Source organism: Perognathus longimembris, chromosome 23 (assembly GCF_023159225.1).
Source record: "Perognathus longimembris pacificus isolate PPM17 chromosome 23, ASM2315922v1, whole genome shotgun sequence".
Lineage (NCBI taxonomy): Eukaryota > Metazoa > Chordata > Mammalia > Rodentia > Heteromyidae > Perognathus > Perognathus longimembris.
Window position 1 is genome coordinate 5,844,023 of NC_063183.1, and position 68,754 is coordinate 5,912,776.

General features: G+C 54.9%; 3 protein-coding genes across 5 annotated transcripts in view; 1 reads left to right on the forward strand and 2 right to left on the reverse strand.

The window, feature by feature from the left end:
* The first annotated feature begins 590 nt into the window (after window positions 1-590).
* Sbk1 (SH3 domain binding kinase 1) lies at window positions 591-40,105 on the forward strand. 2 transcript variants are annotated; one of them, XM_048332678.1, is made up of 4 exons: window positions 591-1,312; window positions 36,395-36,627; window positions 38,073-38,275; window positions 38,745-40,105. In XM_048332678.1, exons 2-4 carry the CDS (start codon window positions 36,402-36,404, stop codon window positions 39,579-39,581), a joined length of 1,266 nt encoding a protein of 421 aa, XP_048188635.1. In that variant the 5' UTR covers window positions 591-1,312; window positions 36,395-36,401; the 3' UTR covers window positions 39,582-40,105. The 2 variants fall into 2 exon arrangements, with proteins under 2 accessions (XP_048188635.1, XP_048188634.1); XM_048332677.1 differs by lacking the exon at window positions 591-1,312 and adding an exon at window positions 20,735-21,178.
* Window positions 40,106-56,449: 16,344 nt separating this feature from the next.
* On the reverse strand, window positions 56,450-61,191 carry Lat (linker for activation of T cells). Of its 2 annotated transcripts, XM_048332118.1 has the most exons (11): window positions 61,065-61,191; window positions 60,919-60,946; window positions 60,774-60,808; window positions 60,461-60,530; window positions 60,260-60,324; window positions 60,136-60,165; window positions 59,985-60,051; window positions 59,810-59,904; window positions 57,107-57,169; window positions 56,935-56,997; window positions 56,769-56,842 (listed from the first exon to the last, which is right to left on the reverse strand). In XM_048332118.1, exons 1-11 carry the CDS (start codon window positions 61,165-61,167, stop codon window positions 56,769-56,771), a joined length of 693 nt encoding a protein of 230 aa, XP_048188075.1. In that variant the 5' UTR covers window positions 61,168-61,191. The 2 variants fall into 2 exon arrangements, with proteins under 2 accessions (XP_048188074.1, XP_048188075.1); XM_048332117.1 differs by having other exon boundaries at window positions 56,450-56,997.
* Window positions 61,192-61,839: 648 nt separating this feature from the next.
* The window catches only part of Spns1 (sphingolipid transporter 1 (putative)), an 8,576-nt gene continuing 1,661 nt past the window's right edge, over window positions 61,840-68,754 (reverse strand). Inside the window, exons 3-12 of the mRNA XM_048332114.1 lie at window positions 66,851-66,987; window positions 65,576-65,727; window positions 65,412-65,478; window positions 64,614-64,759; window positions 64,221-64,376; window positions 63,770-63,959; window positions 63,165-63,230; window positions 62,828-62,926; window positions 62,428-62,599; window positions 61,840-62,180 (exon numbers count right to left, since the gene is read on the reverse strand). Coding sequence (XP_048188071.1) covers window positions 62,086-62,180; window positions 62,428-62,599; window positions 62,828-62,926; window positions 63,165-63,230; window positions 63,770-63,959; window positions 64,221-64,376; window positions 64,614-64,759; window positions 65,412-65,478; window positions 65,576-65,727; window positions 66,851-66,987 — 1,280 coding nt within the window. The 3' untranslated portion in view covers window positions 61,840-62,085. The remainder of the gene's footprint in view (window positions 62,181-62,427; window positions 62,600-62,827; window positions 62,927-63,164; window positions 63,231-63,769; window positions 63,960-64,220; window positions 64,377-64,613; window positions 64,760-65,411; window positions 65,479-65,575; window positions 65,728-66,850; window positions 66,988-68,754) is intronic.

The following is a 68,754-nucleotide window of genomic DNA, read 5'->3' on the forward strand; positions in this document are numbered from 1 at the left end:
TCCCTAGAATCCAGAGCCTGCTTAGCCTCAGGCAGCTGTACAGAGCCCAAGTTCTACCTGGAGCTTTTTGTGTGTTGGTCATGGGACCTGAACTCAGAACCTGGGCATTGTTCCTGGGCTTTTGTGCTCAAGGCTGGCGCTCTACTGCTTTGAGCCACAGCTCCACTTGCAGTTTTCTGGTGGTTAACTGGAGATAAGAGTCTCATGGACCTCCTACCCAGGCTGGCTTTGAACTGTGAGCCTCAGATCTCAGCCTCCTGAGTAGCCAGGATGACAGGCCTGAGCCACCAGCTTCTTGACGGTACACATGGCCGCTCAGGTGGTCAGGGGCGTCTGGTAAGATGGGAGTCATTGTGCTACACGGAGACCCCAGGTCAGGGGTGGCTGGCTTGGGGGGTGGGGGAGGGGGAGACCTGCTGAGGCGATCAATCAGGGAGGCACAGTCGGAGCCAAGGTGCCGTCCTTGCCTGGCATGCTATGGCCTCCCGGCTCTGGCACAGAAGGAGTTAACCTCCCGGCTCCTCAGCGCAAGTGTGGAGCTATTAATACCCACAGCCCAGCCGGCCCAGAGCCGCTGCTGGAGCGAGGAAGCCGCGCGAGGAGCAGCAGCCTGTAGTCGCCAGCCTAGCCGGACCCCAGGGTCAGAACTTGCCCAGGAAACACGTGGGCAGCGTGGACACGGGGACCAGCTCCCCTACCCTTCATCCACCGTCACCTTCAGGTCTCTGCCTGCTCCTCTGGAAGCCACCTATGCCACCCACCGCAGCAGAGGGTGGCAAACTTTCTTGGTGAAGTGGGCAGATAAGGAGGAGCAGATTGCTGGACAGACTGATGGACAAAAGGACACGTCACCTCCAAGCCTGTCCTCTCTGCCCTGCCTCTGACTGACAGCAGCAGTGCGGTCAGCCAGGGGAGCCGCAGGCAGGGAGGGGACATCCGTCCACCTGCTGCCACCTCCGCCAAGTCCCCTCCCGCAGCTGGACGCTGCCGACCGGAGCTCCCGTGAGAGAGCCTCGGGCTCTTCCCCCACCGAGGCGACGGGCAACCGCTGTGGGAAGGCACAGGTGGCAGGGGGGCAGGCACAGGGTCCTGAGGCCGACAGGTTGCTGACTCTGGAGCGCCATGGCTCAGGGACCCCCTCCCTGGCCAGGGACGATGTTGCTGGGGTCCCCAGTGGTCCCCCATGCCCTGTCCTGGAGCTGCCTCCCGCCTGGCCCCTGGGCTGTGGAGCCGACGAGGTTCCAGCCTTCTGCTTGGTCTGTTTCCATCGGGAAGAGGAGGAGGAGCTGCTGGAGGAGGTCCCGCTACGCAGGTCAGTGCCCAGCGCCCAAGGTGGCAGGGATGAGGGCAAGGCCCTGGCTTGGCCCTCCCTCCGGGGTCCACTTACCCATCTGTCTGTCCACCTTGCCATCCATGCCCACCTCTCTGCTGGGACTCAGATCGCTCACCTGGGAGGAAGGGGAGGGGGGTAGCACAGCCTTCCTCCCATTCCTCCCACTCTGGTCCCCCAGTGACCTTCCATTCCGGGAACCTTCCATGACTCCTGGCACCCCCAGGATGAATCAACCCACTCAAGGTCCGTGTCATCCAGGCTGACACTCCCAGGGAAATGCTCCCTTCCCCTAGGCCCGGCTGTAATGCCTCCTCTTCCAGGAAGGCCTCCAGAAATCCCAGGTCCACCACAGCCAGAAACCCCTTCCCTTCCTGTGCTGCATGGGTGCCTAACAAGTGCTCAGTCTTTGTTTAATTAATAAGTACAGTGTGTGTGTGGTGTGTGTGTTCATGCTTGCGAGTGTGTCTGCACCCAAGAGAGATCAGAAGAGAGAAACAAGGAAGGTGCGATCGTGGGTGTGGGTGTGTGTCATTGTGAGTGTGGTGTGTGTGTGTGTGTGTAGGTTTGTGGAAGCAGCTGTGAGCTCTGGGCACCTATGTGGCCGGTAGGAGGGGCTTCACACCCCGAGCATGGTTATCCCTTCTGCTGGCTCCACCCTGCCTCCACCCGCAGGGAAGCCCAGATCTAGCCAGCCAAGCACATTACCCAAGCTGTGGGCACAGATTCGGGGAGCGATGGACAGGGTGATGGGGTCACCTCTGCTCCAGCCCCACCCAATCAGCACTGCGTCGTGGGGGGCACACTGGGGCCCCTTTAGGCCCCTGAAGAACAGGAAGGTGGTGTGGGCGCCTGTGGTGGTGTGGACCAGGTTCTGCCAGCTCCTGTGCTAGCTCCTGGGCCTTTGGTTTCGTGCCCTCATCCTCTGTTCCTCACCTGTGACGTAGGACAACACTCTTGGGTCTCCCAGGTCGGCTGACGTCACCACACACTGACGGAGTGCCCCAAGAGTGCCAGCCTCACAGGGTTCCAGCCTGCGGGCAGACACAGGGATCGACACAGATGGGGTACTGAGCGATGCTGGGGTACTGGAAGAGGGCGGGGGGACCTAGACCACCTCTGTCTGCAGGAGCCAAAGGAGACCCCATCAGGTCTGTCTGAATGGGCTCTGCCTCCTGAGGGGTATGAGGGGCTCAACATATGGGTGTTACAGGCGGCAGATGCACACATGTCAAAGAAACGGGGGAAGGCCGCTGGTGGCTCACGCCTAGAACCCTAGTTACCCAGGAGGCTGAGACCTGAGGATTGTGGTTTGACACCAGCTTGGGCAGGAAAGTCTGTGAGACTCTTATCTCCCATTAATCAATGCCAAGAAGCCAGGTGTCGAACTGTGGCTCGAGGGATACAGTACCAGCCTTCAGCATAAAAGAGCTCCAGGACAGCACCTGGGCCCTGAGTTCAAGCCTCAAGACCAGTGCACACTCTAGGATCAACTCTCTCTCTCTCTCTCTCTCTCTCTCTCTCTCTCTCTCTCTCTCTCTCTCTCTCTCTCTCTCTCTCTCTCTACATGGTGGGGATGGTAGAGGACAGACAGTAGAGGGCTGAGTCACTTGCCTGGCCTGCTGGCCTGAGGGTTTGATTCAGACCATCAGGGAGAGCTTGAAGCCGACAGGGCTGGTTTGACGATTCAGTGAAGTTAGACAGGAAAAACCCTTGAACTTCAAAGCAATGATCTCATGGTGCTATGATTCTCAGAGTGGGGCTTACAATGTTGAAGGAAGGAGGAAAAAGAGTGAGGGAGGAAGGGAGGAAGGAAAGAGGAAAGAATGGAAGGGAGGAAGGAAGGAAGAAGGAAGGAGGAAGGAAGGAAGGAAGGAAGGAAGGAAGGAAGGAAGGAAGGAAGGAAGGAAGGAAGGAAGGGAGGGTTATAGAGACTGACTATTAAGGGGCTGGGAATATGGCCTAGTGGCAAGAGTGCTTGCCTCATATACATGAAGCCCTGGGCTCAATTCCTCAGCACCACATATAAAGAAAAGGCCAGAAGTGGTGCTGTGGCTCAAGTGGCAGAGTGCTAGCCTTGAGCAAAAAGAAGCCAGGGACAGTGCTCAGGCCCTGGGCTCAGGCCCAGGACTGGCCAAAAACAAAACAAAACAAAACAAAAACCATTCCTCGGCACTGCCTTGAGTCTGTTTGGCCTCAGGTTTTAGAGGGGACAAAAAAATGTTCAATTAGAGCCCTTGTGTCTCCCCCCATCATGAAGGACTCAAGCAAGCCAGCATTTGGGAAGCCCTGAAATGCTGTAGAGTCAAGCTTTCATGAGATCCTGCCCCTTTCAGTCCTCCTCTCGCCCTCCTCCACCTCCAATCTCCAGCTTTGGGGACCCTTCTGAAGGGAAGACCCCTGGGACTCCTGTCCTAGAGGATGGTGATCTGTGTGTACAGAAACTGATCTCCATTCTGGCTGGTGGGCTCTGGCCCTTTAAGGCCTAGGAAGGGGCACAGCCAGACTGGGCAGAGACAGTGACCGCAGGTGCCAGGTGGTAAGGCTAAAAATACTGAGTGATGTGGACAGCCAGGCTGCGCTGGCTGAGGTAGGAGAGAAGGCTCGCTCCGGGTTCTCTGCTGAGGAGAGGCTCAGGCGGGAGGCTGAGTGAGGCTATCTTGCTGAGTGGAGTCAGTGGCTGTCCTCAAAGACCCCTCCCCACCTCTCCCATCCTTTCCCCAGCCCTGGCGTTCTCTAAATAGATACTTAGACACCCAGCTGCCGCCGTTAGCAGCTCCTGAGACAGGCTGATTCTGTCATACCCTGGGGACTTTGGGGAAGTCATTTCTCCTCTTGGGGCCTCTGTGAAACCAGTGTTAGAAGCCAGGCTCTTATGACTCCTGCCTGTTAATTCTAGCTATTTAGGAGGCTGAGATCTGAAGATCACCATTTAAAGCCAGTCCGGGCAGGACTGAGACGCTTATCTCCAATTAATAACCAAAAAAAAGGTAGAAGTGGAGCTGTGGCTCAAATGGTAGAGCGCTAGCCTTGAATGAGAAAGCCAAGCAAGAGGTTGAGGCCCTGAGTTTAAGCTCTAGTACACACACACACACACACACACACACACACACACACACACACACATGCGCGTGAAAGAGACAGACGGACAGACAGACAGACAGACGGACAGACAGACAGACAGAGAGAGAGCAAAGGCCCAGCGGCCAGTTCACCCATTTGTGGATTGAATGAGGTTTTCGAAGTCTCTGGGCCTGGGTGCTGAGGCCACAGAGAATGGGACAGTGACATAGCCTTAGAGGGGCTCACAGCCTCGCGGGGATGAGCAGCTCTGGCGGGAGCATGTATCAGATGTGCTTTGGCCCAGGGGTGAGCCGCAGGACACATCTGCCCAGCTGCTGTGAATGTGTCCTCACAGTGTGACCCATGGTGCTGTCTTCTGTCCAGCAGCCACCCGTGCAGGGTGTGGAGATGCGTTCATTACAGTGGGGTGAGCTGCTGTCGCCACGAGGCTGGAGTCGTGAGGTGCCAATGCATGGACCCTGGTACCCCATCCTGCAGAGTCTGAAGGATAGGGGAGGAGAGGCTCTGCTCTACGCAGACTTTCAGGGCTCCAGGCCCTCCCCATCTTGTGGCTTTGTCATCACTCGGGGCCTCAGAACACCCCCCCCCCCAAAGCTGGTATACAAAGAAGAAAGAGGGGAGATCACAGTTTGTTTATGAGCCAAAGCTAGGAATCACCATGGGCCAGAACAGCTCATTGCTGTTGCGTGGGAAGTTGGGAAGTGTAGTTCAGTGTGAGAATCTCCTGGGGTTATTTGAACATGCGAAGGCACCTGGCCTGACCTGTAGTACATACCCTCGTGCTCTGGTAACTCACACCTGTAATTCCAGCTACTCAGGAGAACCTAAGATCTGAGGATTGTGGTTCAAAGTCAGCCCTGTCAGTAAAGACTGTGAGAGTCTTATCACCAAAGAACCACCAAAAAGCCAGAAGTAGGGGTGTGGCTCAAATGGTAGAGCACTTGCCTTGAGCAAAAAAATCTAAGGGACAGCACTCAGGCCCTGACTTGAAGCCCTAATACCGAGACCAAAAAGAAAACAAAACGAAATAAAAACACTGTAAAGGGAGCACTTGGGGGGTGAGGGAGACGTGCGCTTGGCATGTATAAATAGGAATTTCACGGAGCTGGCCCTGAGAAGGGGGAGGCATCTAGGCAAAGAGGATAGAAAGGGCAGAGGGCCAAGGGCCAAGGGCAGAGGGCAGCTAGAGGTCAGTGAATGGAAAGTTGTGGATCGATGTAGCAGGCCAGCGCGAAGGCTGGAGACAGTGCCACATGGAAAAGTAGGAATGGCCAGCATCACTTAGACCTGGACAGCTAGGCTAAGGAGAATGGATTTTTGTTCTAGATGGGGTTGGGAAGCCTTTGGAAGCTCTTAAACGGGAAGAGTCTGATTGGCACTTTAAATCATCCCTCTGGGGAGGATCGATGGCTGCTAGGCCGGCCAGCAGGGATATAAGACACCAGTGTGGTGGTCATGGTGGGGCGGGGCCCCAGGCAGGGAAATCACTGCCTGGCTGGACAAGAGAACAAGAGGCCTTCCCCTGTGCTTGAATATGGTGTGTCTGTGAGCTTGTGCAGAAAAACTCCCAAAGTCTTACGTTAATGATACAAAGGAGGTGGAAATAAGCCAGTTGCCAGTGGCTTGTGCCTGTAGTGTAATCCTAGATACTTAGGAAGCAGAGATATGTGGATCAGGGTTCAAAGCCAGCCCAGGCAGGAGAGTCTGTGATCATCTTATCTCCAATGAACAACCAAAAAGCCAAAGTGGAGCTGTGACTTAAGTGATAGAGTACCAGCCTTAAGCAACAAAAGTTCAGGACAGCAAGTTCAAACCCTAGGATCAGCGTGTGCAACGCACACACACACACACACACACACACACACAGTGGAAATTAGCTGGGGGTTCTGGCAGCTCACTCAGGAGGCTGAAACTCAGAGGACTGAGGTTCAGAGGATTAAGACAGAAAAAAATCTTGATATTCCATCTCTAAAATAGCTGGAAACAAACTGGCCTAGGAGTGTGGCTCAAGTGGTAGAGTGCCAGCCAAGCGGGACCCTGAGGGAGTGATTCGAGTGGCTAAAAAAGATGCTGAGCTCCACAGGACCATGAGAAGTGAGGCTTAGGGACATCAAAATGGAAAGTGACTTGGCGATGACCAAATATAGGTTGGAGTGATGTCTTCCAGTTAAGGTGGTAGAGTGACCACACACATCTAACTCCGGTGTCTTCAAGTCCTGTTAAAAGGATATGGGTGGGGGGCTGGGGATATGGCCTAGTGGCAAGAGTGCTTGCCTCGTATACATGAGGCCCTGGGTTCGATCCCCCAGCACCACATATACAGAAAATGGCCAGAAGTGGCGCTGTGGCTCAAGTGGCAGAGTGCTAGCCTTGAGCGGGAAGAAGCCAGGGACAGTGCTCAGGCCCTGAGTCCAAGCCCCAGGATTGGCAAAAAAAAAAAAAAAAAAAGGATATGGGTGGCCAGGTGTGATGACTCACCTCTGTAATCCCAGCTGAGCCGGAGGCAGAGGTAGGAGAAGTGTGATCAGCTAGCCCCCGGCAAAATCTTGAGACTCCCTACTTGAGAAATAACTCAAGCAAAAAAGTTTGAGAAGAAGGGCTCAAGTGGTAGAGCACCTGCCTAGCAAACCTGAGGACTTGAGTTCAAATCCTACTACTGCCAGAAGAAAAGAAAGAAGGAAAGGAAAGGAAAAATGTGGGCACATTTTGAAAGTACATGGGCCATTTTTAAGGGGTACATGCACACGCACATGTGTGTGTGTGTGTGTGTGTGTTAGTCAGCTTTCCGTTACTAAGACAAGTAACAAAGATCAGCAGCTTATAAAGAAAAGAGTTTTGTTTGGAATGTTCCAGTCCTTGATCATTTGGCCCCAAAGCCTTTGGGCCTGTGGCAAATTAGCACATCACAGCCTGGCTTTTTTGGTCACATCATCACTGGAAAGCAAAAGAGAAGAAGGCAGGGTTGGGAGTGTAACTCACTGGTAGAGTACTTGCTTAGCATCTGCAAGTCCTCAGCACTGGAGAGAGGAAAGGACTGAGGAGGGGAAATCCCACTGTCACTTTAGAGGGAATGCCCCAGTGACTTAAAGGCCTCCCACTAGCCCGAGCTCCTAGAGGTCCCACCATCTCCTACTTATGCCACCACAGGGCCCACATGTGCGGAACACTTGAGACCCAAACTATAGCAGTATGTAAAGCAGTCTTTAATTGCTACACATTCCTGGACCAAAACAAAGCTATTGTCTCATGCTTCTGTATATTGGGACATACTAAGCTAAAATTAAAATGTTGATAGGAAGCTCCAGGATGCTCTTGGAAGAGCTTTCTGGAAGCTATAGGGGAGAAACCATTTCCTTAACTTTTCCACCTTTCCCAAAAGTACCTGGGTCCATGGCCCCCTCTCACCATGCCCTGGAAAGCGGCAAAGCTGATTCATGTGATGAAGTAGTGGCTGAGCTCACTTGACACTCTGACAACAAACCTGAGACTGACGATATACATATGGAAGGAAGGAAGAGAAGAAAGAAGGAAGGAAGGAAGGAAGGAAGGAAGGAAGGCTAGCAAGCAAACAAGCAAGCCAGTAGGGCACCAATGGCTCACATTTGTATTCCTAGCTACTCTGGAGACTGATGTCTGAGGATCACGGTCCGAAGCCAGCCCCAGGGGAGAAAGTGCATCTCCAATGAACCACCAGAAAACTGAAACTGGAAGTGGCTCTGTGTCTCAAAGTGGTAGACTGCTAGCTTTGAGAAAAAAAAAAAAAATCTCAGGGACTGTGCCTAAGCCTGGAGTTCAAGCCCCACGACCAACCAAAGAAAGAAGGAAAGATTTGTTTGGCTCTCAGTTCTGGAGGCCTAGAGTGTGGCAGCCACCACACCTGCTCAGCTTCTGGTAGCAGAAAGGTGTGTGTGGGGGGGGAGAGAGAGAGAGAGAGAGAGAGAGAAGAAGCCAAGCCCGGGATAGCCTCACCCTATAATCCATCACCTGCTCTCCACTCCCCAGAGCCTGGCCTCCATCCCTGAGGCTCCGCCCCCTGACTCAGGCCCCGCCCACCCAGCTCCACCTCCCAACAGGGCCACACCTAGGAATTAAAGTTCCAAGGAGCGATTTGGGGGAGATACTTTCCGAGTACAGGGGTTGAGCTCACTTGAATAATCCAGAATAAGATCCCTGACCTCAATCACATGGACTCCAGTGAGGTAAAATATTTTCACGGGGAATTATTTAAGGGATTATGACAGGGACATTTTGTTTTGCCGGGCAGTCTTATTGTGCACATGACAGCCTCACACACCGATCGCAAGAGATGTGATTGTGCATGAGCATCTTGGAATCTGGAAAGTTCGGGCTTAACAGCCCATGGAAACTCTCCCTTAGGTGAATGCTAACGTGAGAGAGATCAAGGCAAGGAAGGCCACAGTGTACCCCCACAAATCCCCAAAGGCGCCGTATTCATGGGAACCAGGGTAAAACTGGGGCTGAAAGCAGGAGGATTGATTTAAGAAGGGCTTTAATCCTGGAGTGCCCTTTCCCACGCAGAACAGCTGGGCACCGGCCCCTCCCCACCTGCCAGGCCTGGAGGCCCAGCCAGAGAGGACTACACAGAGGGTCTGACCTGGGGAGGGGGGAGGGCTCCCCCGGTGCTGAGGAGGGGGTGCGCTGTACCCACCTGAGGAATTACATGAGGGCTCCATGCGTGCAGAATGTGGGAAGTCCCCGTCCCCACTACTGTACCCCACTACCCCAGCTATCTTTGTCTTCTGCTCCCCCCCCCCCACCCCAAGTAAAATCAGATGCCAAGTCGCTGGAAGTCCCAGGAGCCTCCTCCGGGATTGGCTCTTCCATCTCTGAATACTGGAGCGATGTGTATCTGGTTATCGTTTTCTATTTCCTCTTTGCTTTTATATTTGTTTTTCCAGACGTAGTGGCTACCCTTCAAATTGTCTTCTTTTCAGTCATTTTTGGAAGACTGTGATGGAAACCCAGAGCCTCATGCATGTTAAACATGCACAACCCAAACCCTAGCTGCTGTGTGTGTGTGTGTGTGTGTGTGTGTGTGCCTTTGCTGTGTGCTGGTACTGGGCCTTAACCTCAGGGCCTAGGTGCTGTCTCTTAGCTTCTTAGCTTTTCCACTCCAGGCTAGCACTCTACCCCTTGAGCCACAGCTCCACTTCTGGCTTTTTGAAGCTTTTGAAGTCCTGCCCAGACTGGCTTTGAACCACGATCCTCTACTCTCAGCACCCTGAGTGGCTGGGATGACAAGGCGTGAGCCACAGTAGATTATGCTGTACACCTGGGTTTGGAGACTGTCGTGTAGAGAGACCCAGTGCCAGAGGCTGCGCCCCGCCAAGGAATCAGACGGGGCACAGGGGCTGCAGGTGGGCCAGCGGGGGGAAGGGCAGCACGCCCCAGGGAGCGGGGCGCAGAAGGTCCTGGGCGCGCCCTGCACCGCGCCGCGGCTGCCACCAGAGGGAGCGCTGCGCCCGCACACGCGGGTCCGCCCCGCGCCCCGGGCCCTGCTGCCGCCGCCGCTTCTTGCTCTCAAGTTCAAAGCTGAAGGTTCGCAACCACACACCCTTGGTTCCTACCGCAGGCTCACAGTTTCTGGGTCGTGTGGCAGCTCTGGGGGAGCAGAAGCGGAAAGATGGCAAGTTGGAGACCAGCCTAGACTGCACAGCGAGACTCTCTCAAAACCCTTGTAAAGTAGTTGGAGGGCATTGCCTGGTTTTTTTTTTTTTTGGGGGGGGGGGCAAGAGGCTTGGCCGCCGCCTCTGTCCCCCTCTGCTCCTCCTGCAGCCACTTGGCCTTGCCCTGCCAGCCCTGAAAGGGACAATGTGGGAGCGCATGTAGGACGGTGCCATCTCAAGAGGGAGGAAAGCCATGAGGCTAGTGGAAGTCCCTCTACCCCCCCCCCCGCCCCCACTCCTTGCTCAGTCCTGGTGGCTCTATGTTTGGAACAAACCCCAACAAATCTCCCCTCCTTCCTAGTATCCAGGGGCCAGCAGCTACCAGCATCTAGGAGCAATGTCCCTGCCAGGCACCCAAGGGGCTTGGAGAGGATGTTTCTCTCAGCCATTCTCCCAACTGGTCCTTAGCCCCATTCTCCTCTGTCCCAGACCAACTAAGAGCTGACCAGACCCAAGAGATGGCTACCATCTAATGTGCACCTGGGAAGACTCAGAGACCCAGGGCATGGAGGTCATTCAGGCCCAGCAAGGGCGATGTGTGTGGACGCCAGTACTGGGGCTTGAACTCAGGGCCTGGGCCTGTCCCTGAGCCTTATTGCTCAAGGCTGGCACTCTATCACCTGAGCCACATCTCACAGACTTTACTCCTTGGGCTGGCTTTGAACCTCAATCCTCAGATCTCATCCTCCTGAGTAGCTAGGATGACAGGCGTGAACTACCAGTGCCCAGTGTCTTCCTGTGCTTTATTCTTCCCTTCGCAGCCATCCCTGGAGTGTCCCCATTATTCCCATGTCCTGTTTATCCTCCCTTCTTGCTCAGACAGAGTCTCCATGACGAGAGCGAATTTTCTCTGCTTTGTTTATTGCACACAATGGGGTGGGAGTCCTCAATATTTAGGGGCCAAGGTATAGCTCAGTTTATGCACCTAGAAAATGTTAAATGCTTTGTCCACAGGAACAGTATTTTCAGTACTGGGGTTTGAACTCGGAACCTCACACTTGCTAGGCAGGCACTCTACCATTTACCCACATTTCCACCCACCCACCTGCCTCCTCCCTCACCCCCCCCTTTTTTTTGCTTTAGTTATTTTTTTGGTAGTATCAAATATTTATTGCTCAGGATCAACCTCAAATCATGATCCTCCTACGTAAGGCCTCCCTTGTAGCTGGATCAAGCAGCTAATCATCACACACCTGGCTTTTTAGTTGAGTTGGGGGTCTCTCCCTAATGTTTTCCTTGGGCTGTGCTATCCTTCCAAACTTTGTCTTCCAAGTAGCTGTGACTGCAGGCATGTACGACGACAACACCCATTCTGTTCTTGTAATCTATGACCCCATGATGGGGGTGGGGGAGAGAGAGAAGATGAGTAAGAGAAAGTCCTTGGGACAGCTTGAGAAAGCTCTGGGGACAGCTGGTGGCCTTTGAAGTGACTGGAACCAGGCTTTAGAGAGAGTATACCCTCGCTTGCCTCATGGCCCTAGGATTCAAATCCATGGGGTAGGCAGCAGGCTGGGGTGGATGCCAGGGCCTGCTCCTGGCTTCCTCAATGGGCCTCAGCTGTATCATCTATGGGCCCCGGAGCCTGCAGGTCCCCATTCCCACAGTTACAACAGGGATAGGGGAGGGCGTGTCTTTGCACACTGCTGCTAGCAATGACTGCACCCTGCCTGATCCTTCCCAGGGATTGTTGCAATTGCTCTGAAGAAGCCCACTGTCCAGACTCAAGTTCTAGCCAGGCACTGGTAGCTCCCGCCTGAAATCCTAGCTACTCAGGAGGCTGAGATCTGAGGATCGAGGTTCAAAGCCAGCCTGGGCAAGGTCTGTGAGACTCCTATGGCCTATTAACTACCAAAAAATAAAAAATAAAAGCCAGAAGTGGAGCTGTGGCTCAAGTGGTAGAGCACTAGCCTTGAGCAAAAAAGCTCTTGGACACCACCCAGGCCCTGAGTTTAATCCCCAGAGCCAAAATCAAAAAAGGAAATGAAAAAAAAAAAAAAAGACTCCATTCCTACACTCATGCCCTCATATGTTCAAAGGGGTCAGAGTTTTGTCCCCTAAGGGATGTGTGATGAGGACCAGAGGTGACTAAAGGCCCAGTAGCCTCTGGTGCTGGCCTCAAAGCCCAGTGCCTACTGTGGACTATGTTGATGGCCAGACAAACGCTGGTGCCAGGAGCACACAGAAGGTGCCTACGTCTGGTCCCCTCCCTCCATCCTGGCTGAACCCCTGTCTCTCTACAGCAGTGCAACTCAAGCCATTCTTGGGCATAGACTAAATTAGCTGAGTGTATTCCCTCCCACGAGGGGAGGCAGCTCCTCCCTTACTAATTAACTCACTTAATTAGGGCTTGCAGGCTGGCTCCACCCAGCCCTCCCTGTGCTCCCCGCCCTGCTGGCCTCCTCTGGCACCCCCTTCCTCTGCTCAGGCAAGCCCCAGAAGTGGGAATGGGGTGGGAATAGCCTGGGCCCCTCCACACTCAGACCTCCACTTTAACCCTCCCCCCAGGCCCAGCGTGCCAGGGCAGTGCCCTCCCAGGCTGCAGCCCATAAGATGACCAGAAAGAGGAGCAAGGTCAGAACCAATAGAACAAGTAAGCAGGTGAGGAGGGCAAGAGGAGCTGAGCGGCCATAGGTTCAAGTCCCCAACATGCATGAGGAGAACCCTCAAGCAACCTTGAGAAGCAGAAGGAAGCTCACATCTGTCATCCCAGCTACTCAGGAGGCTGAGATCTGAGGATCATGGTTTGAAGACAGCCCAGGCAGGAAAGTCCATGAGACTCCAGTTCACCACCAAAAAGCTGGAAGTGGCGCTATGGCTCAAAGTGGTAGAGCTCTAGCCTTGAGCAAAAAAGCTCAGGGATAGCACCCAGGCCCCAGAGTTCAAACCCCAGGACTGACACCAAAAACAGAACAAAACAAAAGCCTGGCACAAATGCATGCTTGCTACTAAGTGGGTGGCGTGAGCACAGGTTCCCTGGAGGGCAGGGGAGGGGAGAGGACAGCCAGCCCAGCAGTCTGGATTTGGGATCTGGAGGCTGCCGCCTGGGAGCGGCCTGAGACTTGGGAGACGCCAATGGAAAATAAACGGGCAGGAAGGGCTCAGGATAGCGTCCCTCCCGTTCCCACTTCAAGGGATAGAAGAGGCTGGCCTTGTTAACACAGGCCTGCCTCAGTTTCCCTATCAGGAGTAGATCCTCGCCTGCTGAAAATGCCTAGTGCATCCTAGATACCTAATCGAAGTCTAGAGGCTCATCCTGGGAAGAAAAGCATTTGGAGGGAGGGAGATGCTCAACAGCCTTTTGCCTCCCCAGGTACCCAAGCAAAGCAAGCGGGCAGGCTAGACATTGGACAGGGCTAAACAGAAGTGAAGATTGAAAGGAGACAAGTTATGCTTGAGATGTTGGGACTGGATTTGGAGTGAGAGAGAGAAAACCAGTCAGCACCCACAGCTGAGGGGGGAAGAGGCCCGGAGACCTGAGTTCCCAGGAGGCTTTGGCTCATAGAGCTCCTGTTTATTCCCCCCCCCCCCCAATATCACAGTTCCTTCGGGAACCCTGGCCTTTGGGCCCTGGTCATGGTCAGTGTTTTATAGTCATCGGTGTGATTAATGTAAGTTGCCACACACACACATACACAATCCCTCATTCATCCAGAAATTTCCAAAATGCCAAGACTGGGCTATTTGTCTCAACACCTTTTTACTGTGGGTAAGTGTGAATAAATGAAGGATGCATTCCACAAAGGCACACATGAATGAATGAATGAATGCATGCATGAATGGATACCTAAGGCAGGCCTGAGAACTCACCCATCTCCCCACAAGGCCCCAAGAATAACACCCGGAGGGGCAGGAGCAGTTCCGAGGGTCTGAAAGTCCTTCCTGGGCAGGCTGAGGACATCCTGAGACATGTTTGCAGGGAAGGGAAGACACAACCAGAAAACAGTGATTACACACAGCAGGTGATGGGGATTATAACTCATTCTGCATTTTTACAAACTGTAAATCTACATTTACAAGAATACAGAGAGCTGAGGGTTGTAAGTGACAGAAACCCAAGTCTCTGACTTCAACACAAAAGAGACTTTTCATTCTGAGTCAAGTCCAGAGAGGCTTCAGGCATGGTTAGATGGGGCTCAAAGGAGGGCAAGGCTTCTGTTCGTCTCTAAGCCCTGCTGCCTGCTACCTTGGCTTCATCCTCAAAAGGTTCTTCCTGGTGGTTGGCAACTCCAAGTTCACCCCTTTCCGCTTGCTGGTGCAGTGGAGGGGTACTGTGGGGGACCCCTCCTCATCAGAACTCCTGATGAATAGGAAAGGTACAGAGGGGGACAGAGGTTCCCAAGGGGAATCGTGCATACGTAGGAGTTGTTTGGCGTGGACTCTGGATACTGCCAGCCCATGACATCCCAGGTGGCAGGCATTTGTGGCTGACCCTGCCCGTGACAGTCCCAGAATTCCTCACACTTCTCAAGGGGGGGGGGGCCGTGGGACCCAGCTGCCCACCCTGCCCTGGCTGCTCCCACCTATCGCCAGCCCTGGGTAGAGTCGCCCTGGCAGGAGGCTCCAGGCTGCCTTGGGTTGCCAGGTGAATGTGCCCCCACAGGGGTGACTGGCAGGTGACACCCCCTTGCCACCGTCTTCCTGTCTGGCTCCTCTATCCTCTCCTACCTGGAGTCACCTACCAGAGAAGTGCCTTGTTGAAACCCAAACTAGGACATCTTTGAAGCCAGGCCCCTGGAGAGGTGTGCTAGACAGCGCCATTCCTTCCCACGTGTCTGCTGCTCCTAGGGGTGACTTTGGTGACCCATCCCTCCCTCCCCCCAGGAGGAGCTGGCAGTGAATCTTTGCCTCTCTTTGGAAGGTTCTGGAGATGCAGGGAGCCTAGGCAGGGGCAAGACCTTCTCAATTCTCTTTCTGTGGCTTCCCAGGAGGCAGCTGCCTCCCAGCCCTGGAGGAACACAGGTATCTGGCACCATGGTGACCAGGGGGCCAGGGTGGCTACGTGTCCTGCCCATTCCCAGTGCTTCTAGAAGGCTTCAGCCTGCCCAAGCCACCCAAAGTAGCTCTTGGATATGGCTTGAAAAAACACAGACTTAGGCTGGGAATGTGGCTCAGTGGTAGAGTGCTTGCCTAGCATGCATGAAGCCTCAGTACCACATAAACAGAAAAGGCCAGAATTAGTGCTGTGGCTCAAGTGGTAGAGTGCTAGCCTTGAGCACAGAGAGGCTCAGAGACAGTGCTCAAGCCCTGAGTTCAAGCCCCACAACCAACAAAGCTCCACCAACACCAACAAAGCCAGAAGAGGAGGATGGCTCAAGTCATAGAGCTGTAGCCTTGAGAGAAAAGCTAAGGGACAGCTCCCAGGCTGTAGTTCAAGTTAGTACTGGTACACACACACACAAACACACACACACACATACACAGAGTGAAGAAGATTACAGACAAGTGTAAAACGGTGCCGATCCGCTGCTAGAATCAACGTTAACATTTTATCATATTTGCATCCGATCTTCTGACTAAAAAAGACAAAACATGACAGATCAAAATGAATTTCCATCGCACCCCCTCCTCATTCGGTTTCCTGGATTCCATCCCCAGGAACAACCGAGAGCTTTTGGAGCGCTTTCTCCCACAGCCTGGCTCCTTTCCAACCCCAAGGAACAGAGAGAGTCCCCAGCTCAAAGCCACTCCAAGAGCAGCCCCGCCGCTGCTCTGCGTGCTGCCGCTGAGAGCAAGGCTTTGTTCACACCTGCCATCACAAAGAACTTCCCAGCCTCACTGGCCACCCGCCGTGGCGGAGTAGTATCTGCCAGGCAAGGGGAGGAGGGGGGACTGAAATCACACTCACTGGAACACCGTGCTTTTCCACTTCACAGGACATCCTCCAAAACCAGGGATACCACATGTCGGAACATCAGGCCGCCACCCTCGCTTCTCTCTGACTCTCCTCGCGTGCTGGTAGACTTCTGGCTGGCTAGTTAGTGTCCTTGCTTTCATTGTGTCCGTACTAGTTTCTGCCCAGCCTGGCTTTGAATCACAATCCTCAGCTTTCAGCCTCCTGAGTACCTAGGATTACAGGCCTGAGACACCAGCGCCTGGAAAGGCAGCATTGCTTGTTAACAGCTCAGAGCCAGCAAAAGTGGCTTGCCCCTGGGTGAAAGGATGAAGAACTATAGAGCACTGCACACAGCTGCCTTAGTTCCTGTCTTCAAAAGCACGTTTGTTGGTTCAAGTCCTCCGAGATGCAGGCTGAGGTAGAGTCAGATGGATGAGCACTTTATTGGAGAGGAAACATTTGGGAAAGAGGAAAAAAGAAAGGAAAAAAAAGGGGGGGGAGGAGCCAGGGGAGGCTGGGAAATCCATCAGATCATAGCAGAAGGAGAGAAGGAAGAGCAATGAGCGCAGTGCAGGATGGAGCAGGTTCCCACAAGCCAAGGGGAGTCCTGCATCCTGGGTGCACCACACCACCTTGGGAAGCAAAGCCAAGGGAACCGTAGGTGGGTCGAGGCTTTGGCCCTTGGTGAATAACTTTCCCTGAAGTCAACAGTGTGGGTGGCCTGAGGGTACAGCCACCACATTCTACCCTTTGTCCTGCAAAGCAATTCCATGTACCTTGAGAGGGGACCCTTGGGAGATGGAGATAGTGAAACTGCCCTTCTGCAGCCACATGCTCAGCTGCCCCTTTGCCAGGTCCTGATGGGTTAGCTGGCCCAGCCTGAGGGCTCAAGAACAAAGAACGCAGCGTCACCATGATCTGCCTTAGTTTCTGTCTTCAAAAGCACACTTGGAAAGCAGGGGCTCCCACCTGCAATCCTAGCTACTCAGGAGATTGAGATCTGAGCATCCAGGTTCAAAGTCAGCAGGGCAGGAAAGTCTCTGACAGCCTATCTCCAATGAATCACCCAAAAGTCAGCAGTGGAGCTGTGGCTCAAAAGGTAGAATGCCGGGGCTGGGGATGTGGCTTAGTGGTAGAGAGCTTACCTAGCATGCATGAAGCCCTGGGTTCCATTCTTCAGCACTACATAAACAGGAAAAGCCAGAAGTGGCGCTGTGGCTCAAGAAGCTCAGGGACAGTAGTCAGGCCCTGAGTCCCAAGCCCCAGGACTGGCAATCAATCAATCAATCAATCAATAATGGTAGAATGCCAGCCTTGAGCTAAGAGATAGTGCCCAGCCCTGAGTTTAAGCCTTAGTACTGGTGCGTGCTCACGCACGTGTATGGAGAACTAGGGGGTGGGGGGAGTCATGCGGCTTAAACTCAGAGCCTGAGCACTGTTCCTGAGCCAAATGAGCTCAGCAAATAACTCAAGGCTAGTGCTCTTTGAGCCACAACATCACTTCCAGTTTTCTGGTGGCTGATTGGAGAGAAGAATCTCAAGGGTTTTCCTGCTCAGGCTGGCTTTGAACCACGATTCTCAGATTTCAGCCTCCTAAGTAGCTAGGATTACAGGCGTGAGCCTCCTAAAGGTATCTACTGCCTCTAAACACCACCACACTTAGGACTAACTCTTTGACACTTGGGTCTTTGAGGGACATTGCAGACCCAAACTACAGCAATTGCCATGGCTGGGAGTGTCAAGGCTTGCCTCTCTCTAGGCTGTGGAGAAGAAAGTAAGACAATGTTCTGGAATTCATCTCCTCCCACATCCTCCTTCTCCAGCCCCTCTCTACTGTGTACCCAGCTCATTTTTTTTTCCAGTCCTGGGGCTTGAACTCAGGGCCTGAGCACTGTCCCCGGCTTCTTTTTGCTCAAGGCTAGCACTCTGCCAACTTGAGCCACAGTGCCACTTCTGGCCTTTTCTATATGTGTGGTACTGAGGAATCAAACCTAGGGCTTCAAGTATAGGAGGCAAGCACTCTTGCCACTAGGCTATATTCCTAGCCTCCCAGCTAACTTTTTATCATTTGGCTTGTTTGGGGACACCAAAGGCCTCCCATGAAGAGGATCAGAACAAAGTTAGTGTATGGTACTGAACTTAGAATCTCAAGTATATTCGGCTTGTTTGCTTAGCCGGCACTCTACTACTTGAACCACACCTCCAGCCTGGCTTTTTGCTGGTAATTTTAGAGATGAAATCTCAGACTTTCCTGCCCTGGCTGGCTTCAAAGGATAAATCCTCCAGATCTCAGCCTCCTAGGTAGCTAGGATGACAGGTGTGGCCACCAGCACCTAGCAGAATTTGAGTCTTGGCATTGGTAGGACAAGGAGAAGTGGAAGAAGAGGGAGACACAAGGAGCTGTTTTGAGAGGAGCTTATTCAGAAAGTGGGAATTATGTTCGCCACATTGAGAACTAAAGGTACAAAGGCTTGGAGGGCTGAGAAGACGGATGGTTCATAACAGCCCAAGGCCAAGGCCAAAGAGAGGAGAGAGGTTCTCAGATGCGAACAGCCTTGAATTGCAGGATAAAGAGGGTACACTTTAGCCAGCAGAAAGCAGGGAGTCCCCAGCAATCTCTTGTGGACGAGCAATACAATCCAACTTGTAATTTTTTAATGCTGACAGCACCAAGGACTTGGATTGTAGAAAAAATGGGTTTAAGTAGAAAGTAGAGAGGCTGGCTAGGAGCTAGATAAATACGCATTCTCAGTCATCTGGATTGCCAATCCGTAACCTGCAGACCCCGTTTGTGCCAAAGCTCTCGCGATATTTCTGAAATGGGAAGTCATTTCTGAATTGGGAATTCAGTTAACACATCTAAAAGTTGGAAGATTTTATGTTCAAATTTATAATTTGCATTAGATTTCCTGATTTTCTTGAAATACCAACACAGTATGTGATGCTTCTTCATCTGACTCATCTCTACCAATCCCTAACCCTTACACCTGACCCCTACTTCCTTCTTTAGAATTTATCTTGTGTGTAGGTGAGTTTGCCATCACTGGGACTAAATATTTTAGAAGCATTGGGAATTCTTAGGAAGAGGTGGTTGAGAAGGGTCTGATGAAAGATTAGGAGAAAGAGGAGGGGAAGTGCTTGGTATGTTGGGGCTTATAATTATTATTATTACTAATATTGGGCCTTGGACTCAGGGCCTGTGTGCTGTCCCTGAGTTCGTTTGCTCTAAGCTAGCACTCTACCACTTGAGCCCCAGCTCCACTTCTGGCTTTTTAGTAGTTAACTGAAGATAAGAGTCTCGTGGATTTTTTTCCTTTCCTGGCTGGCTTTCAACTGTGATCCTCGGATTTCAGCCTCCCGAGTAGCTAGGATTGCAGGTGAGAGCCACCTAGCCTCCGGCCTTTTTATTTTATTTTATTATTATTATTTTTAGGAGAGTGCTGCCCCAGGCGTAAGGGGCAGAGCAGGATGTGCTGTTCTCTTTGTATCTCGTCTTCATCTATAGTCATCCCTCACCAATTTCTGGTTATCAAACAAAGCTCCTTCACACCCAGGTGGTTTTGTATATGCTGCTGTCTGTCAGTGCCAGAATTCCCTTCCTCTCCTGTTAAACGGGGTTCGTCCCTTTCAGCAGACTCCACCTGGGCTGTGCGACCTCCCCCGGGATCCGAGTGTATAACCTCTTCCCTTAGCAGACTGGTAGCTCTCTAGGGTCTCGCTGGAAATAGTATGGACGGATGCATGATTGATGGATAGATGGATGCATGCATGCATGCATAGATGGATGGATGGATGGATGGGCGGACGGATGGACAGATGGATGAATGGACGGTCCGACGGACAGATGGACGGATGCATGCATGCATAGATGGATGGATGGACGGACGGACAGACAGATGGACGGATGGATGCATGCATGTATGCATAGATGGACGGACGGACAGACTGGAGGTTAGGTGGATGCCCATGGCACTGGAGGCCAGGGTTTGTCTTCCTCCTTGGCGCAGACCTGCGTTCCGCCCTCCGAAGCCCTTGGCAGGCGCAGTCTGGGGCAGTCTGGTCTCCGAGGGCCAGACAGCTGGACCAGGTGACCCTCGGAGTCTCCCCTGAGTCCTGTCTGACCTCGTTCTCGCCCCCTCGGGAGCTCTGACCTAGAAAAGGCGGGGGTGGGGGTGAGGACGGAGACGGAGCTCACGGGCGCTAGGACCCAGAGCGGCCGGAAGGCGGGTGCGGGCGCCGCGCGGCCTCCTCGGCTCCGGGACCCCGAGCGCCCACTGCGCGCGGCTGGAGGGCGCGGCGCGGGGTGGAGGGGGGGGACAGTGCGGGGAGCGCGCATGCGCCTGGGGAGCGCGCCGCTCGGGCAGTGCGCGTGCGCAGGGGCGCGCGCTGCGCGGGGCGGACAAAGGGGCGGGCGGCGCGCGCGCGCGCGGGCCGGGGGGCGGAGCCGCGGGCCGGGCGGGCAGGTGCGCGCCGGCGGGAGGGCGGAGCCGCGATGCCGCGATGGAGCGCAGCCCGGGCGGGCACCGGCGCTGGGGCCCCGGCACCGGGAGGAGCGCGAGGCGGATACGCAGCCAGACCCCGCGCCCGGCTGGAGCTCGGAACCGCAGGGCCGGGCTGGTCGTAGCGGCGGCGACGGAGCCCCCCAGCGGCTGAGGGGCTGTGGGCCCAGCTCCCGCCGGCGGTCCGGGACGCTGCGGGCTCCCCCCCCCACCGCAGCCGGGGGACACGGGCAGACCCCCGCCACATCCAGGAGCCGACGAGCCCCCAGGACCCGGCGCGGCGCGAGCTCCCGGCGGGAGCCAGCGGTGACTTGGCGCACTCGGCGGGCAGCGACCCCGAAGACTCCCGCCGTCCCGCCGGTGCCCCCCACGACCCCGGGCGCCGTTCCCCGGCCCGCGGCTGCGGGACCCGCACTGGGGAGCCCGGACGCTGCAACTGCACACCTCAAGACGCGAAGACCCCGCTCAGACGCCCCTGGCTGGGGGGGGGGGTGTCCCAGCCCTCCCCCAACGCTGGTCCCCGGAAACCCCAAGTCTAGGGACCAGTGGACAGCAAGAGACACCCCCCAGAAGCAAGAACCCTCGGGGATCCCGAAGCCCCGGGACGCGGGCGACTGAGCCCCTTGCAACGCCCTTCGCACCCCGGTCCATGATTGTGGTGCCCTGAGCCCCCTCGGGCCGGGCTGACGAAGACCGAGACGGCGCCCAGACCCCCCGCCGCGGCGTCCCCGCGCCCCCAGCCCAGGTAAGCCCGGCCCTGGTGAGGGGCGGCAGGTGAGTGGCCGCCGAGGTCCCCGGAGCCCCGCAGGTGGGGAAGGAAGTATTGGGTGCGCGCCCCCCCTCCCCGGCGTCGCCATGGAGCCCGGCTGAAGGACGTCTCTTTGTGTCTCGCTTGGAGGAGCCGCCCCCTCCTCTTCTCCCTTCCCCCACCCCCACTGTAGCCCTAAGGTTTGGGCACAGCTCCCCCACACTCCCCCCCTGAAGGAGTGGTGATGGGACCCTTGTACCAAGGGGAGGGAGATGAGGGTGAGAATCCCCCCTTTCCTTCCCCCCCAAATGAGCCTGGAGTATTGGATCCCAGTCTTTGGGCTATGCACACCCCTCCTCCCAAGGCCAGGTTGAGTTTTCCAAGCGAAGTTCCCCCCAGGAAGGAGAATATTTGGGGGTGTCCACAGGTGAAAGGCCCGCAGTATGTGTTTCTGGTGGCCACTGAGGTTTGGGGCGTGTGCCTTTGTCTGAGAGGCAGGGAGGGGGTGTGTGAGAGGAAATGAGGGAGCTCTTATTCTCTTTGTGACTCCACTATCCACCCCCAGGTCGTGGAGGGGGTCTCCACCCAGACTCCACTTTGTGCTCTCCGCAAGACAGGGAGAGGGAAAGTCCACCACAAAATGAAGTGGTAGTTTCTGGAAGGAGGGGAGGAAGCCATTTCTGGGCAAAGCATCTTTCTGTACCCCTGTGTCCCAGGGAGAGAGCAAACCCCAGCCTGTTCCCCTGCTGCCCTCCCCTAATACTTCTGACCTCCCAAATACCCAGAGCCAACTTAGGGTTGGGCCAGTGTGTTCCCTAGAACCAAGGACACATTTAGGGTCTTGCATTGGCTTTCGCAGTGATCTCAAGCATCTTTCCTTGAGGTCCTCCTTTCCATGAGGTCCTGAAGTCCAAGTCTTGCAGCTGATGGAAAAGCCAGGTTGCCCCCAAGGAACCCGTACCCCGGAATCCTGAAAAGGGACTGCCGGGATCCCCCCAGTTTTCTCTGAGCCTGCTGCAGCCAGGCATTGGTTCTGGATCCTGTTGCTAGGTGAGCACACAGGCTGGGGAAGGCAGCACCCGGCAGAAAGGGAGTCCACCAGGAGGTGCTTTGTTCCTTCCATTCATTCAAGCCTCTGGCTAGTGTTGTGCTGGTGTTCCATGCACTGGAGCCAGAGCTGCTTTTCCATCTCATCCTGACCTCCTGACCCCAGACCCCTGGGCTGCTCCACACTTGGTTGAGCCTGTTAGGGTGGACCTGGTCCAGTCTAGCTGTCCAGCTCTTGACCCCGCCTATGAGCCACCTAATCCTTATGCTGGACTTGAGGGCCCTGAGCCTCACAGCATTGATGCCTCTTCTCCCCTACTTCCCACCCCTACTGTGGCCTCCCCACCTGCTCTGGCGCTGACCAAGGGTGGGGTTGAGGCCAGCTGGAGGGGTAGAGTGCTTTAGGTCAGACGGCTTTTAGCCTGTCCTGCAGAGCCAAGGACAATGGAAGTGAACACCTTCTGCATGGACTGTGGGGGAGCCAGCTGCCCCTAAAGACTGGGTGACCTTGGGAAATACATGTGGCATTTCCCAGAGAGAATGACAGAGCTCACTCTGTGGCCAGCAGGGCGGAAGTAGATTTGAGTTGGGTGGAGAAAGAACCATCCAGGTGTGCCTTGGGTGAGCTGTCTCGGAGGGAATTCCTTTCCACAGTGGGTGGGAGCCTAAGACCTGTCACGAACCCACAGGCAAAGGAGTGAAATCAAACTGAAGGACAAGGATAGGAGTTACTGTTACCGGGGAGAACCATTAAGAGGCCAGAGGGAGACTGGGAGGAAGACCTTTCTTCCAGTCTAACCTGCAGTGGCTCCCCACAGAGTCCAGACTAAAGTAGCTCAACATCCCTGCCCTGTCTCCTCCTGATCTTCTAACAACCCTGACCTACTCTAGGCTTGCAGAGGAGCAGCCTATGCCTCCACCTCCCCTTTTGATTTGATCTAGGCTGGCACCTAGTCCAGAGCTGGATTTGATTGGTCAGTGGATAGGTGGCTTGAGGACAGTGGCATGTATCCCCATGTGCCCTGAGTTTGTCTGCATATCTAGACTCTGCATTTCAGACCTGGGCTTCCCTGTCCCCATCACATAGGTGTTACTGAATTCAGCACCCAGCACCTGGTATAGCCCGTGTAAAATAGCACAGAGGTGCATTTTGTGGATCCACTATCTCACCTGTCTACATTTGTTGTTAGAAGAGTTCACGTTCAAATACTGATTTGGAGGGTCCTTTTGAAGAAAAAAAAAATCAGAGGATGTGGCAAATCTAGGCCAGAGTCAAAGGAATGTTCACCTTGTTTAGACAAGGCACAGGCCCCTGCAGCGGGGCCCCAGCCCCCTCCCTGCTTGTTCACTTTCTGATGTGACCTGCTGGCCACTGCTACTGCCCTCCTTGTAGAAACCAGTGTAGAGGCTAGACAACTGTTTGCTCAATGAGCAGTCTTCATCTGTGTTTGTTCCCTGCGCCCCACATGACAAGGGGAGAATGTAAGCAGATCAGTGTCCATCTGGGGTGTGCAGGACTGGGCAACGATATGAACCTAGACCTCCCCAACCTGGCCCTCATTTCCCCCTCTGGCCCATTTCACACCTTACCTGGTGCCAAGTGCGTTCAGCCACCAAAGGCCTGTTCACTGTGCCACAGCTCAGGAGCACATGTCCCAGGGTCTGAGCCCAGGTTGTTACTGAGGACTGTTGAAGAAGGACTGTCATCAGGGTCTCAGAGAAAAATTGGGCTACAAATTACCTTGGCTAACAGCTCCTTCTGACATCCTAGGACTTAGTTCTGTATGTTTGTCTAGCAGAAAGGGTCTGGGCCTAGATGCAGCTGTCACTCAAAAATACTGACCTCAGGGCTTGACTGGGTGGTATGGCTTGCTTGGTATGTGCAAGGCCCTGGGGTCCAAAAAAAAAGAAAAAAAGACTTTCCCTAAACAGTAATGCAGCTGATGGCTGTTGCCAAGTAGGTGGTCTGGGGCCAGGGGCTAGCACTGGACTCCAGTCACTGGGCTTGGCCCTGGAAGTTGGGTCTTCCTTCTGGATAAAGGTCTATGGAAACCTGAGGTCGAAAGAGATGATGGAGCCTTGGGGTTAAGAGCACAGGCTTTGGATTCTGCCTGAGTTTGCACTTCACTTAGCTGCGGTGTGACCTTCATCAAGGCTCTTAGTCTCTCTGAGCTTCAGGTTACTTCTCTGTAAAACCAGGATAATGGGATTGAGGTTACAAAAAACCTGGGACAAGGTCTCCCAAAAGAAAGAGAATATGAGAGAGAGAGAGAGAGAAAGAGGGGAAAGAGGGAGGGAGGGAGGAAGGAAGGAAGGAAGACAGAAAAGAAAGGGCAACGGTCTTTGAGTTCACAGTGCTTAAGAGCACAGAGCTTGCCCCAACTGGGGGATTTGAGAAGGGCTCAGGACTGTGTTTGGGCCTCCTCACTTTGTCCTAGAGCTCTGTCCAAGTCAGTCCCCCTGGCCCAGCCCTAGTCCTGTTCCCTGGGAGAAAGCCCTCTCCACTTCCAGCCAGGCTGTTCAAGTTAAGACCTGCTGGGCCTTCATGAGAACCCTAGACTTAGTGATGACTCCTGGCCCCGGGCTCCCACCCCTCTGGAAGCAACATCAAGCAGTGCAATAAAGTCCCCTGTTCCCACTTCCATCCTATGGCCCCAGCAGAGTGAAGACAGCTTTCTTTATTTTTTGCCCAAGACCAGGAAATGACCTCAATGGCTAATGCTTTCACTTATTGACTGGCACTCTACCGCCTGAGCCATGTCTCTCCAACCCCAAATTGAGCTTTCTACTTCAGCAACCATTCCAGGAAACCACGCAGTTAATGTTCACGTTGTAAAGAAACCATTGGACAATTTTCAGAGCTTAGGCACTGGACCTCATCTTATTTAGCCCCTAGGATGGCTTTACATTAAGCCCAGAGCAGGAAGTTTATGAGTCTGGCGTCTATGTGTGTGAGTTTGAATCCTACCTCCACCATTCCCTCCCATGACCTTGGACTAGTCCTTAAAGTGGACCTGGGGGCTCTTGCATCCTAAAGTGGATGGAGGATGAAGTGAGCAGATGCCACACCTGCCCACAGCACCACCATACCACTATAGGAACCTGGCTTCCTCCCTGTCCCCATATGAAAATGAGCTTCCCCAGGCCAGGGGACCTGCCGCGACTTCCCACTGCATAGAATTCCTTCTTGGGGGCTTTAGCCATCACCTGAGAGGCAGAGAATGTTCTATCTGCCTCTGTGTGCTGGGATGTCACTGAGGGGCTGGGATACAGGACAGCGGTTGCCTCATCCTTCTCCTAGTCAGACCCCAGAGAGGTGGCACAGCGCTAGTCCCTGCCCCAGGCAGCTTCCCTGGTTCCAGCAGGAAGGGCGATCTGAGACTGCTCCTGAGAGCACAGGTCCACACTCTGGAGCCCCCACCCCAAGTGTCTCCAGGAAGAGCAGGGGCTGCAGTTAACACCCAAGGTGGGAAAGCACTCCACTGCACCCCACTGTCAGGGAGGGGGTCCTTCATCTCTGTGCCTCCAGTTCCCACCATTAGTAGATGATTCTAGCACTGGCCTTGTAGGGTTGCTGATGTGGTTGGTTCGGTAAATGAGTATTTGCTGAATGTCTGTGAATTCATTGTGTCAATTGAAAGTTCGATATCCACCCTCAAGGTCTGGATCAGAAAGGGAATGTAGTCCCACTTTTAGAAATGAAGAGATGGGGGCTCATTGGAAGGCTTTCCTGGAGCATGGTGCAGAGCAGGGAGAGATGGGAGAGGCGGCGGCAACCCCAGGGCTCCTGGGTCCCCAGGAGCCAGGCCCAGAATGGAGTCATGTGTTGCTTCACCTGTCAGGGCCCAGCACACAGGTCGCCTTCAGGAAGGGTTTGCTCAGGTCTAGGATATGTGGTGCATTTCCCTAAGGGTGAAACCCAGGTCCTTGAGCCCCTCTAGGATGGTGGCCACCTGCCCTCACTTCTACCCCGAGGCCTGCTCCTCACTCTCTTGCCCACCGCTTCTAGGCAACTCTTTGCTACCAGGAGCTGCCTTGGGTCCAGGGCCCTCCAGTTGCCCAGAGGGTGAGACCCAGGGCTTTACTTGCTCCCATAGGCCCGGCAGCCTGTTCCATTCTGGGCCCCAGCTGCGAATAGGCAACAGCACCGACTATTAATAGGCATCAGGATGTGCCCTGGGGAAGGGGCAGGATGCAGCAGCAGGGAGCAGGGACCAGGGCTGGACAGGCATGGAGCCACACACACAGCTCTGAGGACCTCAGGAAGCCCTGTGTGGGGATGTGGCCAGGAGGAACAGGTCTCCAGTTCATGTGGCTTCCTTCCTCAGTGTCCTTATCTGGGAGATGGGCGTTGAGTTAGACAGTCACAGTCCCTCTGACTTGAATGGAGTAGGTGAGCAATCTAGCCTGCATGGATGGAATGGAAAACTCAGCTCTCCCAGAGTCCCCAATGAACCAGGGCTCAGGCCCCTCTGCCCCGGGCCAGGCACTTCAGGAAACGCCCATTTCATCTTTCCTGCAGCCCGCTGTGCAAGGTGGGCATTCTCAGCCCTGTTTTCCAGTTTGAGAACATTCTCCTCTCCCTCCTCCTCCAAACCCAAATAGGCCGCTTGGTGGGTCATGTGTTTGTGTCAAAGGATCACAGGGAAGAGGGTGGCCCGGTTTAGACCCTGGGGAATCCCCTGATGGACACAGGAAGCATGGACGGTGGGAACATTTCCCAGGGAAGAGGGTCCCAAAGGGTAAGAGGCAGTAGATTAACTCATCTCATGACACTAGAGAGCTCCAAAGAAGTGGGGCAAGATTCCTAGGGACAGTGGCAGCGGCCAGAGCCCCTCACAACAGTTCTCAAGCCTTGTTCTGGGGCCCCAGGGCCTGGCCTCAGGCCCCTTCTCCCTGGCAGTAACCAGGAGTGTCTACATGGAGATTCTGCAGTGGAAAATCCAGTGCAGAGAGCAGGGATGCCCCTCTGGCGAAGTGTGAGGCAGGGGGCTAGGCTGGGACACCTGTCTTGGGGACCTAGGGAGGGCCTTGCTTCCCGAGCACAGGCTGACCCACTGTGGAAGGGCAGGACAGCCACTGCACCCATGTTCTCTGGCTCCCTCAGGTGCAGCCTTCGTGCAAGGAGGGCAGGTGGGCAGGTCTTACTTCTGGCACTCTCCTCTGATGGCCCTGCTCCTCTGCTGTGCCTAGTTCCTTCTGCTTCAGTGACGTTGTGTTTCCCCCCACCCCCACTTCTGTTCTCTCGGCCTCCCCTCCTCTCCCCTGAGACACAGCTGTTCATTTGCCCTACAGATATTTACTAAGTTCTGCTCTGTGCCAGGCCTTGTGTGGCCCTGGGGGGCACAGCTGGGAAAGAGCCCCTGCCCTCTGGGTGCCTAAGATCTAGCGGGAGGGGGCAGTTGTCCTCAGTGTTGGAGTCGGGAGCTTATGTAATACATCGAAGGTGATCTGCACTGCTGGGGAAATAGAGCAGGGGACTGGGAAGGGAAGGAGGGAGAGCAGGAGGCAGCTCTGTGGGGGGGCAGGGAAAGGTGTCATCCGAGCAGAACGCCCCCCAGAAAGCAAACCGAGTGGATGTGGAGGGAAGAGCCTTCCAAGGTCCAGGCAGTGAGGCTTGGGTGTTGAGCAGGGGAGTGGAGGGGGGAGAAGGGTACTGGAGGGTCCTGGGAAGGATGTTACAACAAGGTGGGGAGGGGGGCTGAGCCTAGGAGCAATGGGGTGCACACCTGTAATCTCAGCTGAGATAGGAAGAGTAGGAATTCCAACCTACCCTGGCCTACATAGTAAGACCCTGTTTCAGAAGGAAGAGAGGAGGAAGGAGGGGAGGGGAAGAGAAGGGAAGAGGCTGGGAAGGTCCTTTAAGAAGTTGCAGTGGTAGCTGAAAGGGAAGTACGTGGCAGGTGACCATAGTTGGTGCTGGGCATCCCTAGATACCTTTGGTAGCATCTGCTGTGGTTCTAGAGTTACTTGATGCAAGCCAAGGAGAAGCCCTCCCTATATACCCCCATGTCGAGGTGGTGTGCTGACATTTCAGGCTGTCTGGCCTCATCTGTAAGTGATATGGAGCCCCGGAGGGGATTTGGGAGCTGTGGGTAGCTGCTGTGCCCCACCCAGAAGCACCGCTCACTTACACAGCCTGTGCTGACACAGCTCCTGAGGACACTGGGCATCCTGAAGAGATTACACAGTCATCTGCCCTTGAACCCAGTAGCCTGCTTCTAGAACTTACCACATAGCTACACCTCTACCCTCTGCAAAATAACTTCTGCATATGGCCACACGCTGTGTAGCAGTCGCAGAAGACTGGGCACGACCAAGTACCCATCAGTAGGAGTCGGCTAAATAAATGGCGGCAGGGACCCAGATTCCAGCGGCATCAGTCCTTCCTGGCCAGGCTCTTGGTCCTTCCTCCACCCCCTCGGCGCTGTCCATGCCTGTGGTGCTGAAGACAGCCTGTGAGACAGAGCAGGGATGCAGCTGGAACCAGCTCCTGGCTCTGCTTCTCACGACATGAGGGACTTCTGGCAAGTTTTTAGGCCCCTCTAAGTCTCAGCATCCTCATCTGTAAAGAGGTGTCAACACACATCATGGAGGCAGTGACAGAAGTGGTCACTCTTACTATACAGCTTTAGAGACAGGAAAGTGCAGAAATTAAGCTCTTTAAGGCCCAGGTGGTGATGCTTGGCGTGGTGGTGCACACCTGTAATCCCAGCCCTGGAGAAGCTGAGGCAGGAGGATGGGAAGTCAGAGGCTACTATAGAGTGAGACCCTGTGCCAAAATAAAATAGATGACAGCTCAGTGGCTGGGTTTCCTCACCTGGAAACTGGAGTCAATAATAGTCTTCATGTCATGGAGGATTCCATGACTGGACACGACAGGACAGTCCCTAAGTGTTGGCCAGTGTCACTTTCCTCTGTTGTCTGTGGCACCGCCAACCTCTCTGTCCACAGGGTCAGGGATACTCCTGGGTACTCCCATCTGTGCCATCCCTGGGGCTGGGATGGTGGGAGGTGACAGCACCTACCCTGCAGATGCCCCGACTGCTGGCTCAGCCCACGACTGAATCTGCACCTGAACCAATCGTTGTTCACCAAACTGGGGCTGGTGACGCTGCACGCAGCCCCTGGGGGACAGCGAGGCACCTACAAGGTCAAATGCATCAAAGCCAAGATATAAAAAGTTACAACTTCCCAAACACGTAAGGAATTATTCACCAGCACTTGTCGCCCTGGCTCGGTGCTGGGAATAGCAGCGTGATTAAGGCAGGGGCTGCCTGCCTTTCAAGGAGCTCCCGACTTTCTTGCTGGGTTGTGGGTACACTGGAGTCTTCAGATTGGGAGTTATATAAACTCAACTCAACCAGCTTCCTTAAGCCCAAGATGAAATGTATTGATTCACGAAATAAGATGGCTTTCAGCATGCCAGGACTTGGGTTCCCAGATCACCAGAATTCCTCATCTGCCTGCCCTGCTCCTCTTTGTGGCTTCATTGTCAGGCAGGCCTCCCCGCTGGTGGTGGCAGAGTCGACTGCTCTGGGCTGCAGACCTTTCTTCCAGAAGGATGGCCCAGGCTGAGGGACCTCTTTCCTGATGGCTGTGGGTCCATGCCGTAGGTCACCTTTGGCCACACATCCATTTCTGGCCAATGGGATGGACCCAGGAGTTGGCCAGGCTGGTGCTGCCCTTGAAGCCCTGGGTGGCAAAGGGACTACACCCAAAGAAAAGAGGAACTTGTGCTGGTCAGGACAGAACACGTGGATGTCCCAGGAACCACCACACACGACGAGCAAGGCCAGGACAGAGTAAACGCTGGGCTGAAGAGAGCTTATCTGCTTACTTGTCAGAGGAGGGCTGAGGGTGGGACCTGGAGGCTGGTGAGAGAGCTCAGTGAAGGTTGCCATGCAGGCTTCATGCACTCAGCTCCCACAGAAGCTGGTGGGAGGGCCCCGCTCCTGACCCCATGTCCATCCCACAGCTCCCATTTCCACAGGGACTTTTAGTAATGCTAATGCAGATATAGGAGCACCTTCCAGAAGCACAACCCAGTCAGTGATAAAGACACAGCAAAGGCCCAGTAGGCCCAGAGGCTTGGGCATGGGGACAGAATCACAGGGTCCCAGGGGGAGGGTGAGAGAGGCCTGATTGTCCTCTCTTGATCCAGCCTCATGCTCCAAGTTGAAAACAGATTGGCCTCCAGCCTCTGATTCTTTACCCCCTCCAGGGTGGGGGACATACTTCCTTCCTGTCACATCATATTGGGTGTTACAGTCTGCCTGGATCTGCCACTGGTGGCCTGAGAACACTAGATATCAAGAGCCTGGGACGGGAAATCTGCCTGAGTTCAAACCCCAGCCTTGCCAATCCTGAGCTTTGAACAAGTCACACAGCCCATCTGTCCTCCACAGCTGCCTTTGTACATTCATCCAGTGCCTCTGTGAGATAGTGCTGCAGCCTGGGTGGTTCAGAAGGAAGAGAGATTTGTGTCTCGCCGTCTGGAAGCTGAGAAGTCCAAGGTCAAGGTGCTGGCCTTGTACTGTGTCAGCATATGGTGGAAGATGGGAGGGCGAGAGAGCGAGGCCAAAAGGGAACTGGGTTTGCCAGGAACCCACTCATGGCAGTGGCATTATCCCATTCACAAAGGCAGAGCTCACATGTCCTGATCTCAGCAACACTGCCTGCTCGGTGTTAAAACAACTCCATCTCCACGGGGGCATTGGAGAGGCTTTGAACCCATCCCTCCATAAGACTAGAGAGTAGCTGGGGCAAGCGTCCACTTACTAGGGTGATAGTGATTGTTATATGATTTAAATTTAACCACAGTGGTTAGCAAAGCACCCAACATAAGGTAGTATTTTCCCAGAAGGCAGCATCAGGGCAGGCCTTCCTTCCACAGACTTGTCCTCTTCACCCTGTCATTTCTCCTGTCCCTTGGTCTCAGTGTCATCACCATCCTGTGTAACCTCTGGCCACATTCCAGGCAGTTGAACTTGCTGAGCTTTAGATCTCAGCTCTTGCTTACCAGCTACTCAACTCAAATCTGACTAGGACTAGCTGCTGTAACAAACAAGCCCATAATTCTCACCAGCAGAGTGGCATCACATCCAGCCTCAGGACCCAGCTTCCTCCTTCCTTGGGGTACCTCAACGTTTTAGGGCCTGGGGGCGCCCTCTACCTGAGGCCAGCATCCAGAAGGGAGAACAGAGGAGTGTCTCGCATTTCTGAGCAACAGCAGCTTGACAATGACACACATCCCAGAGGGGAAAGCAAGCCTTGTGGCCACACCCTGTGAAAGAAGGCTGAGCACTAAACGTGGTGCCGACGGGGCAGCTGAGACTCAGCGGCACAGAAGAGGAGGCGCGCGCTTGGTGCATGGGCGCCGCCTCTGTCACAGCCCCGGCAGATCACCCATGTCTCAGGCCCCTCTCCTGATCTGTAAAAGTGGAAAGCACCTGTCAGGTGTGGTGATGGCTGCCCAACTCTGCATTTACCAAAATCCTCTCCAGTGTGCGATCATGCCGGCTGAGCTTTGTGACAGATCAGTTAGACCTCAATCAGGCTATTTTTGTAAAACCTAGGAAGTTTCTTGCCCCTTCTTCAGGGTTCTCATGAGGACTCAGTGAGGGAAATTCTGCCAGGCAGCATGGTGTGTGTGTGTGCATGCGCGTATATGTGCATTTGTGCGTGTACACGCTGTGTGACTGTATGTGTGTATATGACAGGATAGGCATTTCAGAGCTCCCTGCATTGGGTGCTGTACTGGGCGTAGCATGTACCTTCACAGGGTGGCACCCAGCCCAAGCTGCCCGCCAACAGGAAGTGGTAGGTGGTTCCATCTTGCTTCTTACTTGGAAAGCCCTCCTCCATCACCATGGCCCTCCCAGCAGAGCTAGGACTGTTGCCATGGAGACCAAGGTCCCCCACCTGCCCTTAGCCACATACATGGAAGGTAGAAGGCCTCCCTTGAGGTCAGTGGGGACACTCTTGGGGTGCAGGGCCCAAGGATCCCATGGGACAGCCATCTGCCTGAGTGGGTGGACTGAGTGCCAGCCACACCACACGGAAGGAACAGAGGTCAGCAAAGCGGCCGGCAACGTACAGTCCACAGCTAGCTTCACCCGAAGTGCGATGGCAGCGGTGATGGAGTGCCTGGGAGGACCACAGTCCCCTCATGGGAGACATGCGTGCCTACGGCTTTCTTCCAACCATCCCTGAGGTAGACGTGCCACACTTCCCTAGTGCCTGGCACCTCGGCAGGTCTCGGCAGCATCCATGAAGATGGCACAGGCATCCCTGCCAAGGCTTTACTCTCTTGTGGGTCTCAGTTTCCCACCAGCCACTGAAGGCCCCGGGTGAGATGTGTTAACAATGACCACTCAGGAAGGCACAGTGGGCCATGTATCAACTTCGGGGTCTATCCCAGTGCTGTGTCGCCTTGAGCCAGTCATGTCATCTGTGTCCTCTCAGGTGTCCTCAGGTGACGGTGTGCTAATACCTACCTGGTAGGACAGAAAAGGTGGCTGAGGGGTCCTCAGAGTGGGCCTGGCAGGATAGGCCTGGCAAGCAGTGCAGGCGTCTCATCCCATGGAAATGTGAGCTGAGGCCCAGGGAAGTGGCGAGACCCAATCAAGGTCACCCACTGAAAAGTGGCTCATGTTAGGATGAAGGCCAAGGCCACTCACCCTCGGGCCTGTGCAGTCTGTTGCTCCCCAGCGTGGCTCTGAGGTCATGCGCACAGTAAGTGGGTCAGGAGCCTCTGCGTACCTGGGGGATGAGGGGACAGTAGGATGGGGTGTGGGTTGATTTCCTCATCTGCACTCACCTTGAGAACGGGCCTGGATTGTGGGATGAGGAAGACTGAGCCACAGGGGGCCCCACGACTGCACCCTGTGAGCCAATGGGGAGCATCTGATCTGGTCCTGCACCCTGGAGCACTCAGCTGAGGACAGACACGTGGCTCAGATGCTTTCCTCCCCCTCCCCCTGAATGGGCCTCCAGAGGGGCAGATGCCACCACTCAAATCCAGGGCTCAGCAGAGGTCAGGGTTAGCACTCGGGGCAAGAGGTCTGAGGACAGGAAGACACAGGAGGGATGTGACGGTATAGTGTTGCTCAGGATGGTGGACACACTTGGCTGGGGTTACTGAGGCAGTTGGAGCACAGGCTCCTAACCCCACGACTGTACCCCAACCCAGGCCAGCCTCTCCCCTGGGCAGCCCAGAGACCCACCTTCCCTGGCCGTGGGAGGGAGGAAGGACATACAGATGCCTGCAACTGAAAGACAAGCTCCCAGCGGATACAGAAACAGCCTGAGGCAACACGTGAGGCTGAAACCCAAAGCCAGGGTGGGTGGCGCACACTCAAGTGCTGTCCACCTCACAGCTCTGAGTCCACAGAATCACAGGGTCAGGAGGGCGGCCCCACTGTCGCTGGCAAATTGAGCTAAAGCAAAGAAAGCTGTGCGCTCATCAGACCCCTAGGGAAGAATCCCCACTGCTTGTCAAGGGCTCAGGACACACAAGTGTCTCCTCTGGCTGATGAGCAGGCTCCTTGCTTGCCTAATCTGGGTCTTTATCACCAGTTGATGGGCGAACATTCGACAGGACTTGAAAGAAGGGAGACTGCTGTGGGGAGAGAGCACGCGTTGTAGCCCAGTCACCCCACTGTCGTCCAGCCGTAGTTGCAACAGGGGCCCCATGTTGCCCAGCCTGAAGCTGGCACCGCATGGGTGGCAGGAACTGGAGCAGAGATGGATGTCCGAGGGCCTGGTGTGGCTCCTCCCCCCAGGGGTCCATGAGAGCCACTGGGCGACAGACAAGACCGGAGTCCCTGGCACACGCTGTGATCAGAATAAACTTGGAAAGAGAAGTCTGCAACTGGGGGCGGGAGCTGCTTCATGAATGGAGACGGCAGGATCCTGGGGGAGCAGAAGGATGGAAGCCAACGCGGGCGTGGGGGGGGGCCTGCACCCCAGCCAGCTGAGAGGACTGCAGATGGAACTGTGCCGCGGCTGGGTGGGAGGCCAGGAAGTTCCCTCCTGATGTTCCTCCTCTCCGTGTGAAGTGGGAGGCTGGGTCGTGCTGCTGAGGAGACAGGGAAGGCACAGGAAGAGGCTTTGGGACAGGACAGGCTGGAGCCACAAGGCCCCTGGAGGCTCCGGCCTGCAGCCAGGCCCAGCCAGGGTGGATGTGGCTGAAGGCCATAGTCACCGCACCAGTGCTGACACATAAAGCACCTATTACAGACCCAGTGCCTTGCGCCGCTTCCTTGATCCATGTCACAACTACTGGAAGAAAACGCTATGTCCCTTCTGTCGATGGGAAACTAAGGCACAGAGACATGAGGTCCTCTGTCCAGGGACATCCAGCTGGCTCCAAATCTATCTTCTTTCAGATGGAGCTGGGGGGGGGGGTGGGCCATCCTTCAAGGAGTGGAGGCCTGGGGGGCCTTGGCAGTGGTGGTGTGGTGTCGCTGGGAAGAGAGGCGGAGGCAGCCGAAAGGCTGCAACGTTGGCATCCCGCACGTGCGCACGCACACCACACCTGCAAGAGGCTCGCTCCCCCACCTTACAGATGGCAGCTTGGAAGACAAGACGAGGAGGGCAAAAGGACATGTGGGTGACCAGGATGTTCGTTATCTTGGTTGTAGTGCTGGTTTCGTGGATGAACATACATCATAACTCATCAGATCTTCTGCTTCGAATATGTGTAGTTTATGTTAAATAGATCTCAGTAATAACTGGAAACGTTTTTCATTTTGTTGTGTGTGCCAGTCTTGGATGCTATCCCTTGGCTTTCTCCATCAAGGCTGCAAGTGTCCGTTTTCAGTCCTGCACCCGGCCTCCTATGGCCACAGGCAGCTTCAGAGATCCCAGGCCACTTGGAGACATACAGTAGCCATGACAGCCTGTCCAGGAAGATATCCAGTTTGTGTGGGTGCCCAGGGAGACGGGCAGTCTGCAGCACAGGCGTTCTGTCTATGTCTGAAGGCAGGGACAAAGTGGGTCCCCAGCTGCATTGTGTACATCTGTAGGGGAAGTCCTCTTGGGGAGCAAAGGGGATACCCTAAAGTTGTGTTGGTGTTACCATGAGGGTGCTGTGACTGTACAGCTGAGATATTTGGTATGGCAGCCCCTGACCTTCCTACCCACCCATGTTCCAGACAGCCTGTGTCACTTCTGGCCATAATGCCTAAGTTGTCTGTTTATCACTGTGTATCACCTATCTTCCCAGGGATGCCAGCCCTCGAGGACAGGGAGGTGTGTGTATCCATTCAGTACTGGTCCCCAGGGCACTGCTGCACAGCTAGCAAACAGCGGGTGTTTGGTTAATCCTTGTGAATGGGGCTGGGATGTGGGAAGCGCGCATGCTCAGTGTATGTGCAAGGTCCTGAGTTGGACCCTAGCGCTGCAAAAGAAAGCAAAGCAAAACTTGTGAATGGGAGCAAGGGTGCGAACTCCATGTGGCCATGTCTTAGCATGGCATAAATGTGCAGCCTTGCCTGGCACTGTAGGTGACAGTATGAGACGCAGAGGTCAGCAGTACGCAGGCGCTGAGAGGGGTTAAAAACTTGGGGGAAGGGCTGGGGATATAGCCTAGTGGCAAGAGTGCCTGCCTCGGATACACGAGACCCTAGGTTCGATTCCCCAGCACCACATATACAGAAAACGGCCAGAAGCGGTGCTGTGGCTCAAGTGGCAGAGTGCTAGCCTTGAGCGGGAAGAAGCCAGGGACAGTGCTCAGGCCCTGAGTCCAAGGCCCAGGACTGGCCAAAAAAAAAAAAAAAAACTTGGGGGAAAGGCTGGGAATATGGCCTAGTGGCAAGAGTGCTTGCCTCGTATACATGAAGGGTTCGATTCCCCAGCACCACATATATAGAAAATGGCCAGAAATGGCACTGTGGCTCAAGTGGCAGAGTGCTAGCCTTGAGCAAAAAGCCAAGGACAGTGCTCAGGCCCTGAGTCCAAGGCCCAGGACTGGCCAAAAATAAATAAAATAAATAAACTTGGGGAAAGGTGACAGGACAGAAGTGCCTGTTTCCTCCTCCTCGTGGGTATCTTAGGTGTGGCCTGGGGCGCTGCTTGGGGGTCCTAGGTGCTGGGAAGGCACCCAGGGGGAGAAGAAGCCCCTGACCTGATGTCTCTCTCCATGCCACCCCCTCATGACAGGGAGAAGATGAGTGTGGGCTGCCCAGAGCCTGAGCCGTCCCACTCGCTGCCCTGCTGCGGGCCGGGGGCCAGCCCTGGGCCGGGCACCGGAGTGCCACTCCTCACGGAGGACATGCAGGCGCTGACCCTCCGCACACTGGCTGCCAGCGACGTCACCAAGCACTATGAGCTTGTTCGGGAGCTGGGCAAAGGCACCTATGGGAAGGTGGACCTGGTGGCCTACAAGGGCACAGGTGAGTGCAGGGCAGCAAGGTTGGGGCGGGACGAGGAGGCCAGTGGACCTGAAGTGGCTGGGTGGGAGGGGCACATGGAGGACTCTGGGGGCAAGATAAGAGGGTGAACTTCTCTGGGCCCACCAGAGCTCCTTTGGGACAGCGGACGGGATGTCCACCGGGGCCTGTGGAGTCCAGCACAGGGCAGGGCTGGTGGTTGGGCTTCGAGAGCGTTGGTGGCCACTGACTCTAGCCAGGCAGAGGTGAGGGTGGGCCCTTGGGTGCCACAGGGAGAGGATGGCGCAGAGGACCCTGTGAGGTCACAGCAACTGTCTCTGTGTCTAAGCCAAAGACACTGAGACCTGAACATCCAGCCATGTAACAAAGATGAGGCAACCATGAAGGGTCTGCATGAGGGTGACACCCCATCCTCGGCTCCAGAACCCTCTTGATTAACCACTGGGCTTGATGCCTCCCCATAGTCTAAACCTGCATGGGGCCCATGCAGGCAGCAGCTGTAGGAGCTCACACGGTGGCACACAGCTGGGGCAAGACCCCAGTCAACAAAGGGCATCAGGAGGAGCACTGACTGCTGCTTGCAAGTAGGATAAAGAGCCTACTTTATAGGGTCACTGTGGAGTGTGACCTGTGAATGGGAAATGCTGAAGACCGGGTCTGTGATATTACCCAGCCATGCACCCAGGCACACACACCAGCCCAGTGGAGCAGTGGAGACCTGCGCCTTTAGAGTGTCTTGTCTTCCTCATTCATTCACTTAACAAACATTGGCTGGAGCACCTACTGTGTGCTGGCCTCTAGATGGATATACCAGAGATGCTTAGGGGACAGAGCTCAGGGAGCCATTCCAGCCCCTCTGTCCAGCCCTGCCCCATCAGGGCCAGAGCCTGGTATAGAAAAGCCTGGTCAAGGGGCTGCAAATGTGGTCTAGTGGTAGAGTGTTTGCTTTGTATACATGAAGCCCTGGGTTCAACTCCTCAGCACCACATATATAGAAAAAGCCAGAGGTGGCACTGTGGCTCAAGTGGTAGAGTGCTAGCCTTGAGCAAAAAGAAGCCAGGGGCAAGAGTGCCTGCCTCATATACATGAGGCCCTGGGTTCGATTCCTCAGCACCACATATACAGAAAATGGCCAGAAGTGGCGCTGTGGCTCAAGTGGCAGAGTGCTAGCCTTGAGCAAAAAGAAGCCAGGGACAGTGCTCAGACCCTGAGTTCAAGCCCTAGGACTGGCAAAAAAACACAAGAAGACTCAGGTCGACTCTGCTGGGTGACCTCAGGCAATTGTCTCCCCTCTCTGGTTTGTTTCCTATGTAGAGGCTAGTCTTCACAACCCCCCCCCCTCCCGGGAGCGAGCTGGGCAGACAGACTATGCAGGGGGGTGTAGGGGGGTGTCTGGGGAGGTGAGGGGAGGGAACAGGTCTCACCAGTGCTGCTGTGGCCTCTGCCAGGCACCAAGATGGCACTGAAGTTTGTGAACAAGAGCAAAACGAAGCTGAAGAACTTCCTGCGGGAGGTGAGCATCACCAACAGCCTGTCCTCTAGCCCCTTCATCATCAAGGTCTTCGACGTAGTCTTTGAGACAGAGGACTGCTATGTCTTCGCCCAGGAGTATGCACCGGCTGGGGACCTGTTTGACATCATCCCTCCCCAGGTACTTTGGGGCAGTGGTGGTGTGGGAAGGGGAGGTGATCTTCAGGGTCCCCAGAGAAAGAGAGAGAGGGAGACTACTTAATCAACAAGTATTTGATTGAATGCTCCCTGGAGCACTGGAGAAGAGCTAGGCCTGCTCCTGGGAAGTGGGGGGTGGCGGTGCACCAGCGCCATCATCAGCCCGATGACAATGAACTGTGACAAGCACCCTCACCCTGAGAGAAGTGATGAGTCCAGAAAGAGGCCTTGCGGGAGGGGGCCACGGGAGGGGACCCAGGCTCTGGCTTTTGGTGAATAAGCATGGGGGGGGGGGGCATGGCCAAAGCTGCCCGGCAGGAGAGGTGGCTGGTGGGCTGGGGAGACCAGGATCAAGGTCCAGGAGGCCACTGCCCGGCTGGGGCGGGGGTGGGGACGCCGCCCGGCCTGAGACAGCTCCCCCGACCGCCCCCCCCTCCACCCCGCGCCCGCAGGTGGGGCTCCCCGAGGACACGGTGAAGCGCTGCGTGCAGCAGCTGGGCCTGGCGCTGGACTTCATGCACGGACGGCAGCTGGTGCACCGCGACATCAAGCCCGAGAACGTGCTGCTGTTCGACCGCGAGTGCCGGCGCGTGAAGCTGGCGGACTTCGGCATGACGCGGCGCGTGGGCTGCCGCGTGAAGCGCGTGAGCGGCACCATCCCCTACACGGCGCCCGAGGTGTGCCAGGCCGGCCGCGCCGACGGGCTGGCGGTGGACACGGGCGTGGACGTGTGGGCCTTCGGCGTGCTCATCTTCTGCGTGCTCACCGGCAACTTCCCGTGGGAGGCGGCGTCGGGCGCCGACGCCTTCTTCGAGGAGTTCGTGCGCTGGCAGCGCGGCCGGCTGCCCGGGCTGCCGTCGCAGTGGCGCCGCTTCACCGAGCCCGCGCTGCGCATGTTCCAGCGCCTGCTGGCCCTGGAGCCCGAGCGCCGCGGCCCGGCCAAGGAGGTCTTCCGCTTCCTCAAGCACGAGCTCACCTCCGAGCTGCGCCGCCGCCCGTCGCACCGCGCGCGCCGCCCGCCCGGGGACCGGCCGCCCGCCGCGGGGCCGCTGCGCCTCGAGGCGCCCGGGCCGCTCAAGCGCACGGTGCTGACCGAGGGCGGCGGCGGCCTGGCGCGGCCCGCGCCCCCCGCCGTGGGCCCCGTGCCTGTGCCCGTCCCGGTCCCCGTGCCCGTGCCCGTGCCCGAGGCCGGCCTGGCGCCCCCGGGACCCCCGGGCAGGACCGACGGCCGCCCCGACAAGGGCAAAGGGCAGGTGGTGCTGGCGACGGCCATCGAGATCTGCGTCTGAGCCGCCCGCCGCCCTCGGTCGTCCCCACCCCCATCCCGGGGGCCCCCCCCCCCGCCACGACGGGAACCGAGGCCGGGCAGCCCCGGCCGGGCAAGGGAGGGAGTAGCGTAGACGAGGCGGCCGGCGCCCCGGGACCTCTGGAGGAGCCGAGCCCCGCAGGCCCCGAGGCCCCGGCCACGCCCGGGGCCACACCGCAGAGACCTCCTTGTGCGCCCTGGAACCCCAGCCTGGCCCCTCCGCACCCCTGGCAGGGCACCCCACTGTTCCCCACCGCACCCCGGGCACAGAATTGGGCAGCGGAAAGCCCCCAGGCACTGGGCTGGGGAGGCTGTGCCCGGCCCCTTCCCGGAGCGAGAGTCTAGGCCCCCCCGGAAAATGTAGCAAACGTCTGCGTATCACCCAAGTGTTTTGCAGGCACAGCCCCCCAGAACCTAGTGCCGCCCCCACGCCCCCCAAATCAGGAGGAGGACAATGAGCACAGGCCGCCACTGAGACCCGTGCTGGGAGGGCCCCCCCCCCCATGACGATCCAAATCAGGGACGGGACACTCTAAGGCAGTGGCTCAGCCGGTCACCCGCCACCCCAGGGTGAAGTGGGCCACCTGCTCTTCCAGGCCGACGCTCCCTGAGCTCCCATGGCAGAGAGATGCCCACAGATACTTCTGGGTTTCCTATTGTGGTCCCACGGGTCCACCCCCCAGGAGTGCCGCATTCCCCTGTCCTGGCATGGGGAAAGCAGGGGTGGGTAGAATGGAAGGGCTGGGAGTGTGACTGGGTGTGCCCCGTGTTGAGAACAGGACTGTGTGGGGTGCATCTGTGCATCCCGCCGTCTGCCACTCGCTTTGCCCCACCCTGCCCGCTGGGGGTGCCCACTAGGCAGCCTGGCCAGACGTGCCATCCACACACCCCTCAGGGAACTCGTAAGAAGGCACCTACCATTGGCCCCAGCTGCTAGGACAGGAGCCTGCCTCACCCTGCACCTCCTCCGGCTCCCTGCCCTCTGCAGAGGCCTGTGAGGAACCCCTGCAATAACCTCAACTAGGGCAAGGCTGCCCCCCGGCCTGGCAGTGCCCTGCCCATCGGGGCTGCCTCTCCCAGGGACCTTCCTGGGCTTCAGGGGTATTTAAGGGGCTCCTTGTGTGGACCCGACTGGCTAGAGGGAACACCAACCACCCTCCAGTCTGGAGTCCCCACCTCCACTCCACCTCCCCCTCCCACCCGCAATCCCACCATGCAAAAGGGCTATAGGTCCCCCTGCCCTGCCTGGGTGCAGTTTACAGTGTGCGGTGGCCCCAGGGCCTGGCCCCGTTCTCCTTTGTATGTCCCCTCCTGGACACCCCACCTCCCGGGGGGCAGGGCCCAACATGCCAGGTAAGTAGCAAAACTCCCCCTTCCACCAAGGGCCGAATCTCACCTTGGAGAGGGCCCCCATCACTGCCCTAGCCCACCTGGGGCCATCAGACTCCCCATCCCAGCCGCAACTTCTCCTTTTGCCTTAGGCCACTAAACATCCTGACTCCTGCAATAACAAGGAAGTAAGATTCCACAGTAGTTGTCCTCCACCAAGCTCTCAACTCTTTCTCTCTCTCTTTATCTCTCCCCCCGCCCCCACCACCTTTTCTCTCTCCTGTGTGGAGTCATCTCCCTCCTTGTAGTAATAGGATGTTAGCGCTGGGGTGGGATTGTAGGTTCGTAGCCCAGCCCCCTAGTGGCAGCGGTGGCCACCAGCCTGACCCTCAGGCAGGCTAGAATCCAGGCCCTGGCCCCCCCTTGCTCCTGGGGCCACCCCTGTAGCCGCTGTCTCTGTTGATGAGGTTTGGGACCCTTTGCCCTTTAGGAGAGATGTTGGTCACAGATGTTTACCTCAGTTTATGTCACTGTCAAAGAAACAAAAATTTCAAAAAACAAAAAAAAAATTGATGCCATAGACATGGAGACTTAGAAGACAAAACACGAGAGAACCCTCCCCCTTGCTGTTCTGTGAAGGTACAGTGTGCGCGCACGTGTACGCGCCTCCGTCCAGTGCGTGTCCCCCTCCCCCCACACCATCCCTGTCCTTCGGTGCTTCCTAGAGGCCCCTTTGAGCTGGCCTGTGGGGTGTGGGGAGCCCCCCACCTCCCGCCACAATGGGAGGTGGAGCCACAAGTCAACTAGAGGATCTCCCCACCAGGCCTCCTGAGCTACCCAATGCTCCCTAAACCCACCTCGTGGCTGGTGGGTCAGGCCTGGGCAGGGTCCTGGCTGGAGTCCCAGCCCCAGACCCATGTTTTGCCACTCCCCCCCCCCACCCCACGTGTTTGTAAATACTCTGGCATCCTTTGGCCCTGAGGTTTTTAAATGTGTTATTTACTTCTCTAATCATGACAATTGCTATAAAATAAACAAAAGTTTAGAAAAATGATCACTGGTGAAGCTGTGTGGCCTCAGCAGTTTGATGGGAGGAGTACTTGGGGTTTCTGGCATGTAAAAACATGAAGGGGACACACGCTGGGCTGGCATCTGAGAACGGAGGGCCTCTAGCCTGCCACCACTCAGCCAATATTTATGAGCACCTTTGGTGCAATACAGCCAGGAGCAGGGCTTTGCCTCCAGCAGTGGTCAGCCAGGCCGGTGCGCTTTCACTGGAGCTCCCCTGCAAGGAAGCAGTCAGCAAATGATGGAGACACAGAAGGTGGGGCTCTGATCCAGCTGTGGTGGCTCAGGCCTGTAATCCTAGCTACTCAGGAGACAGATCAAGAGGAAACACCCCTACCCATGCTCTCTTTCTAAAGAGGAAAACATTCAATAGGTTCTGGTTCCTTTTTTTCCCCAAGATGCTCTTTAAGCCCTATGCAAATTTCCCCAGCTCATCACCAGTGACTACTAAGCATGTCAAGGCAAGGAAGGTGGGAAGCAGAAACCTCAGAGGTCCTTGTGTGTGCCTGGATTAGAATAGCAGATGCAGGCTGGGATGTAGCTCAGTGGCAAAGTGCTTGCCTTAGCAAGTGCATCGTCCTGGGTTCGATCCGCAGTACCAAAAAAGAAAAGACAAAAAAATACAGTTAAGGGGCTGGGAATATGGCCTAGTGGCAAGAGTGCTTGCCTCCTACACATGAGGCTCTCGGTTCAATTCCCCAGCACCACATATATGGAAAACGGCCAGAAGGGGCGCTGTGGCTCAGGTGGCAGAGTGCTAGCCTTGAGCAAAAAGAAGCCAGGGACAGTGCTCAGGCCCTGAGTCCAAGGCCCAGGACTGGCCAAGAAAAAAAAAAAAATACAGTTAAAAAAAAAGAATAGTAGATGCCTCTCCAACTTATATTTACACCCAAAGAGGGAGTGCCTCCTCCACCTGTGTGTGTGTCTGTGTCTGTGTCTGTGTGTGAGAGAGAGAGAGAAGAGATATCAAGACCCTCTAGGGCCTGGTTTAGGATGGGAATATGGGTGTAAGTAAGAGAATTAACTTAGAGGTACTTCCTGGCAGCTGAGGAAGGTGATCACTCAGCCTGGGGTTAGTGGTGCTTTGGAGCAATGGGGGAAAATCAGAGGCTTCCAGTTAGCACCAGCGAAGGGTAGAGAGGGGACTGGGGTTCCCAGGACCAAGAATATGGGGGCATCCAAGCAATAGTCTAGGTGCAATCACACTGGGAGACTATGAACCCCTCCTCATCCCTAGAGAAACCATGGAGGGGCATGATTTCCCTTAGTATGGAAGTCATTAGATATCACTATTAATGGAAGATGGGTCCTAGTGGCTCTTGCCTATAATCCTAACTACTCAGAAGGCTGAGATCCGAGGATCAAGGTTCAAAGCAAGCAAGGGCAGGAAAGTCCATGAGACTCATCTCTAATTAGAAAAGGGAGGTGTGGCTCAAGTGGTAGAGTGCCAGTCTTAGCAGAAAAAGCCAAGCAAGAGCACAAGGCTCTGAGTTTAGGCTCCAGTAACTGGCATACACACACACACACACACACACACACACACACACACACACAATACTGTAATTCTCAGAAGCTGAGAATTGTAATTATGCTACTGATGGACCATGCAGTACAGGCGGTTCTCACATATTTCATAGCCTTTCCTCTTTGGTTGGTAGCACCCTAGTTTCCCTTAGAGACTAACCCTTCTCTGTTCTGGGTCCCTGTGGTTCAAGGGAAGCTGACTTCATCCCCTGGCCTCATCGTGAGGCCACGTGGCCCAGCCTGACCAAATAGCATGCTCCATACACACACACGTGCACAAACACACACGTGCACACACACACACAGGGCAATGGACTCGGATGTGGATATACAAACCAAATTGGGATTTCCTTTTCCTACAATTATTAGGGAGGTGGAGGGAAATGACCTCAGTATAGGAAAGCTTGTAACTTAGATGTCACTGGATTTTTTTTTTTTTTGGCAGTCTTAGGACTTGAACTCAGGGCCTGCGCACTGTCCCTGGGGTTCTTTTGCTCAAGGCTAGCACTCTCCCACTTGAGCCACAGTGCCACTTCTGGCTTTTTCTGTGGATGTGGTGCTGAGGAATCGAACCCAGGGCTTCATGCATGCTAGGCAAGCGCTCTACCACTAAGCCACATGCCCAGCCCCTGTAAGATTCTTTTTTTTTTTTTTCCCTGTAAGACTCTTATCTCCAATAAACTACTCAGAAAAAGCCAGAAGTGGTGCTGTGGCTCAAGTGGTAGAGTGCTAGCTTTGAGCCAAAAGAAGCTCAGGGACAGCGTCCAGGCCCTGAGTTCAAGCCCCATGACCGACAGACAAAATAAAAAAAAATCATATAAAAGTAAGTTAGGAGATGCAGGATGGAGACCCAGCAGCCAAGTTGAGGTGCCTTTATTCCGTGCTCATGAGTCACCGGAGCTGGGCAGAGCCACGCCCACAGCCTTTCCCACGACTAAGATCTGGCAGCAGTGCGGAGCTGGGCTAGCCTGTAGGCGACTTGCAAGGAGGTATGACCCCATACTGAAACTTGTGGCTTTTTCTCCTTTGTTCTTTTCTTCTCTGCAGCAAAACCCACGTTTTCACCATCACTACTTTATTGCTCCATTGATACCACATAGGTAGCAGGGACTCATTCTGGAGGCAGAAGCAAAGATGAAACTTTCTGCATGCATGAGCTGGTCCTGGGGATTGAGCTCTGGATTGGGGCGTTGACCCTGAGTCTTTTTGCTTAAGGCTGGTATTCTACCTCCCACTGGAGCCACACCTCCACTTCTGGCATGTTGGTGATTCGTTAGAGAAAAAAAGTCTCAGGGACTTTCTTGCCTAGTTTGGTTTCCAGTCATGATCTTCAGATCTCGACCTCCTGAGTAGCAAGGATTACAGGCCAATCTGCCAAGTCCAGCTGCTGCAAGGTGACAGGTGCCTGGAATGGGGACAGCATGGTATGAGGGAAGGAGGAAGGGAGGGAGGGAGGAAGGAAGGGAGGGAGGGAGGGAAAGAGAGAGGAGAAAGAGAAGAGAAGAAAGAAAGAAAGAAAGAAAGAAAGAAAGAAAGAAAGAAAGAAAGAAAGAAAAAGGGAGGAAGGAAGGCAGGCAGACAATCTCAGAAATCAAGGCAAAGAAAGCCAGGGCAGACTGGGTCTCAGAGGACAAAGATCCCTGGTTCATCTTCCCGCCAGTCTTTATTATCCAGCAGTAAAGGCAGTAAATGTTATACGTAACCAGTGATGAAGAAATAAGTTTCTTCTCTAACACAAAACAGACATCATTCTGGTAGAAAAGTGACCCTGAGCTGAACAAGATATAGGTTGACTCCCTTGGGTAAACTCGCTGTCTTCTCATCTTGGTCTGGGAGATGGGTCAGTGATGGGGCCAGGGCCTCTGCTCTCTGCCACTTAGGCATCTCTGGCATGGTGCCATTGCCCATAGCCCAGTGCCCTCAGCCTTGCTGAGGGAGGAGTGGCCCCCAGCAGCCCTCCAGGCATGAGGTTGGCCCACCCCGTTGCAGAATCTGGGGGGAGCTCACCAGTCCTCGGTGGCCCCTGCACCACCCCGCACCACCCCCGGGTCCCCAGGTCCCAGCGCTGGCATCTTCGGTGCGTCTGCCCCTCCCTGGGGGAGGCCTTCGTGAGAAGTCACTGCAGTTCCCGACACACTGACTCTCTGTTCCCACCCCTCCCCCAGGGGGAAGGCGCAGCTCCGCCCCTCACACCTGCGCTGCAGCAGCGATGGGGCGGTTGGCAGCCGGCTTGATGCACAAGGCCAAGGGCCTGATGCGGGAGCAACATCAGGATGGCAGGAGACACAGGAGCTCCTCTCACCAGGAGACAGCAGAGAATTTGCTAGACCAAAAAAAAAAAAACAAAAACAAAGTTACACCCCTTAGTAACAGCCCTGTACTAGCTGTTCACTGCCAGGTTCTGCTCTGAACCCCACCATCCTTGAAGATGGCCGGCCTTAGAAAAGCCCTGGAGCTAAGTCACTCTCTGCTGGACAGATGAGGAGGAGGGAGAGGAGAAGTCACTTCCCCAAGGTTCTCGGGACTGTGGAGAGGATGGCGTGTGAACTCCACAGTCTGTGTCCGAATGGCCAGGGACCCTGCCTGGCCCTCACCCCACCAGGGCTGCCAACCAGCCTGGCACAGCTTGGGCAGGCTGGCCCGGCCCTGAGTTTGGTCCTTCCTGCTGAGTTGAGCCCAGAAAGCACCCAAGAACACTGAGTAGAGCACCTCTGGGGCAGGGAGGGGGACGCCAGCTCTGCTCCACGCAGCTGGACTCTAGGTCACCTCATCAACTCCAGTCCCAGCCCCAGGGCTGCCCAAGGCACCAACCTGACCCTCTCCCAGCTTCCTGCTACTTGGGAAACCTCCCTCTTCTCCCCACTGGACCAATCCCTTTGTACAACTCGCCCTGGGGGCTCATCCTCTGGGAGCTCTCTGGGGTTACCTTTGGAGCCCTCATTGCTCTCCCAAATATGAGTCCCAAGTGTGCCCTTCACTTGCTGTGACCATATAGGCAAGTGATTGATCCTGTCTGAGCCTCAGTTTACTCATCTCCAAAATGGGACCAATGAGCTCTCAAAAAATTATGGAAAGTGGGCTGGGAATATGGCCTAGTGGCAAGAGAGCTTGCCTCCTACACATGAAGCTCTAGGTTCGATTCCCCAGCACCGCATATATGGAAAACGGCCAGAAGGGGCGCTGTGGCTCAGGTGGCAGAGTGCTAGCCTTGAGCAGGAAGAAGCCAGGGACAGTGCTCAGGCCCTGAGTCCAAGGCCCAGGACTGGCAAAAAAAAAAAAAAAAAAAAAAAATGGAAAGGATAGAATCTGGGCACTCCTGTAATCTTAGCTGGACTTCCTTCTATAATCCTAGTTACTCAGGAGGCTGGAGATCGTGGTTCAAAGACAGCCTGGGAAGGAAAGTCTGTGAGACCCTTATCTCCAATTAACTACCAAAAAGCAGGACGTGGAGCTGTGGCTCAAGTGGTAGAGCACCAGCCTTGAGCAAAAGGGATAAGGACAGCACCCAGGCCCTGAATTAAAGCCCCAAGATTGGCACAAGAAGAAAGAAGGAAAGAAAGCACCTATCACACTGGGTGCTAATTTTGTCTGTCTATCCTTGGGACCCAACACTTCTGTCTTGATTTCCGCGCAGCTCCCAGAGCCTGGCACAGGCCCACCCCAGAGGTCATCTTAGCACACGTCTTGTTTGTGGAATCAAAGTGCAGTGTCTGCCTGCCAATGCCTTGAACAACAGCTGAACAGGGAAACCACGGGGATCAATAGATGGGGGGTTGGGAGGATGCTGTGGCTCAACCAGGCACTGCCTGATGATAACCATGGCAACGGGATCTGGTCCCCACTCAGTGATCAGGCTGGGTTGGTCTTCCTCTGGATTGGATGAGTGGCCTTGGGAAAGTCATTTAACCTCTGCAGCTCAGGGCCCCACTGGCCACTGGGGAAAACACAAGGGCCAGTTGGTGAACTCACCACCTTGACACCAGGAAGGACCTGGTCATCCTGGATGGGTTTGGTTACTTCAGAAGTGGCTGTGGCTGGGTGCTGGTGACTCACACTGGTAATCCTAGCTACTCAGGAGACTGAGATCTGGGGATTGTGGTTCAAAGCTAGCCAGGGCAGGAAAGTCTGTGAGACTTTCATCTCCAATAAAACTGGAAGTGGTGCTGTGGCTCAAAGTGGTAGAGAGCTAGCTCAGGGACAGTGCCCAGACCCTGAGTTCATCAAGCCCCAGGCAAAAAAACAAAACAAAAAAAAAAAACAAAAAAAATAGTGATTTTACTGGTATGTGGAAGATCCAGAGACACACTTGTGTGTGTGTGTGTGTGTGTGTGTGTGTGTGTGTCTGTGTGTCTGTGTGTCTGTGCACATGCTGCTACTGGAGCTTGAACTCAAGGACTGGGTACTGTCCCTGAGCTTTTTTGTTCAAGGTCAGAAGGCTGGTACTCTACCACTTGAATCACACCTCCACTTCAGGCTTCTTGGTGGATAAACGGAGATAAGAGTCTCATGGAGGGGCTGGGAATATAGCCTAATGGCAAGAGTGCTTGCCTCGTATACATGAAGCCCTAGGTTCAATTCCCCAGCACCACATATACAGAAAATGGCCAGGAGTGGCGCTGTGGCTCAAGTGGCAGAGTGCTAGCCTTGAGCAAAAAGAAGCCAGGGACAGTGCTCAGGCCCTGAGTCCAAGGCCCAGGACTAGCAAAAAAAAAAAAAGAGAGAGAGAGAGAGAGAAAGAGTCTCATGGACTTTTCTGCTTGATCTGATTTTGAAGTGCAGTCCTCAGAGCAAAATGACCAGAAAGGGCTAGAGGACCAGGCCAGAACAACAGCAAGTGGGAAGGCCCACAGGCAGAAAGGAACATGGTATATTTGAGCTGGTAGGAGCTGGAAGGATGGATGGTGGATGGATGGTGGATGGATAAAATGGATGAATGGATGGATGAATGGATAAGTGGATGGATGGACGGATGAGTGACTCATGAGAGCAGGGTAGGCAGCTGATGGTAATACAGCCAGAAGCTCCATCAAGTTCATGACTTGGATAGAAAGCAACTTGTCACCCAGCAAAGAGGAGGCTGAGGCAAAAGGAGCCACATTCAAGGCCAACATGGACTACTTAGTGAGATTTTGCCTAAAAAACAAAGGAGCGGTGGGAGGTCGAGGACATGGCTCAAAAGTGACAGAATGCCTGTGAAGCAAGCACAAAGCCTTGAATTCAAACCCCAGTACCATTCAAAAAGAAAAAGAAAAACCAACACTTGATCTGCTTTCTGTTCTTCCATGATCCTCTATGCCCTGCCACCCTTCTCAGATCTCTTTGGTGTCCAGTACTTGGCATCCATTGGTTTCTGCAGCTTGCACCAGGAGTGCTAGGGAGCAGGAGAGACTTCCATCACCCACAGACTCATTCATGTCCAACCACATCCCAGCTGGGCTCCTGACTGGCCGTGTGGCTTTGGGTCAGACATTGTGGGCTCTGCTGGGTGGGACTAAGGTGTAGCAGAGCCAGAAAAGGACTCCAGGTTACCTAACCTTCAGTCCTGAGTGGTACAGTATCTGTTTAATATGCCTATAGCCCTGTTTAGTCCTCAGCACTTAACTTGTCCACCTGTCCATCTGTCCATCTACCTACTCACTCATCCATCCATCCACCCATCCATCTACTCATCCACCAATCCAACCATTCATCCACCCATACTCACTCACCCATTCATCCATCCATCTACCCACCCATCCATCCATCCACCCACCCATCCACCTATCCATCCATCCACTAACCCATCCACCTACACACCCTTCCAGCTATCTATTCATTAACCCCATCTAGCCATCTAGCCATCCACTCATCCTTCCATCCATCTACTCATCTACCCTCCATCCACCCACCTATCTACCTGTCTATCCATCCATCCACCCACCCACCCATCCTTCCATCCACTCATTCATCCTTCCATTCGTCCATCCATATCCTCAATAATGGTTATTCTAACTGTATCTGCCTATACTCAATTCTCTTGTTTTTTTTAATGACTTCCTTTTTAAATTTAAACTCACTTAAAAGACAGCACCTGTCACAGCCTTAAATGAAAAAACCAATGTTACTCGCCCTAAATGTAAAGAAAAAAAAACCCTCTGAAACACAAAGCAAAATTACAGCAAATTCTTCAATTGCTCAGGCAGAACAGGTACCCTTGTCCTCCCATGGGTAGAAAGGGAGATTAGTGAGTGGTTGGGGATGAGATAGGAGGACACTAAAGAACCATAATCAGAGCTGAGAAGTAACCAGCTTTTTCTCCTCTGTGTGTTTAAGAATTTATACAGCCAGGCCCTGGTGGTTCACATCTATAATCCAGCTGTTCATGAGGCTGAGATCTGAGGATCACAGGTCATAGCCAGCCTGGGTAGGAAAGTCTGTGTGACTCTTATCTCCAATTAGCCACCAAAAAGCTGGAAGTGGTGCTGTGGCTTAAATAGTAGAGCGCCATCCTTGAGTGAAAAAGCTAAGGGACAGCACCTTGGCCTTGAGTTCAAGCCCCAAGAGAGGCACCAAAAATCAATGATAGAGAGATAGATAGATAGATAGATAACAAAAATATATAAAATGGACATGCAAGCCCAGTGTATTGGCACCTACTTGCCCCAGCAGTCGGGAGACCGAGCCCAAGAGGATCTCAATTTCGAGGCCAGCCTTGGCTTACATAACTAGAAGTTGTCTAAGAAAAATAATCACATAACTAAATATACAATAAGGAAGGTAAGATAAAATAGTGCAATGAAATAGACATGACACAGCCAGCCCCGCCTGTGGGAGTAACCAGAGTGCTGTCATGTCAGGCATTCATGGTTGTATGACCCTGGGCGGGTCACCCCACCTCCCTGTGCCACCCCTGGGGTTGCAGTGAACCCCAGGGCTGATGGTGTCAGAGAAAGTGTGAGTGAGTGAGTGTCCGTTAGCCTGCCACGGTCGGCATGGGGGGCCAGGCCTGCTGCGGTGCCCCTCCCTCACCCACTCAGGCCCACCGCTGATCTCCGGTCACAGCCCCAGGGGCAGGTGGCAGGTGGCAGAGCCTGCAGCAGGGACGCTGGTGCCCTGCCCCTCCCCCGTCCCAGCCCCAGCACATATCTCTAGGCAGAGGCCCCAGCTGAGCCTCCCAGTATCTCTCTGATCCCCCAAATTTCCGGTTCCCCCAAGACAACTCAGGATGTGGGGAGGGAGGGGCAGGGAGAGGAAGAGGGAGACTGAGCAAGAGAAAGATCACCGAGACCGAGAGGCAGGGACAGATGGGACAGCGTGAGACACAGAGACAGGGGACAGACAAAAGAAGAGAGAGGCCAGGGATGGAAGCAGGAGACAAGGCCATGCCATGACAGGCAGAGGCAAGGGGAACACAGGCTCCGAGGGGAAACGCAGGCTCCGAGGGGAAATGCTGCCTCTGAGGAGGCAGAAAGAAAACCAAAAAGGAGAAGGCCCCGGGTTTCGGGGTATAGGGTGCAGCGCCAGGTGGGTGCTGATGAGAGGCAGTGGAACCCCTCCAGACCCAAGGACAGGAGGACAGGAGGCACACAGAAAGGATAGAAGGCCCAGGGGAGCCCAGAGGCCCCGTGTCCCCTCGTGCTTCAGCTCCCGGGGACCCACCCAGCCTCTGTGACCTCCTCCACATTGGGCTCACATAGGCCTGTGTCCCCATGAGAGTTTCCAGGAGGGACAGGCTTTGAGGGGTCTCTGCTGCCCTTGATCGGGGACAGAGATGGAGAGAAAGGCCTGAGAGAGCATGGTAGGGAAAGGCTGGGCTGGACCTGAACCCCTCACAACGGGAGAGCTGAGCCAAGCACTGGCTGGTGGCTCACACCTGTAATCCCTGCTACTCAAGAGGCTGAGATCTGAGGGTGGTGGTCCAAAGTCTGCCCAGGCAGGAAAACCCATGAGACTGGATCTCCAATGGACAACCAAAAACCTGAAAGTGGAGCTGTGGCTCAAGTGGCAGAGCACTAGCCTTGAGTTTAAAAAAAGCTAAGGAACAGCACCCAGGGCCTGAGTTCAAACCCTAATACTGCCACATACAAAAGAAAGAGAAGGAGAGAGAGAGAAAAAAAGGAAGGAAGGAAGGTGGCCTGCCCTGTCCAGGTCTGGCTATCTATTCTGAGCGTCAACAAGAACCTACACAAGGATCCCAACAGAGGCAGAATGTGTGTAAAGTGTGTGGCCCTGTGCCTGGCATATGGTAGGCACCTGGAGATGGGGGCCCTGGGTGATAAAGTTGATGCTCCCACAGCATCCTGTCTCTGAGTCAAGACTCTTTCATTTGCAAACAACAGAAACCTAGCTGAAACTGAGCTATGCCAAATAAGGGTGTTTGTTAACCCCAGGATGGTTTCAGGAATGGGTGGATCCAGGACCTCAGTCTGTGCCTTGTAGAGACCTGCCTCCTACCCCTCTTAACATTGCTCCGTCCCTGTGACCTTATCTCATGACTACCCCCCTCATGGTCGCCCCTACAGCTGCGGGCCTATTGAGGGGTCCCAGCGAAAAAAGACAATCCTGAGGGATACAGGTATCTCACTACCCAATTTTCTTAAGAGTTGGGAATAGAATATAGAACATGGGTGGGTCTACCTGCTCAAGGCCCAGTGCTCAAGGCTCCTGGCCAGCGATTGGCTCAGGGAAATCCCAAGCTCATCCAATCAGAGTACCTCAGGGCTTTTGCTGAGGATGCTGTGACATTTCGTCTTACTTCTTCCTCTGTGGGAATCTAGCAGGAAGTAAGTCCTAGAACTTCCAGAACCATCACAGGGTGAGGCTAAGACGGTGCTCCAGGAGATGAAGCTGGTTTGGGACTAACGTATGTGGTGGAGGGACAGGTCACCTGCTGTAGATAGAACTGGGTTGAGCTGTGACGTGGGAAAACGGAGGAAGGTGTTCACCCAGGGGGGCAGGGAGTCTGGAAGTTTTTCACATTGACTCCTTCAGGGACTCATTACCAGTGGCCTGGTTGATGGGGAATGGGTGACAAGAATATTAGCTATGCTATCATTTAGGAATGTTTTTGCTGTAAGTTACAGAAAATCTGGCTCAAATAAGGCCTGTAGCTTGTCTGGCCCATGAATCCAGGATGTGTTTTCTCTTGTCCATTGGCACAGCTAACTGCCATGGAGCCTGTGTTGTCAGGCAGGAAGTCAGTGGGGCTCCAGGCCTCTGTTTCCGGGTCTTGTCAACCTCAGCGGACAAAGAGCATCTTTCTCCCAAAGTGTAAAGGAGGGATCTGATTGGTCAGACCTGGGTCACATGCCCATTTCAGAAGTCAATCCCACCAAAGCCACCTAACAGGAGTGTATGTGGTGTCACTGGAAGGAGAAGGGAAGAATGTGGGAAGGCAAGAGCAAAAACTATCCTCTCTAGATGTCCTTAGGTGGTCTAAGAAATAGTAATGTGCTTTTGTTTTGTTTTGTTTTCCAGTCCTGGGGCTTGAACTCAGGGCCTGAGCACTGTCCTTGGCCTCTTTTTTTGCTCAAAGCTAGCACTCTACCACTTGAGCCACAGCACCACTTCTGGCCTTTTCTATATATGTGCTGCTGAGGAATCGAACCCAAGGCTTCATGTATTTGAGGCGAGCACTCTACCACTAGGCCATATTCCCAGCCCAGTAACGTGTTTTTTATTTATTTTTTTCTTTTATTTATTTATTTATTTTTGGCCAGTCCTGGGCTTGGACTCAGGGCCTGAGCGCTGTCCCTGGCTTCTTTTTGCTCAAGGCTAGCACTCCGCCACTTGAGCCACAGCGACACTTCTGGCCGTTTTCTGTATATGTGGTGCTGGGGAATTGAACCCAGGGCCTCATGTATACGAGGCAAGCACTCTTGCCACTAGGCCATATCCCCAGCCCCAGTAATGTGTTTTTTAAAGATTCTGGCATCAAATAAATTTGGGAAATAGAAAAGAGAGACAAAGATGTGATAAAGGACGAGGTTTCTTGGAGCTGTCACCTTATGAATACAAATTGTTAGTTTATAAATATGTATTTTGAATCTGCAAGGGCTGTTAAAAAACAACAACAACAACTATATTGCCGGGCCCTCACACCTATGATCCTAGCTACTCAAGAGGCTGAGAGCTGAGGATCATGGTTTGAAGCCAGCCCAGGCAGGCAGGAAAGTCATGAGACTCCAATAAACTACTCAGAAAAAGCCGAAAGTGGCACTGTGGTTCAAGTGGTAGAGTGCTAGCCTTGAGCAAAAGAAGCTCAGAGACAGAGCCCTGAGTTCAAGCCCTAAGACTGGCAAAAAAAAAAAAAAGAAAAGAAAAGAAGAGAAAAGAAAAAGGGCTGTAATTCCCATTCATTTCTAACTGCTAAAGCTTTCGCTTTTCTTTTTTTCCCTTTCTCTTGGGGTGTGTGTGTGTGTGTGTGTGTGTGTGTGTGTGTGTGTCCTAGGACTTTGAACTCTGGACCTGGGTGATGTCCCTGAGCTTTTTCACTCAAGGCTTGCAATCTACCACTTGACCCACCGCTCCACTTCCAGCTTTTTGCTGGTTATTCAGAGGTAAGTGTCTCACAAACATGTTTTTTCCAGGCTGGCTTTGTACCACGACCTTCAGATTTCAGCCTTCTGAGCAGCTAGGATTACAGGCGTGTGCCACCACAGTCAGCTTCCAAAACCTTTTGAGGTTGACAAGTGGAAAATTCCATATCTGGCCTCCTCAAAATCCAGGTGCACTAAATATATCCCTTCGAATTTCCCTCAAGCTGTGTCTAAGGTGTATACAAAACAAGAGAATGTTATGTTTAGATTGATACCATACCCCCAACATACCTCATTTTATATATACACGCAAATATGCAAATATCCCAACAAGCTGAGCGCCTGTGGCTCACACCTGTCATCCTAGCAACTCAGGAGGCTGAGATCTGAGGGTTGCAGTTCAAAGCCAACCTGGGCAGGAATGTCTGTGAGGCTCTTATCTCCAGTTAAACACTAGAAAACCGGAAGTGGCTCAAAGTGGTAGAGCGCTAGCCTTGAGTGAAAAAGCTGAGGGACAGTGCCCAGGCCCTGAGTTCAAGCCCCAGGACTAACAAAAAAAAAAAAAATCAAACCAATGTGAAATTCAAAACAGCTGTCGTCTAGGCTGCGAGCAACTTCAGCTTCAGTAGATGTTGCTAGGTTGTTCTCCGAGTGCATTTCATCAGGAAATGTTTCTGCCTCCCTCAACCAGGCACCAAAGTGCCTCCACCTACTTCTGCTCCACCCCACCCCCGCCACCTGGGAAAGGATATAAATCCACCTGGTCATTACCCAGAATTCCTAGACACTCCTTCCTTCCTGCCTGCCTGCCTGTCTGATGAGCTTCTGTCCACCAGGGCAGTGGCATTCTGCACTCATCTAGAACAAGCAGGTCAGCGGGCGGTGTGGCAGGGACCCTGACGAACACAGGTCTGATCAGATTTTACCTCTTTAGCTGGGTGCTTTGGGCAGATTAATTGACTTCCCTGAGCCAACATCCTCTTCTTGGAAATGATTCAATGAGGGCGGAAATGCACTTGGCCCCTGAGTTCATATGACAGACACCCCAAAGTCAAGCCAGTTGCAGACAAACTGTAATTTATTGGCCCACATCACCAGGAAGCCAAGGGCATGGGAATTGTCTCATTTGACCCAGGAAGCTGGCCCTGTGCGTCTCTGGCCCCCCCTCACCCCCCCCCCAGCTTCATTTGCTCCTCAGATCTGGGGAGCCCATGGCCACGTCCTTCCATGTTGTTAGTGACAGTCACCGCAGGCTTCTGCACCCAATCCCGGGGGGGTTCTACTGTCCAGGTGGCCCCGTGTGGGGCCCGGCTGTGGGCCACAGCCTCTAGACCCCTTGCAAATAAAACCTGGGCACCTCCAGGATGCAGGGAGATGGAGCCAGGTCCGGAAACACAGGACCCACGGGGCCCCAGTGGCCCAGGCACAGCTCATGGAACGCGGGGTACCAGAACCACATGGGCGCTCCAATCCCAGCCTGGCCACTGTGTCCAAGCAGCAGGCATGGTCCCACTATCCACCCAGTGGTGCTGCTACCTGGCTGCCCCAGCCTTTCATTGATTCCTTTGGTGGGTCTGGGACTCTGGTGCTCAGCATCCTGAGAGGTAGGGTGTTACTACCCCACCCAACTGTCTTAGACCATCTTCAGTTGGTCTGAGAGCCACAAAAGCAGGAACGGGGAGCCCTCTGTGGCCACCAGGGCCAGCCCCGCACCCCAAGGACAGAGACCCCAATGGGTGGGTACAGCCTTGCTCATCTACCACATGCATCCCCATCCAAAGTCCCCCCAACCCCCACCTACTTTGCCACCATCCCAATGAGCCACGGCGCTTTGTGGGCCCCATGGGGAAAGGTGTCCTGAACCCCACTAGTGACAGTGAGGCTCAGAGGTCTCCCTCAGAGGCCACAGGGAGCCAGGTGCTGGCAGCTCATGCCCAGGAGGCTGAGATCTGAGGACCATGGTTTAAAGCCAGTCCAGGCAGGAAAGTCCTTGAGAGTCTTATGTCCAACAAATCAGCAAACCAGAGGTGGAGCTGTGGCTCAAGCGGGAGAGCGTCAGCCATGAGCCAAAAAGCCAAGTGACAGCGTGAAGCCCTGAGTTCAAGCCCCAGTGCCAAAGAGAAATCCACGGTGTCCCTGGGTTTCTGGGTCAGGCCAGGGCTATCAGGAGTTCTGAGGGAGGATACAGGCCCACAGAAACACAATATACATACTCACACACATAGAAATCACATCCATGTGCATATACACACACCCTCACACAGTACACACTTCTCCCACACTCCTATCCACACACACACACACACACACACACGTGCACACACGCGTGGGCCCTGGAGTGGAGCCCCCCCTCCCCCACCTTCAGCTCCTGGGGCATCACAGCCAAGAGGACTCAGACCTCAAGGTCCTTTATTCCATGACACAGAGGGGGCGGGGGCGGGAGCTTCCTTCTCCGGCAGTGTCAGAAGGGGCATTATGTTGGGGACAGACTGAACCTCGAAGAAGTAACAATAAGTTAGGGGTTCTCAGGCTGCCTGCTCAGCCCTCTGCAGAGCTGTTTTTGGGATGTCTCAGCTTCAATGACCTCAATGGTGGGGTCAGGAGGCCAGGGGACCAGAGGGCCCCCAGAACCATGGAGCTCAGGCCTAGGTATTGGGGGTGGTCAGGAGAGAAGTCCTCAGGGAGGGCCCGAGCTGGCAGTCAGGCCACGCACCGGGCCCTGGGTTCAGTTCCTACACGTTTTCATAATCCGGAGCCTCTCCTTCTTCTTCCTCTTCTTCCTCCACCTCCGGGGGGCTCAGGGCAGCTGTGAGGGGAGCAGGGCAGGGAAGGTGGGTGTACAGCCTGCTGGACACCTGCCCGAGGGCAGCAGCACCCCACTTCTGCCCCCACACATACCAGGCTCCATCCTGGGCTCTGGCGGCAGATCCTCACCTACGTTCACGTACTCCCGGCTGCCGTCTGCGGGGACAGCTCAGAAGGAGGAAGGCCTTGTGGCCTGGGGTAGGCAGGGTTCCCGAGAGAGGGGAAAGGGCTGGAGGGGGGCGGGCAGGAGTCAGGGGTCACTCACCCAGGGATGCGTCCGCGCTCTCCCCGCTCTCAGGGACGTTCACGTAGTCCTCCCCAGACTCCACTGTACAGAAGCCATCAGAACTGTGTCTACCATCCCTCCAGACCTGTGGCCGCCACTCCCAGAGGCCCCAGCTAATCCCACAGGGTACAGAGAGAAGATTCTAGCAAGTGAGGACAGTGGCCTGGACAATGATGGGTGGGGGCAGAGGACCCCTGGGACCAGCACCATTAGAAAGAACAAGACAAGCCAGGTGCCAGTGGCTCATGCCTGTCATCCTAGCTGCTCAGGAGGCTGAGATCTGAGGATCGCAGTTCAAAGCCAGCCCAGGCAAGAAAGTCCGTCAGACTCCTATCTCCAATAACTTCCAGAAAAAGAAGGAAGTGGGGCTGTGGCTCAAAGTGTTAGAGTACTAGGCTTGAGTGAAAAAGCTCAGGGACAGCGCCCAGGCTCTGAGTTCAAGTCCCAGAACCAACCAAAACAAACAACAACAAAAAACACAAAGAAGGAACAGGACAAGACAGCCACAGCACAGGAAGGCCCCAGGGGTGTGGGGCCACTCAGAGTGGGGGACCTCAGCATCATACATGGCCCCAGTGATTAGCCATTTTCCCCAGTGCCGCTACCTCCAGGGGCTGGCTGCCTTCAGGATGTTTGGTTCTTCCATGAGGAACTGTGTGGACAAGGCAGGCTTGGGAATCAGAAAGCCCTGTTCAAATCCACCCCAAGGAACTGTGCAGCCTCAAACAAGTTACCTAGCATCTCTGTGCCTCAGTTTCCTCGTCTATAAATCCGTAAGAGAAGCCATCTCACAGGGATTTGCCAGGATTAAGCAGTGAATAGTTAAATAGGGCCCGCAGCACAGTCAAGGCCACCAAATGTCTATGATACGAATCAATCCTGAGCCAGCATAGTGGCACAGTCATGTAGTTCCAGCCACTCCGGAGCATGAAGTAGGGCTCACTTGAGCCCTGGAGTTCCAGGCCAGGCTGGGCAACATAGCAAAAATGTCTCCAACTCATGAGGCTGAGATCTGAGGGTTGTGGTTCAAAGCCAGCCAGGGCAGAAAAGTCCCTGTGAGACTCTTATCTCCAAAAAACTACTAAAAAAAATCCTGTGGGCTCAAGTGGCAGAGCACTAAGACTTGAGCACAAAGAGACTCAGAGACAGCACCCAGAACCTGAGTTCAAGCCCTAGGACTGGCAAAAAAAAAGTCTCCAAATAAATACATAAGTTAAAACAACTAACTTCACTATGGTGGAGACTAGAGCACCTGGGAGCTTTGAGCTTTATTGAACATTATATATACCATCTAATAGGCCCACAACTAATGGTAGCTCTTTTCCAAACCCAGTCTACCACAGGGACTCATTAAACCGCAGCAATAGCCTAGCAGACATACCCAGTAAACAATGAGCAAATAAAGAAGTGAGTGAGTGAATGGATGGATGAAAAGAACCACCTGGGTAGAATGTCTGACATGCAGGAGAGAGGTGGCCAATGGGAAATCTGTATGACAAATGGGACCAGGGAGTGGGAGGCAAAAGGCAGGGAGATTGGAGGCTAAGCGTTCTTAATCCAAATGCCCCCAATCTACACTGTTTCCACAATCCAAACCCTTCAGAGTGTCTAATGAGAGGCCACACGTTAAAAAAAAAAAATCCAGGCTGAGAGTATGGCCTAGTGGTAGAGCGCTTGCCTCGTATACATGAAGCCCTGGGTTCGATTCCTCAGCACCACATATATAGAAAAAGTAGGAAGTGGCACTGTGGCTCAAGTGGTAGAGTGCTAGCCTTAAGCAAAAAGAAGCCAGGGACAGGGCTCAGGCCCTGAGTTCAAGCCCCACAACTGGCAAAAAAAAAAAAAAATCCATGCTGAAAGTTAGTTTCATGCACAGACTTAAAACACCGTAGATTATCCATCCTCAGGCTATGTGTATCAGATGTACATAAACCATAAATGAATTTTATGTTGAGATCCAGGTCTTTTCCCTCAAGGTATCTCATTATGCATATACAAATATCCCCAAATCCCAAACATTCTGGTCCGGGGTGTTTCACGAAAGAGATGCCCAAGGAGTAAACATAAATGAAGGCTCCCAGGTCCTGAGGAAAGCTCAGGAGATAAGACTAAGCCAGCGAGAAAAGCAGGTCAAAGGGAAAGTCAGGCCAGAAAGGAAACAGTGAAAAGCTTCCAGAAGCCAGGCTCCAGTGGCTCACGCCTATAATCCTAGCGACTCAGGAGGCTGCGATCTAAGGATCACAGTTTGAAGCCAGCCTGGGCAGAAAAGTCTGTGAGACTCTCTTCTCCCATTAAGCTACAAACACAATCCAGAAAGCAGAGTTGAGTTTCAAGTCAGGAACAGCAAAAGTCCTGAGTTCAAACCCTAGGATTAGCTTAAAAAAAAAAAAAAAACCGAGATACTGTACGATAAGAACATTCCAAGACCAAAAAAATTTCTGAGTAGGAGACACAAAATCTCAGTCGAAACGTTGAAGAATGAAGTCAAAGATGTCTCCAGGGCAATAGACAAAAGAGAGTAAATGATGTCTGAAAGAGGAGAGAAAAACACAAGAGCAGAGCAGGAAGTTGGACGTATGGAGGAGGAAACGGAAGAGGAGCACTCATTAAATGAGAGGGAAGAAAGGCGGGGCTGCTGGCACGTGGGGGAGGGGAATGGACAGAAATTCCGACCCAACTCACTGGAGAAGGCGCTGTCTCTGAGACCAGGGTTGCTGGGCACAGGGGCCGAGGCAACGGCAGGGCTAGTGGCTGGGGTGCTGTCAGGTAGAACTACCCTGGGAAGAACAACAACAGAGTGTGAGCAAGGATTCTGGGCCTCGGCTCTGTCCCATTGTCCCCCCAACCCATCACTCACAGGTAGCCCTCATTGGGATAATCATCCTCATCTTCCTCTTCCTCCTCCTCATCTTCGCACACTGGCTCTGGGGTAATGACACAGGAGTCAGCATGGCCCAGGACAGGCTCCAGCTCCCTACCCAGCCAAATATTGAGGATCCTGGACGTACCCTGGTTCTCATAGCTGGCCACACTGTTGGCTTCAGAAACACAGCAAGGGGGACACTGTCAGCTCAAACCTGACCTCTCTTCTGCCCAGCCGCAGCCCCCTCAAGCCCTGAACCCCTTCCTTACCACCGTCTGAGTCCTGCTGGGAAGAGGGCAGCTGATGGGACCCCACAAGGGGCTGTGGAGATCTCCTGGGAATCAAAGGTCAGGTATCAGATCTGGGTGGGGCTCTGGCAGGGATTGAGGGGTTCCCACAAGGACAGAGGCCCCCTCCAATCCAAGAAGGCAAGGGGAAGAGTGGCTCTGGAGGAAGAGGGGGGTACTCACGGGATGGGGAGCAGATCTGGTCGGGTCAGGGGCGGGTAGGAGGTCACGGGTGGCCAGTGGGCAGGCGTGTCTGAGGACAGAGGCAAGCTTGAGTGGAAGTCTCCAGGCATCGTGGCGGCTCTCCTCATCAAAGATCCTAAAGACAGCTTTGTCCCCAGAAACCCAGGCCCTGCACAGGCCTGAGGGCTCCCCGCCCCCAGCCCCCAGCCATGTGGCTGTCCCGGGGGTGGGAGCTGGGTGCAGGCACTTGGTGCTCTCACACAGGGAACCCCATCCCCACACGCGAGGTGGGCAGAGGACCCTTGGTACTCACGAGGGGGTTTGATCAGGATGCTCCGTGGGTACAAACTGGCAGGAGAGAGGCAGGTTAGGCACAGGATGGAGCGAGGCCCAGGCCCTCCCATTCACCCCCCCACCCCCGGTCAGCGGGAAATGCACCAAGGGCCAGGCAGACTCACCTGTCTGCAGAATCCATGTTGGTGGACGCTGTGGGAAAAGAGGGCCGGTGACCCTGGAATCCAGACTCCAGGAGGGCCCCAGGGACTGGGGAGAGGCCCATCAATGCCCCCCTACTGGCACCCAGTGTCTACTAGCTCCCCACTACCTGGCAGCTCTCGGCAGCGGGCACACAGTGCGGCCAGCAGTGTGGCCAGCACGGGCAGCAGCAGCAGGCCCAGCGCGAAGGGCGTCAGGCCGCTGGTCTCCATCTGCAGGGGACCCTGCGCCAGGCCCGGGGGCTTGGTGGGAAGGCAGGGGCGCCCCCCCCTGGGGCTGGAGGACGGGCTCCCTGGCTGGCCTGAGCAGTGGCTCAGGATGCCCCTGGTCCCAGGCTGGTCAGGCCAGGGCTGGAGCTGGGTCCAGAGCGCTGCCCACCCCTGCCAGTCCCATCCCTGCCCCTCGCGGGAGCCCTCTCCTCCGCGCAGCCCGCCCGCCCATCTGCGGCAGGAAACTGTGGCGAGGCTGGGTGAGGGCAGGAAGTCATCACTTCTCAGCTGGCTGCGCCGCCCCTACCCACCCCCCACCCAGCCGTGGGAAGGGGGTGGCGGGGAGAATGCTCTCAGGAAGGGTCCACAGCTGCAGCAGTGGAGGTCAGCTGGGGTTGGGGGAAGTGCCCAGCCGGGGGCTGCAGGGTCCCGGGATGAGCAGTGCCCACCCCACCTTGCTGGGCCTATCTGCAGGGAGGGGCAAGTTCCAGAGCACAGGCGTGAGTCAGGGTCACAATGAACCAGCTCACTCAGAGAGCGATCCTCTCCTGTCCAGCTGGCCTGGAGGCCAGGGCCTAGCCCACAGGGGCAACCCCGAGACAGGAGACGGGGTGTCCCCCACCGCCCACAGGTTGGAAGTCACAGGCACACTGACAAAGAGAAGCAGGCACTCGATGACTGGCTACAAATTTTATTCCATTACAAATAGCACCGAGCCCCTGGGGCTGTACCGGTGAAGGGGATCCCCTCTTGGCCCCCCATTTCTCCCCTGGGCTGCCTGTGTAGTGTCTGGGAGCCGGACACGAGGACATGGCCAGGCTTCCTCCTGGAGCTGAGCGGGCGGAGAGTTTCAGCCAGGCACCGCGTGGGGCGGCCAGGGGCTGGCAGCGGCGGATGTGCAGGCGGGCAAGTGGCGGACCCTCAGACGAGCACACTGGACACAGGGACACGGGTGGAGCGGCCTCGCTGGGGCACCACGATCCGATCATCTGTGGACCCCGCCTCACGTAGCACACCTGCCGGGAAGGGGTGGAGCCAAGGGCTGGGAGGGCAGAGCGAGCCACAGAGGGTAGGTGGGCACTGGAACAGGTGGGGTGGGTGGGGGGGTGGGGTGGGGTGGCGGAATGGGGGAGGGGAGAACGAGACACCAGAGCTGTGGACACACTGGACAGACAGCCCCAGAGCGGAGTGTGTGGAGGCCCGCCACAGGTCTGGATAGATGGACAGACAGGCAGGCAGGACCGGGACGGGGGCCTAACTGACCCTGCACGTGGAGTTGGGCCCGCCGGCGGTCACCCTCGATGAAGATGGCGGTGCCCAGGAAGGCCGCACCCCCGAGCGCCCCGACGAAGGCGCAGAGCATGAGCGAGAACTGCAGGGCCCTGAACTCAGACAGGAAGGAGGGGGGCCAGCTCCGGCGCAGGCGGTCAGAGATCTGTGCGGACAAGTGACGGCCAGGAGAGAGTGAGAGACACGGGTGGGGACCAGGAATGTGGAGGCCTGGTGCCAGAAGGGAACGGGGTCTGGGGGGGGTGACCAGAGAACATTTTTTCCATCAGCAGAGGAGTTGAGTGAGGAGCACCAGGGACAGAGAATGACACCTAGCCGAGGCTGAACCCCAGCCCCAGTCCCACCTCCCATCCCAGCCAAGAGTGGGGCTCACCAGGCCGATGAGGTAGGGGCTCCCAGCATCCCCCAGCAGGTGGGACAGCACGATCTGGAAGGCCTCGGCCGTGGAGCGGCGAGTAGGAATCACCACATACTGGGGGGAGTGGGGCTCAGTGAGACTCCAGGGGCCAGGGCCAGGGCTGGCTTGCACCCAAATCAGAGTGGCAGCTGAGGTCAGGCTTTGAGGCCCACCAAGACTCCAGGCCCCAAGTCAATGCAGGGCTGGCTCTGAAGAAGAACTAAGGTCCTAATCCTACAAATGACGCCTCCTGACTCCCAGCCTTGACTCCCAGCAGCCTCTGCACTAAGCCTGCCGCTGCCCAGCCACTCACCAGGAGAATGTCTGCCACAATGGCCCAGTTCATGGATAACAGAGTCTCTCCAATGAAGATGAAAATCTGCAAGGCAGGAGGGGGGACTCACACGAGAGCAATCCCGGGAGACTGCCCCAGGCGCGAGGCTCATCCACAATTGCAGGACCCGACTGCAATTCGGAACCAGGCACGCAGCGGGGTACAGGTGGCTCACGCCTGTCATCCCAGCTACTCAGGAGACTGAGATCTGAGGACCACAGTTCAAAGCCAGCCCAGACAGCAAAGTCCGTCCATAAGACTCTTCTCTCCAATTAGCAAGCAAAAAGTCAAAAATGGAAGTGTTGTTCAAGTAGCTGAGGTCCAGCCTTGAGCATAAAAAGCTAAGGGAGAGCACGCAGGCCCTGAGTTCAAGCCTCAGGACTGGCACATGCAAACACACACACACACACACACACACACGCATGCACACGCACTCCCACATGCACACATACATACAGACAACCTACTCAGAAGCAAGCCCTCAGCCTTGAGAGGACTGAACCGCTCAGCTGTCCGACCTCAGTCCTGCCCTTGGCCTGGGTCTCCCCTGGCCTGAGCAGCCTCAGCCCCTGCCGGCTACTCACATAAGTGGCCACGATGCTTCCTCGGGCGCAGGCGAGGGACAGGAAGAGGAAGGGTGCAGAGCCCAGCAGGCCGGCGGCACAGACCAGCGGGTCAGCCCGGGGGTTGATGTGACGGAGGCGGCGGCTGATCTCCACACCCAGGCCCACACCCAGAACCCCGGTCAGGCAGGTGATGAGCCCAAAGATGAGACTAGGAGTGAGTAGGGGGCACAGGAGCTGGTCACTATGCTCACGAGCCCCTCAGCCTGGGCCCCCTGGCCAAGAAAGGAAGACGCCTGCATCCACCCAGAACAGCAGCCATGGCTGTGCTAGCCCTTCAAGAACTTCCCGGACCTGGAAACTGAAGACTCTGAGTAGAAGCAGCAGGTGGGATTTAATCTCTCTGGGCCCAGGTCTCGCTCAAAGCCCATCCTGCCACCCGCAGGCCCCCAGCCCAACCCCTCCTGTGTACCTGTCAGACGAAGAGCAGGAGTCTCCCGGCAGACAGGGTGGGGTCTCCCCCAGCACCACCCGGGCCCGCAGCAGGAAAGCAGGGGCCCAGAGCGCCAGGGAGCCCGTGACAAAGGCCACAGCAGTGAAGCCCAGGGACGACAGGATGAAACTCGGACTGTGGACAGTTGGAAGGAAGTCAGACTCCACGGAGAAACCTATCTTTCCCCATGACTTCTTTAATGGAGTCAGAGCAGTGCATGCAGGTAAAGGCTTGGGCAGACCCCAGGGTCTGGACTTGTAATTCAGGCAGCAGCCACAAGGGAGCAGCAGTGTCCAATTTCCTAGGCTATCAGACCTGGCCTCTCCCGCAGGCGCAGTGCCTGGCCAGAGACTAGGAAAGGATTAAACTCACTTTCTTGCCAGCGCCCTCAGATCTGCCCACCAGGAGGTGGGGCTCAGGGGTGGTGAATCAGAGTGGCGCTCCACAGCTCCCCGAGGCGGCTCCCGGACTACCAGAAACAGCAGCAGAACAGCCACGACTCCCAGACCGGGTGTCACCTGGGAGAAGAGCAAATGTCGGCAGGAAAGGGGCCACACAGCCCCTGGGGGCAGGAGAAAGACCTCAGGCCCAGGACCCCAAACACCTCTGCACACCAGCTCCAAGAAGCTGAAGCTGTGATTGGAAAGTGGAAGTTGTCGCCCTATTTCTGCAAGCCTAACTCGGCTCTTTGGTAACAACACCTCATTTTCTTTCAGAAAACGACTCCCCCACATTTTGCTCAACCCACTGTCTAAATGGGACCTCAGGCTTGGCACCTGAGGTCATGGTAAGCATGTGACCTCCCCTAAGCAGACAGCACCCTGTGACTACTGCCCAAAGAGGCCAAGTTACTCAACCGAAAGTCTATCACTTGGGGCTTTCGTACACTTGGGAACGGAGCCAACACAGAGGTAAACGAGGCTGAGACTGGCCGACGTCCACCAACGGTGTGGAAGCCCTGGATCCAGCATTAACTGAAGCTCATTCCGGGGGTCTTCCACTAGGAAAACCGCCACTGTTCCCCTTTGGGGCTTCTAGTTTTACCCTGGGCTCCAGTCACCTGTGAACAGGAGTTGTGTCTGTGTGCCCTGCCACACAAAAGGGGCTATGATGGTCAGAAAGGTGGGACAGGTGAGGAGCTGGCCTTCACCACACCACCCCCAGACTCACCCTCAGAGCCCAGTGCCAGTCCCCAGCCACATCCTTCACTTTGGAGCCTGCTATGTAACCTAGACCACTGCATGGAGGCAGAGGGGAAAAAGAGGGGAACATCAGGTCAGTCAGGCACTATGCCCCCGCCCTCTGTCGCCCACATGGGCCCAGGGGCCACTCACCTGCCCACTGGGATGGCGAAGTAGAAGACACTGAGCATTCGGCTCCGCTGGTCTGCCACGAAGAGGTCGGCGATCAGAGTAGGCGCAATGGTGGAGTAACTGGCCTCCCCAACCCCCACCAGGCCCCGGGTCAGGAGGAGCAGCCAGAAGCGCTGGGGAAGGAGACACGGGGGGGAGGTGGCACCCCACCCTGGAGCCAGCCTCCCTACCAACCTCGCCAGCTGGTGCCAGAGTGGCAGCCAGAAAGGTGGGTTTGGAATCAAAACAGACCTGGCTGGAATCTTGGCTCCACTACTTACTAGCTGTGACTTTGAGAAAGTAACTTAACCTTTCTGAGCCTCAGTTTCCTCATCTGCAAAAGGGGAATAACAACAACTTGTTCACAAAGCTACTGGGAGGCCAGCATGGTGATTATTTTAGTAATATATTGTTTATACATATATTATATTTTAGCAATATATTGTTATCCTGCACTCAATTGGAGCAAAATAAACCTTCATTTCTACCTTTCCCACTTCACCCAAGACAGCCTAATAGTGAATAATGATTTCAGGGGTGTGTGTGGGGGGTGTATTTGTCTATTAAAGTCACCTGCAGCTAAGGTTGGGGTGAGATTGCCCAAGAGGACTAAGTAGGGCCTGGGCCCAAGGACAGAGCTGGGGGAATGGTGAAAGCAAATGGAGATTTCAAAGCAGCAAAGAGGCAGCGGAGAGGGGAAGCGGCGGCAGGGGCTTCGCTGAGTTAGAAGAGCATTTTGGGAAGAAACGGGCAGTGCGGTCGGAGGCCCCCAGGACATGGAGCAAGAGCAGGACTAGAAGCATTGAAGCGGGAGCTGCATTGGGCAATCAGGAGGACAATGTTGACTTTGGCAAGAGCAGGTCCGATGGAGCAGCAGGGGCAGAGGTCAAGGCCGCACTTAATGGTGGGGAGAGCTGAGGAAGTGCAGGCCAAGTAGGGGCTGGGCCCCCCGCCAGCACCGGGCTCCAGGGGCTGCTCAGGAAGTCTGACCAGGAAAGGGGGCAGTCCAGGTGGGGTTTTGCATGGCTGAGAAACAGAAGTATTCAGGAATGGAGTGGAAGGAGTCGGGGAGAGAGGGCGATGGACAGAGGAGGTTCTGGAAGAGGATCTGATGGGCATCTAGTTCAGGCAAGGAGAGGGTATAAGGTAGCATAGACCAAGGGAACTGAGGTCCAGTCAGAAATGGCCCCAAGGAGAAGCAGCAAAGATTCACGGGGAAGGGAGTGGGGAGTGGCCAGAAGCCAGCTGGGGCCTCACCTCTCTGGGGATGAAGGATGACCCCAGTGTCACCAGGGACCAGAAGGCAATGCCCCCGCACATGAGATACTTCCGATTGTACCTGTCACCCAGGTAGCCAAACACAGGTGCCAAGACCATGTAACTGGAGATGAACACTGAGGGGAAGCAGAGAGTCACGGCCAGCCCAGGGTCCCCGGCCCCTCCCCCTCCCCAGCTATGGGGGTCAGGATACGGCAATGACGAGAGCACAGAGGTCCCGATGGTCCTCAGAGACTCCACACTGCACCCCCTCACAGCTTCCCACCCAGCCCAGAACAATACCTACCCCAGGGGCCACAACGCCCCTACCTGTACCACTGACCTCATAACCATCCATTTTCCCTTCCTCTCTGCACCCCGATGGCCCAACTGCAAAGGTCAGTAGTGATGTAGGGAGCTGATACTTGCTGTCCTCCCCACTGAGGTTCTCAGAGCTTAGCTCCTTGTGTCCCTGTCTATCATATTAACTCTGTTTTCTTTTACATAACATCTCTATAGAAAGTCATCTCAGGGCTGGCATTGGTGGCTCACACCTGTTATCCTAGCTACTCAGGAGGCTGAGATCTGAGGATTGTGGTTCAAAGCCAGCCTGGGCAGGAAAGTCCATGAGACTCTTATCTCCAATAAACTATTCAGAAAAAGCCAGAAGTGGCACTGTGGCTCAAGTGGCAGAGTGCTAGCCTTGAAAATAGAGAGGCTCAGGGACAGAGCCCAGGCCCTGAGTTCAAGCCCCAAGAATGGCAAAAAAAAAAAAAGTCTCTAAGAGTCTTATCTCCAGTCAACTATCCAAAAGAAGTGGAGGTATGGGGTTGGGAATGTGGCTTAGAGGTAGAGAGCTTGCCTAGCATGCATGAAGCCCTGGGTTCAGTACTACATAAACAGAAAAAGCTGAAAGTGGCACTGTGGCTCAAGTGGTAGAGTGCTAGCCTTGAGCAAAAGAAGCTCAGGTACAGTGCCCAGGCCCTGAGTTCAAGCCCCAGGACTGGTTAAAAAAAAAGAAAGAAAGAAAAGAAATGGAGATATGGCTCAAGTTGTAGAGTACCAGCCTTGAATGAAAAAGCCAAGCAAGAGTAAAAGGGCTCTGGGCTGAAGCCCCAATACTGCCACACACATCTGTGTGCACACGAATACACATTCACAGCCATTTCACTTTAGCTGAGAGGTTTACTGACCCCTCCTGCTCAGGAGAACGTTAACTCCACAAAGCTCATATTGGTCGTGACTGCAATTTCCTAACTCGGCCTAGTCCAAAAGAGGGGCTCCATCAATATGTTTAAATGAAGAAGAGAAAATAAATGGGGTATCTAGAAAGGCGTGTTGCTTCTGTAACTCAAGTCTTTAGAGCTTTGCAACCTTGACCTATGGTCCCATTTCCCTTCCTTCAGAACCCAAAACCTCCAGTTCCTCCTTAGCCTGGAGCACACAACAGACATCGAAAGATGTGGTTTTAAATTCCTCTTCTCCCTCTGTCTGGCTGTGTGGCCCTGGGCAAGTCAACTGTCTCTGAGCCTCAAGTTCTTTATAAAAACAGAAGTAAGCATAATAGGGCTGGGAATATGGCCTAGTGGTAGAGTGCTCGCCTCGTATACATGAAGCTCTGGGTTCGATTCATCAGCACCACATATACAGGTAAAAGCCAGAAGTGGCGCTGTGGCTCAAGTGGTAGAGTGCTAGCCTTGAGCAAAAAGAAGCCAGGGATAGTGCTCAGGCCCTGGGTCTATGCCCCAGGACTGGCAACAAAAACAAAACAAATAAACAGAAATAAGCATAATAACACCTATTCCTCAGTAGAAGGATCAAGACAATGATGTCTTAGCCAGGAGGTACTGGCTGTAATCCTAGCTACTCAGGGGCTGAGATCAGCCCCAGGCAGGCAAGTCCAT

Coding starts and splice junctions, on each gene's coding strand:
- Sbk1 (XM_048332678.1), top strand. CDS start 36,402: ATGAGTGTGGGCTGCCCAGAGCCTGAGCCGTCCCACTCGCTGCCCTGC. Junction 36,628..38,072: donor GGTGGCCTACAAGGGCACAG/GTGAGTGCAGGG, acceptor GGCCTCTGCCAG/GCACCAAGATGGCACTGAAG. Junction 38,276..38,744: donor TTGACATCATCCCTCCCCAG/GTACTTTGGGGC, acceptor CCGCGCCCGCAG/GTGGGGCTCCCCGAGGACAC.
- Lat (XM_048332117.1), bottom strand. CDS start 61,167: ATGGAGACCAGCGGCCTGACGCCCTTCGCGCTGGGCCTGCTGCTGCTG. Junction 60,531..60,773: donor CATCCTGATCAAACCCCCTC/GTGAGTACCAAG, acceptor CTCTGTCCTCAG/ACACGCCTGCCCACTGGCCA. Junction 57,170..59,809: donor CAGAGACAGCGCCTTCTCCA/GTGAGTTGGGTC, acceptor GCTTCTGTACAG/TGGAGTCTGGGGAGGACTAC.